This window comes from Somniosus microcephalus, chromosome 10 (genome assembly GCF_052327205.1).
Source record: "Somniosus microcephalus isolate GS21.2 chromosome 10, FLI_Smic_1.0, whole genome shotgun sequence".
Lineage (NCBI taxonomy): Eukaryota > Metazoa > Chordata > Chondrichthyes > Squaliformes > Somniosidae > Somniosus > Somniosus microcephalus.
The window spans coordinates 116919136-116991224 of NC_140996.1; the positions used below are offsets into that span (position 1 = coordinate 116919136).

General features: G+C 46.1%; 1 protein-coding gene across 6 annotated transcripts; it reads left to right on the forward strand.

The window, feature by feature from the left end:
* The first annotated feature begins 7848 nt into the window (after positions 1–7848).
* Positions 7849–53053, forward strand: khk (ketohexokinase). Of its 6 annotated transcripts, XM_085998738.1 has the most exons (10): positions 7849–7917; positions 9816–9914; positions 10648–10764; positions 28389–28523; positions 29316–29450; positions 35742–35814; positions 40422–40568; positions 49921–50009; positions 51013–51167; positions 52270–53053. In XM_085998738.1, the coding sequence occupies exons 2-10, from the start codon at positions 9817–9819 to the stop codon at positions 52353–52355; spliced, it is 1035 nt and encodes a 344-aa protein (XP_085854864.1). In that variant the 5' UTR covers positions 7849–7917; position 9816; the 3' UTR covers positions 52356–53053. The 6 variants fall into 6 exon arrangements, with proteins under 6 accessions (XP_085854864.1, XP_085854859.1, XP_085854858.1 ...); XM_085998733.1 differs by lacking the exon at positions 29316–29450; XM_085998732.1 differs by lacking the exon at positions 28389–28523.
* Positions 53054–72089: the final 19036 nt, after the last annotated feature.

The following is a 72089-nucleotide window of genomic DNA, read 5'->3' on the forward strand; positions in this document are numbered from 1 at the left end:
TAATTACAATTAACACTTTTAACATGCAACATTAGCTGAAAATAGTCTATCTATAAATTCAGTCTTTGGGGAGGCTTCCTGATCCTTTCTGGATAGCGCCTTTCCCGAGTGTCTTGCTCTTGGTGCGGAGGCGATTCTGGCCCCCTGTCGTCGGTTGGTTCATCGGCTTCCGATGCTACTGTTTCTGGGGTAGATGCTACCTGTACGTCGGGTTCATCACCAGGTACGTATGGGCGAGGCATGGGGTTGACTCGTCCCTGTGTCTCTAGGATCTGGTCAGCATGGCATCTCACGATGCTCTCCCCAACGTCCACTGTGTACATTAGTGGCCCCTGCCGTGTGCATATCGTTCCTGGTTGCCATTTCTCTGTTCGGTAGTCGTGGGCCAAGACTAGTTGCCCTACATTGAAGCTCCTTGTCGGCTTCTCATTGATGTGCTAAAATGTAAGAAGTCACACAACACCAGGTTATAGTCCAACAGTTTTATTTGAAATCACAAGCTTTCGGAAAGCTGCTCCTTCGTCAGGTGAAGTGGAGAGATGCATAAAGACACAGCTTATATAGTCAGAGAATAATGCCAGATGATTACAGGTAATCTTTCTAACTGCCATTTGTCGCACCTCGGCAGAGAGATAATCACAGCGATCAAAGGTGTGAATGGTGTCCAAACAGGTTAGTCAGGAAAACATTACATCAAAGAACAATGAGGTGGGGTCACAAGGGGTCAAATGTTGCAGATGCCGGGGTCTGTATGAAAAACAAAAAACAGACGGAAAAACATTTTTTTTTGCTGGAAATCACAGCAGGTCCGGCCGCATCTGTGTAGAGAGAACAAGCCAACGACGACTCGAGTCTGGGTGACCCTACGTCAGGTGGGGTTACATGTAGCGTGACATGAACCCAAGATCGCGGTTGAGGCCGTCCTCATGAGTGCGGAACTTGGCTATCAGTTTCTGCTCGACGATTTTGCGTTGTCGTGTGTCTCGAAGGCCGCCTTGAAGAATGCTTACCCGAAGATCGGAGGCTGAATGTCCTTGACTGCTGAAGTGTTCCCCGACTGGGAGGGAACACTCCTGCCTGGCGATTGTTGCGCGGTGTCCGTTCATCCGTTGTCGCAGTGTCTGCATGGTCTTGCCGATGTACCGTGCTCCGGGGCATCCTTTCCTGCAACGTATGAGGTAGACAATGTTGGCCGAGTCACATGAGTATGTACCATGTACCTGGTGGGTGGTGTCCTCACGTGTGATGATGGTATCTGTGTTGATGATCTGGCATGTCTTGCAGAGGTTGCCGTGGCAGGGTTGTGTGGTGTCGTGGTCGCTGTTCTCCTGAAAGCTGGGTAATTTGCTGTGAACGATGGTCTGTTTGAGGTTAGGCGGCTGTTTGAAGGCGAGTAGTGGAGGCGTGGGGATGGCCTTAGCGAGGTGTTCGTCATCATCGATGACATGTTGAAGGCTGCGAAGAACATCCCGTAGTTTCTCCGCTCCGGGGAAGTACTGGACAACGAAGGGTACTCTGTTGGTTGTGTCCCGTGTTTGTCTTCTGAGGAGGTCTATGCAATTTTTTGCTGTGGCCCGTCGGAACTGTCAATCGACGAGTCGAGCGTCATATCCCGTTCTTACGAGGGCGTCTTTCAGCGTCTGTAGGTGTCCATCGCGTTCCTCCTCGTCTGAGCAGATCCTGTGTATTCGCAGGGCTTGTCCATAGGGGATGGCTTCTTTAACGTGATTAGGGTGGAAGCTGGAGAAGTGGAGCTTCCTGAGGTTGTCCATGGGCTTGCGGTAGTGAAGTGCTGAGGTGTCCGTCTTTGTGATGGAGATCCGTGTGTCCAAGAATAGACCTCCTCAGAAGAAATCGCATAGACCTCCTCAGAAGACAAACACAGGACACAACCAACAGAGTACCCTTCGTCGTCCAGTACTTCCCCGGAGCGGAGAAACTACGCCATGTTCTTCGCAGCCTTCAACATGTCATCGATGACGACGAACACCTCGCTAAGGCCATCCCCACGCCTCCACTACTCGCCTTCAAACAGCCGCCTAACCTCAAACAGACCATTGTTCGCAGCAAATTACCCAGCTTTCAGGAGAACAGCGACCACGACACCACACAACCCTGCCACGGCAACCTCTGCAAGACATGCCAGATCATCAACACAGATACCATCATCACACGTGAGGACACCACCCACCAGGTACATGGTACATACTCATGTGACTCGGCCAACATTGTCTACCTCATACGTTGCAGGAAAGGATGCCCCGGAGCACGGTACATCGGCGAGACCATGCAGACACTGCGACAACGGATGAACGGACACCGCGCAACAATCGCCAGGCAGGAGTGTTCCCTCCCAGTCGGGGAACACTTCAGCAGTCAAGGACATTCAGCCTCCGATCTTCGGGTAAGCATTCTCCAAGGCGGCCTTCGAGACACACGACAACGCAAAATCGTCGAGCAGAAACTGATAGCCAAGTTCCGCACTCATGAGGACGGCCTCAACCGCGATCTTGGGTTCATGTCACGCTACATGTAACCCCACCTGACGTAGGGTCACCCAGACTCGAGTCGTCGTTGGCTTGTTCTCTCTACACAGATGCGGCCGGACCTGCTGTGATTTCCAGCAAAAAAAAATGTTTTTCCGTCTGTTTTTTGTTTTTCATACAGACCCCGGCATCTGCAACATTTGACCCCTTGTGACCCCACCTCATTGTTCTTTGATGTAATGTTTTCCTGACTAACCTGTTTGGACACCATTCACACCTTTGATCGCTGTGATTATCTCTCTGCCGAGGTGCGACAAATGGCAGTTAGAAAGATTACCTGTAATCATCTGGCATTATTCTCTGACTATATAAGCTGTGTCTTTATGCATCTCTCCACTTCACCTGACGAAGGAGCAGCGCTCCAAAAGCTTGTGATTTCAAATAAAACTGTTGGACTATAACCTGGTGTTGTGTGACTTCTTACATTTGTCCACCCCAGTCCAACTCCGGCATCTCCACACATTGATGTGCTGGAATTGCTTACTCTCAACATCTCTTCGCACATTTGGTCTGAGCAAATCCAGACGAGATCTCAACCTTCGGTTAAAGAACATCATGGCCGGGGTCTGGTTGGTGACTGCATGTGTCACATTTCTGTAGGCTAACAGGAAATTGTCCACCTTATGCTACAGTGGAATGTCGTCATCGCACATGGCCTTTACTGCTTTTTTAAAGGTTTGTACGAACCTCTCAGCCAATCCATTTGTGGCTGGATGATACGGGGCGGATGTGCAATGCCTTACCCCATTTCTTTTCATAAATCTTCGAAGCTCTTCGGACACAAACTGTGGTCCGTTATCAGAGCAAATCTGCTCTGGCAAGCCGTTCCTGGCAAAAATGGTCCATAGGACTGCAATAGTTTTCTCCGTGGTGGTGGAGGACATTTTGATCACCTCAGGCCATTTCGAGTGCGCATCCACGGCTATTAAAAACATTGAGTCCATGAATGGACCAGCAAAATCAATATGCACCCGTTGCCATGGAGATGAGGGCCACTCCCATGGGTGTAGAGGGGCATGTGGTGGTGCATTTTGGACCTTCTGGCATCCTGAGCAGCTCTTTGTCAGGTCCTCAATTTGCTGATCGATCCCTGGCCACCACACATAAGCCCTAGCAAGGCTTTTCATTTTCACCCCTCCCAGATGACCTTCGTGAAGCTCATTGAGCATTCTCTCCCTTAACTTGGGTGGAATTACCACTCGGGATCCACACATCAAGGTCCCCTGGCATACTGACAGCTGTTCTCTTCTGGATGAGAATGCTGGCAACAGTGAGTCGCCATGTGCTGGCCATCCCTTCACCGTCAAATCATATACCCGAGACAGTGTCGGGTCATTTCGGGTCTCCTTCTCTATACCAGCGTTAGTTACTGGCAAGCATTCAATTATAGTCAAATGAAATATTTCGACAGGATCCACTGCTGGTGCTTCCTCCGCAGTAGGCAGTGGCAGGCATGATAGCCCATCAGCGTTTCCATGCTGTTTCGTGCCCTTATACTCGATTTCATATTGGTGCGCCCCTAGAAAAAGGGACCATCTTTGTAGCCATTGCACAGTCATCACCGGAACCCCCTTCTTTGGATTAAAGATGGAGACAAGTGGTTGGTGGTCAGTCAGCAAGGTGAACTTCTGCCCGTGCAGATAGTGATTGAACTTTTTCACTCCCCACACTAGGCTGAGGGCCTCCCTGTCAATCTGGGCATAGTTACGCTCGGCTGAGGTTAGTGACCGAGACGCAAAGGCTACTGGCCTCTCCGAGCCGTCTGGGAATTTGTGCGACAGCACCGCTCCAATGCCATAGGGTGCCGCATCACACGCCAACCGAATTGGTAGTGCTGGGTTGAAATGAGCCAACACCTCTTTTGATGTGATCAATGCTTTGCTTTTCTGGAAAGCTCGTTTACATTCGTCACTCCACTTCCATGGTACCCCCGTTTGCAGTAGGGTGTTCAGTGGGTTTACTACGGTAGACAAATTTGGCAAGAACTTATGGTAGTAGTTCATCAGCCTGAGGAACGACCTCAGTTGTGACACATTTTCCGGTGCTGGAGCCTTGACTACTGCCTCAATCTTTTGAGGGGACTTATGTAACCCCTCTTTATCAATAACGTGGCCACAATACGAGATCTGCTTCTGGAAAAACTCGCATTTGTGGCGATTAGCTCGGAGTCCATATTCCTTCAATCTAGTGTGCACCTGCTCCAGGTTGGCGAGGTGATCACTGTCATTTTCGCCCGTGACCAGGATGTCGTCCAAATAACACTGGGTCCCTGGAATCCCTTGCAGGACTTGTTCCATTGCCCTTTGCCAAATAGCCGGAGCTGATGCTACCCCGAATACCAGCCGGTTGTATTGGTAGAGACCTTTATGAGTGTTGATTGTGAGGTACTGTTTCGAGGCTTCTTCTACCTCCATTTGCAGGTACGCCTGGGCCAGATCAATCTTAGTGAAGCGTTTCCCTCCAGATAGCGAGGCGAAAATATCTTCAATCCGCGGAAGCGGATATTGTACAGTGTGAAGGACTGGGTTCACTGTCACCTTAAAGTCCCCACAGATGCGAACCTTCTTTGGTTCCCCAGGCGTATTACTCAACGACCTCTTCATTACAGGAACGATGGGTGTAGCCCACTCACTCCAGTCCACTTTGGACAGTACTCCTGAACGTTCCAAACCTTCCAGCTCTGCTTTGACGGCTGGGCAGATCGCATAAGGTACCGGTCTGGCCTTAAAAAACTTTGGGCTTGCATTTTCCTCTATTTTGATCGTCGCTGTTATGCCTTTTAGTGTTCCGAGTCCCTGCTGGAACACTTCTTGTGCGTCAGAGCATTTTTGACAGTCGTCCAGGTGTGACGTCGTCATCCTTTTTGGCATCTACAGTCAGTGCTTGTATGGAATGCCAATCTAGCTGTATCTTCCGGATCCATTCACGTCCTAGTAGTGGTGGTCCTCCATCTGGCAATACATATAGGTCCATTTTTGGTGTTTCCTTGCCGTTATATATATAATGTTGACCCTTATTTTTCCTTTGGGGTAGACTTTTTGCCCCGTGTACGTCTTCAAGACAATCTTTGTATCTCTCAAGGGTATATGTGAGAATAGCCGCTTGTAGTCCCTTCGGTTTACAACTGTTAGGGCTGATCCTGTGTCCAATTCCATTTTCACTTGGACTCCTGCTATCTTGAGCGTGACCCAGATAGTTTGGTGATCCTCCGTTTTGATCACATTATGTAGTTTCAGACAACCCAGCTCCTTGCTTCCGGAGTCTGTATCACTCTTCTGTTCGTCTGAACTACTCTCCGTCACCTTATGTACCTTCTTGTACTTCTCCTGTGGAGATTTCTTGCTGCTGGTTTTCTTTCCCGACCTGCAGACTCTTGCTATGTGTCCTACTTTTCCACACTGTCTGCACACTTTGTCCTTGAACCAGCAATCATTATGGTCGTGTGTTGTTCTGCCGCAGCGATAGCACTTCACTGTTCCGTATGACATTTCATTTGTGCCATATTCTTGCGGTCTCTGTTGTATCTCTGCAGCGCCCCGTGCTGCTGCTTCGTGTGATACTGCAATGCTGAAAGCCTTGTCCAGCGTAAGATCCTTTTCTGATAGAAGCCGTTTCTGGGTTCCTTCACTTTGAAGCCCACACACAAACTTGTCCCTTAAAGTATCTGCTAGTCCCGTTCCAAACTGGCAGTGTTTCGATAGCTTGCGCAGTTCCGTTAAATACTCAGCATTACTTTCATCTTTATGCTGGTTCCTTTTGTGAAACTTAAATCTTTCTGCTATCAGCAGCGGTGTGGGGTTTAAGTGGTCCTGTAGGATTGACACTATGTTTTCAAAATCCTTTTCTACTGGCTTCTCTGGGGTTACTAGGTTTCATTGTAAGCCATACGTTTTTGCACCCATTGAATTCAACAATACCAGCGCTTTCTTGTCATCTGGCACTTCATTCGCCTTGCAGCATACTTCTATGCGTTCGGCATATGTCGTCCAATCTTCGACTTCATTGTCGAACGCTGTGATACTGCCACTCTTCGGCATTTTTGGGTGTGGTTAGACTGGCTTAAAATGGCATCTCCCGTGCTTTCCTTTCTTCCCCGCTGCGGCTTAAAATGGCGTCTCCCGCGCTGCTGCCAACGCCGCTCTCGGCGGTCCTCGTGGCAAATGGCGACGCCCTGTGGGTTTCGTGCGCTGCTCCTGCGCTGCTGCCAACGCCGCTCTCTGTAGTCCTCGTGGCAATGGCAGCGCCTCGAGTTTTCCTGCGCGCCTCTCTCCCCTGTTGACGCTGCTCGGCCCTTGACCACCGGCTGCGCTCTGCTCTCTCTCGCCTCTCTCCCCCGTTGACGCGCTCGGTCCTGATCACCGGCTGCGCCCTGTGCGCTCTGCCCTCTCTCTCTCCCCCGTCGACGCTGCTCGGCCTTTTTCTGTGCCGCTCGGTCAGGCTCTAGCCCGTCGCTGTCCAGGAAGGGTCTGCGCAGTACCTGTTGCCAGCCCGTTTCGCTGGACCACCGTGACTGGAAAGCCAAGCCTGGCTCTCGACAGCCTCCCCTGCAATGCTCAAATCTCCGCTGGATGACTGGGCGGTTGCCCGTAGTCGACGCCCGTGCTTCTGGACTCGACCTTCTTCCACTGTTCTCCAGGAGCGAATCCCTGGGAGGTGATGCAGAATTGCAGGTAGGTTCGAACTTGCTTGTCGCCACTGTTACGTCCGTGTAATAATAAGAAAAGGACTGCAGAGAACGGTACAACAGGTGTTTACTCAACGTGGTTCAACCTGCAACTGAAACAACAGATTACTACTCAGCGTTATATACAGGTGTGGTCACTGCCGGTACTACAGTGTACATGAGCTGTAGAAAGTAGTTCCCCCCTTAAAGGTACATACATTACAAGCGCCTCCCACATAACTTTCCAGGTATGCAGACAGCTCTCTCCTGAGCAAAACCACTACATCTCCAGCCAGGCAGGAGCCAGTTAATGTAAATGTGGTTCCACCTGGCTGACAGCTGAACTGAAGCTGCAGTGTAAATGCATCCTGTATCTTTCAATATCTTTCTAGATATTGAAAACTACTATTACTCCAAGTCTAATTCTAATCTCCCTGTGATAATTCAAACAAGAGGAGACCCTCCGCCTTTACTGAACTCTCCATAAATGAAAAATATTGTGAAGAAAATTATTTAAAAGCTCTACCTCAACAGTAAAGAATGTTTAGCAGCAGTATAGGCCTTTCATCTGTAGATGGCGCTGTGCAGGAGTTATGAAGTAAGTTGAGGCATTGTCACATCCTTCTTGTTCTTTAGTATTTTCACTGTTTGCTTGGATCAGCTGTATACGAGAGCTTAGCAGAGAGGCGGCAGCTGTTTGGCTGGCGAGTGAGTTTCCCTTGCTTTTTATTGTGTGTATTGTATTTGTATATCATTATTCCTTTGAGGATGTTTGTCTTGTTCTTTGGTGTTTATGCGTATCTCTATTTTACATTTACTATTTTAGTTTTATCATATCTTCCTGGTCTCTCCTGTCTGTGACCTGATTTGCTGCCTTTTTAAATTGTACAGGGGAGTCGAACAGGGAAAGTGCCTGGAGTGGCACAGAGGAACAACCCATTTTTTGGAGCATGCTAATTTTCAAGTTGTATTTGTAAACTGAAAGGAGCAATCACCAAATGTGACTCATTGGGAATGCAGTTGGTAAGACTGTGTAACGAATGTCTTCATTTTCCCACTGTCTTTTTTGCATCCTTTACTATCTGGGGAAGAAAATAAATTTTGCACCTAAACGAATTAACTTTCAGATGAACATTTTCCTGTGTTTTCTCATTTTGTTGAAATTTTGTTTTTTGGGGGGGGGGGGGGGGGGAAATGTTAACCACTGGAAATGTGAAATTCATGGGCCTAGAAATTCAGTGCCCTTAGCACCGATTTTGCGGCGCTAGAGGGCCTAGCGCTGCAATTGGCGCCGGTTCCTAAATTGCCTGGGGCCCTTCCGCGGCGGTAGACCGGTAGCGCTGCGCCGGCACCGATGACGTCATCGGTGTGTGCAGCGTCCCGGTTGCCGTGGTAACCCGGCCCCAAGCCGAAATTCAGTTGCGGCCGCCTCGCCAGTGGCAGCCGCAACTAAGACTCCGGCAAACGAGTGCTGCCGGAGTCTGCGCCAGCGCTTTAAGGAGGCGCAGCGGCCGGCCGCTTTCCCGCCGGCCCGCAGCTCCCTCCCCGGACCTCTCCCCCCCCCCCCCCCCGGAACAGATGCAAGCCCGGCACTTGTCCGAGGTGCCGGGCTCATTTTTGAGGAGATTTGCGCGGGCCGCGGCCGGGTGCAGGCAGCTCCTCCTTAACGGAAGGAGGAGGCCTGCACTTCCTGAGCCTGCCGCACCGCAGCGGGCGCCGCAGCGCCGGAATAGCGCCGCAATGCGGCGCGTTGCGCCAGTTTTCAGGCGCTAAAACCCTTCAGTAGCGCCGGCAGCCGTTTGGGCGCGGCGCTACTGAATTTTTGGCGCGCGCAAAGGGACTTAGCGCCGGCGCTAACTTCCGGCGCTAAAGCCCTGGCGCAGCGCAAACTCAATTTCTAGGCCATGGTCTTTAGCATTTGCTGATATTAATGGTTCAAGGTGAGGAAGTGGTTTTTGCTCACCTAGTCAGTGCTAGACAACATTAATGGTAGGTCATCGAGTAGAACGTGTGCACCTGGGACTTTAAGAAGGATAAAATACTGTAATTGATGCTATGAGCTGGCTGATTATGTAAAGGAGTTTCTGGAAGACAAGACGCACATTCCTAAGGAGAGTGTGCCCCTTGCAGGGACACTGACTTCATGATCAGTGCTTGGCAAACCTTTCATTGTTTAGAGGGGTACAACAGATGGAAGAGTTGTGCATTATTTCTATCGTAACAATGTCACATGGAGGTAGTTTTTGTGGTCCACTTTCATTGATCTTTATTTGCAGGTGAAAAAGGTTTGCCAAACACTCTTCCATGAAGGCGGCATGCTTTTAAATTAAACATCGTTTCCACAGACAATAAAAATCAAGCTTGTGACACAGCAAGCATTTGCACGTCCCATAGAGCATGGATTCTGAAAACTCCTTGGCTGTCAATAGAAAATGGTGGAAATGTAAGGATCCCACCTGAAATATTGACTCATCTTCTCTCTTTTCAGATGCTGTGCATTCTTTGTTTTGATTTCAGATTTCCAGTTTTTGTTTCCCCCCCGCCAAAAAAAAATGTTGGTTGTGCAGCTAACTAATGAAGGTATTGTTCAATGCGTGTTATTACAGAATGGCAGAGAAAGAGAAGCAAATCCTCTGTGTTGGGCTGGTCTGTTTGGATATTATTAACGTGGTTGATAAATTTCCAATTGAAGACACAGACACAAGGTAAATAATATCATCAATGATTTGTAAAATTAGTTAAAAAGAATGATTAAGTTTCTTTTCCAATTTTGAGCAATTTAAATTGAATTTAATTAATTTTTAAAATTAATTCTGATTTTTACTGCTTTTCAGCTGAAAATTGACACATTTGCTAACCCACAAAGTTTCCAGAAATCTGGCGAGGTTTTGTTTCGTCTGGTCACCTCTTTCAGTTGCACATGGCGATTGATCTCTTGTTTCCTAGCCAGTGTATTGGCATAAATGAAAAACAAAAAAGACTTGCATTTAAATAGTGCCTTTCATGACCTCAGGATGTCCCAAACCGTTTTAGAGCCCATGAAATACTTTTGAAGTGCAGTCACTGTTGTAATGTAGGAAATGCAGCAAGATCCCACAAACCGTAATGTGATAATGACCAGATAATCTGTTTAAGTGATGTTGGTTGAGGGATAAATGTTGGCCAGGACACTGGGAGAGCTCCCCTGCTCTTCAAAAGAGTGCTGTGGGATCTTTTATGTCCAGCTGAGAGGGCAGATGCAGCCTCGGTTTAACATCTCATCCGAAAGATGACCCCTCCGACAGTACAGCATTCCCTCAGTACGGCACTAGAATCTCTGGAGTGGGACTTGAACCCATTGAGGACAAAAATGCTATAAACTAATCAAAGTAAAACTAGAAAAATAATTTTTGAAACTACATAGCCAATTCCAATTGTCATTTGGATTAAATTTTTTAGATGTTTATCTCAGAGATGGCAGCGGGGTGGGAATGCCTCTAATTCGTGTACAGTTCTGTCACTACTTGGTGCTCCCTGTGGATTCATGGGCTCCCTGGCACCTGGACGTGTTTCAGAGTAAGTTAAAGTAATTGTTTTCGCGACGTCACTAAGCGTTTTTGTATCTTGATATCAACGTGATATATTTCTATCATTGTTCTTTGTGCTTAATAATACTTCATGTGCATTCTTCAGTTGTGTGATGTTTGGTTTGTTCTTTGAAATTAATGTATGGGTAACTTGTGGTGACATGGATCAACAGTGTCTTAATCCATGAAAGGTCTTTTATACAGGTTCCTAAAATGAGATGACAAGAACATTTCAATACTGCATTTATGTGCAGGAAAATGCTGTTAAAACAAGACACTGGGCAGGATTTGATGGTGAAAAGAGAGAACGTGACTTTAGCTGATCAAGAATGAATGGAATCTCCTAGTTTTATTTATTTTATTTTTATTGGAATTCTCTCCCTTTTTTTTAATAAATTGAGAAGCCGAAGTGAAGAGCCAAGATCTGTAGTGCAGGATACCAATGAGGCTGAAAATCTAAAATTTACAAAGTAAATCAGGAGATAATGATTAAATTCTTCAGGCTTTTCATACACAAGTTTGACAGTAAGCTTGGGTTTTAAAGGCCTGTGGATTGTAGGAGGAAGGAACAACTGAGGGAGGCAAGAAGTTCCACAATTTTCAGATCTTGGGAAAGTATGACTTGGGAGGGAACTGTTTGATGAATCATAATTTCAGCACAGCTCCAATGCAGCACATCCTTGTTTATTGAGTTATGTCCAGGTGCTAGTGTTTGATGAAAGAATTCAGCACTTCCTACCCTAAGTCACTCCAGAGTGCCCAAGATTTGCTTGTTGTGAAGAGTTTCTCACAAGCACAGTTTTCAAGCACTTGTCCAGAATTAATGCATGTGTATGCATGTGCGTCCAGAGTTTGGAACACTTGTGCATATACCTGAAAGCTGTAAACCTGTCCACGTGTTCAGAGGCTGCACATTTGTGACCATGTGGGCCTCACTGGTTCGGACTCGCCCAGTAACATGCTGGTAAGAGAATTCAAATTCTTTGTACTATTGTGTTAATTTTACCTCTGCTATTCCTACAATTCTCAAATGAGTGGTCTCTGTCTCCAGTAAGGGGCCATATCGAATTTAGTTGCAATCTAAATATATTATAAAGTTAGTAATAGTTACTTGATTTTATAATTTAAGGAACCTGTAACCAAAAGAAATAGTTTTGGGCTTCAAAGGCTCTGAATCACAATACACTCTAAAATGCTGAAAATGCACCTAAGTGTCCAAAGATCAAGACCTCTTAGGAAAAGGAAAAGTAAATCTCTCACCTTCAGATCTGAAAAATCTCAAGATCCATCATGGAAAAAATACACTTTTGTGTCTTTATTTCCCTCTAATAAAAATGATGAAATGTTGTTATAAATTTCAGGCCTGCACTAGATACTGTCTCCGGTTCAGCATTGCCAATCTCCTGTAAGTGGACCCCCACATTGCCTACACTCAGGAGTTTACTGTTACTGTCCAATATCTAGTTATACAATGGCATGACCTGTGAGTTATAACAATGAAACCGCTCCTTGTGTGTACTGGATACTTTAATCTCTCACATGCCCTCGTGCAAAATTCCTATTTTCCAGAAGAGGAATTACTTAGCACTCTAGTGAGACAACACCAAGTGTAAAACAACATACTGGTTTATTCTGCATATAAAATGCAAATAAACAGAATAAACGGTGACATTCAATCTCGTCTATATTGCTATTCGTAACATCAAAATAACAATTTACCTAAACTTAACCCTTGATACAGGTTATTACTTTTTACTCGATATTCACTCAAAAGATTTCTTCATCTGCAGTTGCCTTCAATCCAAGCTTGATCTATAGACTGTCTTTCTGTTTTTAGCTGGAGAACCTTTGACCCTCTTCCATCTGTGTGTGGTTGGCTAGTTGGCTTGACAACCAAACCTGATACCTTGAATTAGAAACCTCCCATGTAGTACCCACATGGCCAGTTCAGTGAAGACCTCATGCTGTGCTTAATGAGGAGAGACCATTCTAATGTTACATCCAATCTCCTATCTGGCAACGTATTAACAAACCTCATTGTCTCAAACAAATATGATATGTGAGAAACACAATTCTGTTCAGACACTTTGGCCTGGAATTTCCTGGATGGGTGATTTTGCTGTTGTGCACTCCGATTCTCGCATCGATAACTTGCACCAAAATATATTGGAAAGGTCATTTGAATATGTCGCAGAGAGCTTAATGGTGGATCAGGGACTTCAAGTCAATGGCTTACTCCGAAAACCACAACTTGCGTTTATATAGTGCCTTCAACATAGGAAACCAACCACGTGGCACCATAAAAGCTCCGAACCGGCGCCAAACTTCAGAGGCTTGCAGTGGGAGGTAAGTGTCATGATGATTTATCTGTCTGACCTGAAATCACTTTAAATCACTAACACAGTTTGTTTGAGTTAAATTGCTGGAAATCACTGTATAAAGAAGTAATTTCCAGTGTCTGCACATCCCCATTTCCACAGATATGTCGCAAGACGAATCGAGAAAGAAGGCCTTGAACTTCAGGGACAAGGACCTGTGGGCTCTCCTGGTGAAGTTGAACGGTGCTGAGAGCGACTGCTGGAGACAGAAAGGAGGAAGGTTCCCTACAAGGTCACCCAACTGGTGTGGAAGTAGGTAGCAGTGGCCCTGATAGTCACCTCACTGCCTCTACATGTTGGGGACCAGTGCTGTGAAAAGTACAACGGCCTGACTAGGGCAGGCAAGGTAAGAAACTTGGTATTCTCTTCAAAAGAATAAAAAGAAACTAAGCTAAAGTACTGCCAATTATCCTGTTATTTAGAATATACAGCACAGAAACAGGCCGTTCAGCCCAACTCATCTATGCCGGTGTTTATGCTCTACATGAGCCTCCTCCCACCCTACTTCATGTAACCCTATCAGCATAATCTTCCATTCCTTTCTCCCTCCTATACTTATCTAGCTTCCCATTAAATGCATCTATGCTATTCACCTTAACTACTCCATGTGGTAGCAAGTTCCAGCCACTCTCTGGGTAATTGTAGCAGTTGCTGCATATTGCAGTCTTTCATGCGGTTTAAAAGCTCAAGTGTTGAGACACAGTTTTGAATACTTCATCAAATAGTCAGTGGAAGATACATGATGCCTTTTAATGCAGGAATTTGAGGGGGGAATGAGAATATGCTTTTAGGCTCAAATGTGTTTGTTTACTGGGTCAGTACCCAGTGTTGACACTCCTGTTGCTGTGGGAGACAGGCTTTTAAAAATGGGCTATGGATGAAATTGGCAGTTTCAGGTCTCTGCTCAAGCACATACTGCACTGCCTATCCCCACAGGGAAAGGTAAACGAGTAACAGAACCCCGAAGCAAGCTGGCACTTTAACGACTGTGCCTCACACACACGCCAAGTCAATGTTCTGTGCACCTTACCTAGATCCCTTTTTTCTCCACAGGGCAAATTGGCGCATAACACGAGCAAAAGCCAGAGGGGTGTCCATCTTCCTCAAAGCACTAACAATGCATGCGGAGAGGGCTCTCCGGCTCCAGGGATACCACAGTGCCTTGCCCATGGTGTGCGCTGAGGCCGGCGATGTTGGCACACCTCAAGGTGAGTTAAAGAAGCCTTTGTTTTGTCCCCTGGGCAGTAATTTGCCCCCAAGACAGCATCTGAGGATGGGCATGCTGCCCCATTCTAACCTTTCCTTCTCCGCTCCACACCAGTCTGAGGAGACGAGGGGAAAGGACGTTGTGCGTGAGATGGAGCAGGAGGGTGAGGAAGAATAAGACCAGGAAGAGGAAGAAGAGGCAGAGCAGCCCCGGGGAAGTCGGGAGAATGGGTGTTGACCTTTCTATCCCCACACTGCACCATAAGTGAAGTGAAGTGGAGGAGAGGGGAAACCAGTGCATCCTTCCTCGCTCCCCAGCTGAGAGAGTAGCCTAATAGTCGACTCGCAGCCCTCTCATTCTGCAGTTGACACACCAGTCACAGACAGCCTTATGGGAACAAGCGCCTCTGCAGAGCCAGTAAAACGGGGCCTGTTCACCCAGCCAACTGAGCCTGACGGGCTGGGGACCAGGGAGAATTCAAGGGATGAAACGGTGTGCCCCAGCCCCCATTAAGGCAGGGTCAATGGCGACCGAGGACTGGAGGCGTGGGAACAGGACGTCCGCGGTCTGTGAAGGAGGATGCTACAAGAGCACGCAACTACTTGAGAACTCTGGGGTCATTTGCTCCTGGTCACTGCTGTGGTCCACTGTGGTTTTGAGGAATTATGGCACAAGATGGGTACCTTTCGCTAGGAGGTTGCTCAGGGTTTTAGTGCGCTGGTGCAGGCCTAATAGCTACCCTGTAGCTAATGCTCATACCCCGAGTCAGTGCCACCAGTGATATTCATGGTCCAGAAGGGACAAGCTGCTAACTCTCCAGACCCAATGATCTGGTATACTTCCCCTGGACTCTGCCATGTGACACTAGGCTACTCAGGAGCACCCTCCACTGACGTAGCCAGTAGCAACCCCATCGCAAGAGGCAGCTGTCGGGGGTTGATGGACAACTCTGCCTTGGGACTTCCCAACTCCCTGATTACTGTTAAACAAATATCTATTTAAAGTGTAGTCACAGGAGAATTTTTGTACAGTTACAAATACTTTGCACAACTTGATACTTAACTACATCATCACTGCATCACACGACCACATCCTTGTTACAACTCTTTTGACAATGTTCAAGGGCTGCACTGAGGGCCTGAACTGTAACAGTTCATCTGCTGCACTGATACCCAGCAATGTTGTCTTTTGTAGAGGGGTGTCGACCACACCAACTGTGCCTCTGATTGTGGTTGCGGAGCAGGCTTGAGGGGCTGTATGGCTTACTCCTGATCCTATTTCTTATGAATCGGTTCAATTTTCTGTCAATATTTCTTGAATAAAAGTTTTTTTTTACATTTTCTTTCATACTGCTGTTTTATTAAACTTTTTTCATTGCTGTTATTTGCTGACTTTGTGTTAAATTGCATTTTGTCCCTGAATAAAAGTGCTGTTTGTTACCTTATCTTGCCTGTCATTCCTTGTGATTGCAGCCACACGGGGATCATTGCACGACATAATTGTTTCAGACTTCCTCGTGCCCCTAGATTCGATAGGTTTGAGGGGGAGGTTATGAGGGTTGGAGTTATTACTGGCCAAATATCTCTGCACTTGCTGCCCTGGCGGCTGTGAGCATCGATTCCTTCAAGGGGCCGCCGCCCCTGGCTCAGCAAAATGCAGGTTGAGATTCTGTGGTTCCACGGACATCTTTTCATTGTATAATTTGCAAAACACACTACAATCTTTGCCATAGAGGGGTACTGGAACCCCTCCCCCACCCCCTGCCGAACTGTCCAGGCACCTGAACAGAGCTTTTAGCACCCCCTGATCCTTTCCACCACGGGCCAGGTCACTGCGTGTGCACTGTTGGACCTTTCCTCTGCTTCATTGTTGGTGAAACATAGAAACATAGAAACATAGAGATAGGAACAGGAGTAGGCCATTCGGTCCTTCGAGCCTGCTCCGCCATTCAATGAGATCATGGCTGATCTTCGTCTGAGATCATAGCTGATCTTACCAGTTCAGTACCCCGTCCCCGCCTTTTCTCCGTAACCCTTAATCCCCTTAGCCTTCAGAAATATATCCAATTCTCTCTTGAAAATATTTATTGAATTAGCCTTCACAGCCCTCTGTGGCAGGGAATTCCACAGGCTCACCACTCTTTGAGTGAAGAAATTCTTCCTCATCTCTGTTTTAAATGATTTGCCCGCTATTTTTAGACTGTGGCCCCTGGTTCTGTGCTCCCCTGCCATTGGAAACATTCTCTCTGAATTCAGCCTGTCCAGGCCTGCCATAATTTTATATGTTTCGATGAGATCCCCTCTCAATCTTCTAAACTCCAGTGAGTACAAGCCCAAACTATTCAATCTCTCCTCGTAGGTCATTCCCGCCATTCCAGGTATCAGCCTGGTGAATCGCCGCTGCACTCTTTCCATGGCAAGAACATCCTTCCGCAGATGGGGCGACCAAAACTGTACACAATACTCCAGATGCGGTCTCACCAGCACCTTGTACAGCTGTAGTAAGGTATCCCTATTCCTATACTCGAACCCCCTTGATATGAAGGCCAACATACCATTTGCCTTCTTAATCGCCTGTTGCACCTGCATGCTCTCCTTCACTGACTGGTGCACAAGAACACCCAGGTCCCTCTGCACTTCCCCATCTCCCAATCTATTGCCATTTAGATAATAATCCACCCTCCTGTTTTTACCCCCAAAGTGGATAACCTCGCATTTATCCACATTATAGTGCATCTGCCACGTATCCGCCCATTCCCCCAACCTGTCCAAATCGCACTGTAGCCTCCTGACATCCTCATCAGAGCCCACCCCTCCTCCTAGTTTAATGTCGTCAGCGAATTTGGAAATATTGCATCCAATTCCCTGATCCAGATCATTTATATATATTGTGAACAGCTGGGGTCCCAGGACAGATCCTTGCGGCACCCCGCTGGTCACTGCCTGCCACTCCGAAAACGAGCCGTTTATTCCAACTCTCTGTTTTCTATCCGCCAGCCAGTTCTCTATCCACGTTAATACTTTGCCCCCAATCCCATGAGCCTTAATTTTGCATGATAATCTTTTGTGTGGAACCTTATCGAAGGCTTTCTGGAAGTCAAGGTACACCACATCCACTGGCTCTCCCCCATCTATTTTACCAGTTACTTCCTCAAAAAATTCCAGCAGATTAGTCAAACACGATTTACCCTTTGTAAATCCATGTTGACTCTGTCCGATCCTTTCCCCATTTGTCAAGTGCTCCGCTATTTTATCCTTAATAATGGACTCTAGCATTTTGCCCACAACCGATGTAAGGCTTACTGGTCTATAATTCCCTGCTTTCTCTCTACCCCCCTTTTTAAATATTGGGGTAACATTAGCTACCCTCCAATCCACGGGTACTGTTCCCGAGTCAATGGAGTTCCGGAAGATGATCCTTAGAGCATCTGCTATCTCCAGGGCCACCTCCTTAAGTACCCTAGGATGTAGTTTATCAGGCCCCGGGGATTTGTCGGCCTTCAGTCCCCTCAACTTACCCAACACCATATCCCTAGAGATACTAATTTCTGTCAGCTCCTCCCTCTCATTAGTCCCTATGTTTGTCGATATTCCTGGGAGGTTATTTGTGTCCTCCTTTGTGAATACAGAACCAAAGTATGAGTTTAATTGGTCTGCCATTTCCTTATTCTCCATTATATATTCTCCCGAATCGGACTGCAAGGGACCGACTTGGGATTTTACCAGTCTTTTCCTCCTGATATACCGATAAAAGCTTTTGCAGTCTGTCTTTATGTTTGCTGCAAGTTTACTTTCGTATTCTATTTTCCCCTTCCTGATTAATCCCTTTGTCCTCTTTTGCTGTATCCTGTACTGCCCCCAATCTTCCGGTCTGGTGCTTTTTTTTGCCAGTTGATATGCCCTTTTTTTTGATTTTATGCTGTCCCTAATTTCCCTCGTTATCCACAGTTGAGTCACCTTTTTAGGTTTATTTTTATGCCAAACCGGTATAAACATGTTCTGGAATTCTTCCATTCTATCTTTGAATGCTTGCCATTGTCTATCCACTGTCAATCCCCCCAGAAACACCACCCAATCAATCTTACCCAATTCCCGTCTCATACCCTCGTAATTCCCTTTATTTAAGTTCTGGACCTTAGTCTCTGATTCAATTTCCTCACTCTCCATCTCGACTGAGAGCTCGATCATATTATGATCGCTCTGACCCAAGGGGCCTCGTACAAGAAGATTGCTGATAAGTCCCTTCTCATTGCACAATACCCAGTCTAAAATGGCCTGATCTCGAGTCGGCTCCTCGACATATTGGTCCAGATAACCGTCCCGAAAACATTCCAGGAATTCCTCCTCCTCAGAATTTTTACTAATTTGGGTAGTCCAATCAATATGTAAATTAAAGTCACCCATGATGACAGCTGTGCTCTTATCGCACGCTTCTCTAATTTCCCTTTTTATGCCTTCCCTCACCTCCATATTACTATTTGGAGGCCTATATATCACACCCACTAACGTTTTCCTCCCCTTGCTGTTTCTCATTTCTACCCATACAGATTCCGTTTCATCCGAGTTAATATCCTTCCTTTCCATTGCATTAATCCCCTCCTTTACCAGCAAAGCTACCCCACCTCCCCTACCTTTTTGCCGATCCTTCCTAAATATTGTATATCCCTGGATGTTAAGTTCCCAGCCTTGCCCACCCTGCAGCCACGTTTCTGTAATCCCAATCAAATCATACTTGTTTACCTCTATTTCCACAACTAATTCATCCACCTTGTTCCTAATGCTTCTAGCATTAAGATACAAAGCCTTCAGGCTTGCTTTTTTCACACTCTCATTATGAATTAGTTTGGCCCTTTGTGTTTCTCTCCTTTGCTTATTGCTTCTCACCTTTCTACCATCTATTTCTAACTTCATATGACTTCCCTCTTTTCCACTACCTAGGTTCCCATCCCCCTGCCAAATTAGTTTAAATCCTCCCGAACCGCCCTAGAAAATATTACCCCGAGGACATCGGCTCCCTCACAGTTCAGGTGTAGACCGTCCCCTTGGTACAGGTCACTCCTCCCCAAGAACTGGTTCCAATGCCTCAAGAATTTAAATCCCTCTCCCTTGCACGACTGCTCAAGCCACGTATTTAGCTTATCTATCTTACTCTCTCTAAACTTATTAGCTCGTGGCACTGGTAGCAATCCAGAGATTACTACCTTTGAGGTCCTACTTTTCAATTTAGCTCCTAACTCCCTAAATTCAGCTTGTAGGACCTCCTCCCTCTTTTTACCTACATCGTTGGTACCTACATGTACCACGACAACTGGCTGATCCCCCTCCCCCTTCAGAATGCTCTGCACCCGCTCCGAGACATCCTTGACCCTTGCACCAGGGAGGCAACATACCATCTTGGAGTCTCGGTCTCGGCCACAGAAACTCCTATCTATCCCCCTTACAATTGAATCCCCTATCACTATAGCCCTATCCCTCTTTTTCCCGCCCTTCTGTGCAGCAGAGCCAGTCGGGCTTATCGACCAGGATCGACCACCTTGTCCGTCCTTGCTGAATGATTTGTAGATGGTACAGTGGTAAAGGACAAAGGCATTATGACAGCTTCCCTGCTCTTCAGAGTTTACGAGCAGCATCCTTTGTTGGGCGTCACAGACAATTTGCACATTTAGCGAGCTTAACTCCCTGTTAAATGTAACGGCCTTCAGCGCCTGCGGAAGAGGGCATCTGTCACCTGTCGAATACAGGCCCTCCTGGCTCCTTGGCTAATGTTACAGAAATTTCCAGTGGATGACTGGAACGAACCGGAGCTGTAGAAACTGAGGCCTGCGCTCAACTCATCTCAACTATTAAGGGCCTGCAGGAAGTAGACCGCGGCTTCAGTCTTCCTGCAGCATTTCACAGAGGTGGCCAATTGCTTCTCGGCAGTCTGTGCACACACAGCTCCCCCTACAGCATGCTGGAATGACATTCGTTCGCTGTACACTTTCTGGGGAGGGTGGGAGTGGAGGGGTGTCGGGGGAGGTAAGTGTGAATCTGGTGCAGTCTCCTGCCATGGTGCCTCATGTGCTGTGCCTCCTGCCTCACCTCTTCTTCCTCATCTATGATGATGCATAATAGGGGAATGCGCAGTGGAAAGGCCGTTCCAATCTTTTGTCCTTCTGAATGCGTTGATGGGGATATTGGTCCTAAAAGTATTGTCTTCGGGCACTCACAGGACTCTGGGTTGCAAAACTGAACATTTTAGTAACAGAAAAGCAAAGAAAGTAATCTGAGATATCAATTCCAGACTGCAGAGATGAAGCTCCACTGCTTTTATCCACCTTTAATGGTCCTCTAAGGCTGAAAATTATGTGGGAGCCATAGATCATGTCGATAGCACGTGACCAAGGACCCACCTGTGCCATTATTTATTATTCTATTGTGGCTTTAATGAGAAAACTAGCGTGAATCCAGGTAATTTGCAACCGCCATTGACTTGCAGGGGGCCAGCTGAGCTACGATAATCAGCTTATCATGGATTTGGTGAGGGTATCAGCAGAGTGGTGCAATAGTCCCAGGAAATTCTGGTGCAGGGTGAATAATTTCCTGGGACTTTTACAGTGTAAATGAAATATAATGCCGTAGATGCACCATTCCAGTGGTGCAAGTCTCCAGGAAATTCCAGGCCTTTGTCTGGATTTTCTTTTTTCATTTCTGGGATGTCTGCGTCGCTGGCAAAACCAGCATTTATTGCTCATCACTAGTTGCCCTTGAGAAGGTGGTGGTAAAGCTGCCTTCTTGAACCGCTGCAGTCCGTGAGGTGTAGGTACTCCCACAGTGCTATTAGGGAGGGAGTTCCAGGATTTTGACCCAGCGATGATGAAGGATCGGCGATATACTTCTAAGTCAGGATGGTGTGGGACATGTAGGTGAACTTGAGATGGTGGTGTTCCCATGCGCCTGCTGACCTTGCCCTTCGAGGAGGTACAGTCGAAGAAGCCTTGGCGAGTTGCTGCAGTGCATCTTGCAGATGGTACACACTGCAGCCACGTTTAAGTTGGTGGATGGGGTGTCAATCAAGCTGGCTGCTTTGTCCTGGATAATGTCAAGCTTCTTGAGTATTGTTGGTGCTGCACTCATCCAAGCAAGTGGAGAGTATTCCATCACACTCCTGACTTGTGCCTTGTAGATGGTGGAAAGGCTTTGGGGAGTCAGGCAATGAGACACTTGCCGCAGAATTCCCAGCCTCTGGCCTGCTCTTGTAACTGCACTATTTATGTGGCTGGTCCAGTTAAGTTTCAGTGGTGACCCCCAGAATGTTTATGGTTGGGGATTCAGCGATAATAATCCCGTTGAATGTCAAGGGGAGGTAGTTAGACTCTCACCTGTTGGAGATAGTCATTGCCTGGCACTTGTGTGGTGCGAATGTTACTTGCCACTTTTCAGCCCAAGCCTGAATGTCGTCCAGGTCTTGCTGCATACAGGCTCAGACTGCTTCATTATCTGAGGAGTTGGAAATGGCACTGAACACTGTGCAATCATCAGCGAACATCCCCACTTCTGACCTTATGATGGAGGGAAGGTCATTGATGAAGCAGCAGAAGATGGTTGGGCCCAGGACACTGCCTTGAGGAACTCCTGCAGTGATGCCCTGGGGCTGAGATGATTGGCCTCCAAGAACCACAACCATCTTCCTTTGTGCTGGGTATGAATCCAGTCAGTGGAGAGTTTTTCCCCTGATTCACATTGACTTTAATTTTACTAGGGCTCTTTGATACCACACTCGGTCAAATGCTGCCTTGATGTCAAGGGCAGTCACTCTCACCTCACCTCACCTCTGGAATTCAGCTCTTTTGTCCATGTTTCGACCAAGGCTGTAATGAGGTCTGGAGCTGAATGGTCCTGGCGGAACCCAAACTGAGCATCAGTGAGCAGGTTATTGGTGAGTAAGTGCCACTTGATAGTACTGTCGACAACACCTTCCATCACGTTGCTGATGATTGAGTGTGGACTGATGGGGCGGTAATTGGCTGGATTGGATTTGTCCTGCTTTTTGTGGACAGGACATACCTGGGCAGTTTTCCACATTGTCCGATAGATACCAATCTTGTAGATGTACTGGAACAGCTTGGCTAGAGGCATGGCTAGTTCTGGAGCACAAGTCTTCAGCACGACAGCCGTGATGTTATCGGGGCCCATAGCCTTTGCTGTATCCAGTGCACTCAGCCGTTTCTTGATATCACGTGGAGTGAATCGAATTGGCTTAAGATTGGCTTCTGTGATTGTGGGGATCACAGGAGGAGGCTGATATGGATCAACCACTCAGCACTTTTGGTTGAAGATGGTTGTAAACGCTTCAGCCTTGTCTTTTGCACTCACGTGCTGGGCTCCGCCATCATTGAGGATGGGGGTGTTCATGGAGCCGCCTCCTCCCGTTTAATTGTCCACCACCATTCACGACTGGGTGTGGCAGGATTGCAGAGCTTTGATCTGATCTGTTAATTGTGAGATCGCTTAGCTCTGTCTCTAGCATGCTGCTTCTACTGTTTAGCATGCATGTAGTTCTGTGTTGCAGCTTCCTCAGGTTGGCACCTCATTTTTAGGTATGCCTGGTGCTGCTCCTGACATTCTCTTCTGCACTCCTCGTTGAACCAGGATTGGTCCCCTGGCTTGATGTTAATGGTAGAGTGAGGGATATGCCGGGCCATGAGGTTACAGATTGTGGTGGAATACAATTCTGCTGCTGCTGATGGCCCACAGCACCTCATGGATGCCCAGTTTTGAGCTGCTAGATCTGTGATGGTGATGGAGGAGTCGGGGGCATTGACTGAGAGGTATGAATCTGTGAGTATGACTATGTCAGGCTGTTGCTTGACTAGTCTGTGGGACAGCTCTCCCAATTTTGGCACAAGTCCTCAGGGTCGACTGGGCTGAGTGTGCCGTTGTCGTGTCCGAAGCCGGTGCCAAGGTTGATGTTGGGTCTTCATCTGGTTTTATTCTTATTATTGCTTTTTGTAGTGGTTTGTTACAACTGAGTAGCTTGCTAGGCCATTTCAGAGGGCAGTTAAGAGTCAACCACGTTGCTGTGGGTCTGGAGTCACATATAGGCCAGACCAGGTAAGGATGGTAGATTTCCTTCCCTAAAGGACATTAGTGAACCAGATGGGTTTTTTACAACAATCCGATAGTTTCATGGTCAACATTACTGAAATTAGCTTCTTATTCCAGATTTATTTAATTAACTGAATTTAAATTCCCCAGCTGCCGTGGTGTCGCGTGTCTGGATCATTGATCCAGGCTTCTGGATTACTAGTCCAGTAACATAACCATCATGCCACCATACCCTGGATCCAGCTACTGGGTTGATTACGCTTTCCAAGATAGCTTGTATGTTGTGCGGATTTAATCCCTTCTGAGCTGAACCTATTAGCAACATCTTAATATAAATTTACTCAAAATTGCTCAGAGACTAAAGAGTCAAAAATCTCAAAAGTGTGACACTTACATTGAGTATATCTACAGTCATTACCCCTCTGAAACTGACCGTAACTTCAGGATTTAGCACATGCACAGAATTATTAAATTCAATATCATCTGTGATTCAGAAATTCCAACGGCAAGGAGCCAAATATATAGCTTTAAGAAGCTGTCTTCAAAGAAATGAGGGAATAATGCTGAGCATACCGAGGATAAATACATGCCTAGAATCAGAAAGCTGAGAGTAAACAAGTGTGACCCTAAATAGATCAATAAACAAGTCAAAAGTGAAATAAAAAGGAAGAGTAATCTGTACAAATCCCATAGGAAGAAAAGAGGAGTTTACTGGGATGAATATAGGAACATGTTAAAATGTGATACAAAGGTGATCAGAGAGGCAATGAGAGACCTAGAAAAAACATAGCTTCAGAGGCAAAACGTAACAGTATGAAATTCTTTCAGTACATCAGCAGTAATAGGGTAGTCAGAGAACAGGCGAGAACCATAAAAGATATTAATGGGCTGGAAACAGGATGAGCACTAGACAGTAAACATTCTGAATGGTTATTTCCTCCAAGCATTCACAAGGGAAAATAATGAGAAACATACCATTCTCAAACAGATAAACTGGGCGGAAGTAATGACTTTGACTTCTGAGATAGAAGTTGTAGGCAGGCTAAAAGGGTCCAAAACCGATTAATCCCCAGGGATAGATTATTTATATCCCAAAGTGCTAAGAGAAACTAGGGAGAAGATTTACAAGGCATTGACAATCATTACAAGGGTGTCACTGGACACTGGGGAGCTGCCAGAAGATTGGAAACAGGATAATGCGGTGCTCATACTTGAAAAAGGATGATAAAACAGACAAGGACAACTGCAGATCCATTAGTCTGACTTCAATTCTGATAAAATAATGGAATTGATTATCAGGAGTAAATTTGAGGATTAAATGTGCAATAATTACCTAATAAACACCAGTAAACAGAGGGGAAAGATCCTGCCTGACCAAACTCCTTCACATCTTTGGAGAAATGACATCCCAAATGAATTGTGGAAAACCCAGTACAGTAATGTGTTGTGCCTAGACTTGCAAAAAGCATTTAACAAAGTTCCACATGAAAGGTCATTAGTCACACTCAAAGCCTTTAGGATTTGGAGAAAATCTTGGGGTTGGATAAAAAATTTGGGTAAAGGGAAGCAAACAATTGGTTGCGGTGGGGAAGAATTTAATGGGGTGCCCCAGGGATCAGTGTAGCGACCTCCACTGTTTAAAATGACTTAGATTCAGACACTCAGTGCAAATTGGTAAAATTTGTAGATGATACCACAGTAAGAGTGGCAGTGGCAGAGATGCCACAAAAACTACAAAAAGATGTGGACAAAATATATAAGTTGGCAGAAAACTGGCAGATGAAATTTGGTGCATACAAGTGTAAGGTACTTCACTTAGGAAGAACAAAAGGAAACACGTACTCTATTAATGGTGTTAAAATAACTAAGGATGAAGTTAAAAGAGAGTCTTAGTAATAGCAATGCTCAATATGTCCAAATAATGGAGAGCAACAATCAACAAAGCCAACAATACTGAATGATATAGCTAAAACAGTAGAATATAAGTCCGAAGAAGTCATGATCAAACTGTATAGTGCTCTGGTCAGACCAATCCTCGAGTACTATGTCCAATTCTGGACACTGAGGCACAAAGGAGACAGCCAGTCATTGGAAGCAGTGCAGAGAAAGGAGGCAAAGCTGATCCCAAGTTTTAGAGGTCTGAGTTATGAGGAAAGATTGGTGAAACTTGGTATTTTCAGCTTTGAAAGGAGATGTCTAAGAGGTGACCTTGTTGCAGTATATAGGTTAATAAACGGTATGGAAGAGTTAGGGTTAGGTAAATGTAGAAACTTATTTCAAAGTAAATTGCATGAATATGACAAGGGGACACAAGTTCAAACTAGTAAAAGGCAAATTGTGGACTGATATCAGGAAGTTCTTCACACAGAGAGCGATCAGTAAATAGAATGGACTTCCAGGTAATTAGTTTGTGGAGGCAAAAACCCTGAAATCTTTTATGAATCAATTGGATGCCATAATTGGGAGACTTTAGGATATTTCTGGATGGATGAACCAAGAGGAGCCAAACGGCCTCCCTAATCCTTAATTCTCTTGTGGACTAAGCACAATCCTGCATCTGACTCAAAATCCAACCCTGCTGGTAAAGCATGCCCAGGAAATTCAAAATGTTACTCCGCTCATGATTGAATCAAACCACCTCACAGCTCTCTGCAGTGATCTTGGTAAACCCGAAGATAGGTACATTTCTAGACTTTCTCCCTATTGTAGCCCAGCAGTGTGGAAGTAATTAGAAGCCCCGCACATACCTAAGAAATGAGGGTCAAAGAAGTGTGGGAAATGGTTTAATTTGGGAAGAAAGTGATGTACTCAGACAGACTGAGCCAGAGGAAACTCTTCAAGAACTGGCTTCCATTCTTTTCCATTTGCCATAAACAATAACATAAATACAAAGAGAAAATCACATGGCAGCTTGCCAAACAAAAACATTGAGGGTAATGGGAAGGGTTAAATTGTGTTCCCTGTAATAACATAAAAAAGAGGACATGTCCTGACAAAAGAGTGGCTGGAGGGGCCACTGACCATTCATGTAACCTACCATCATTGATATTGCTGTAATGGAGTGAGATGCTGTTAACAGCTTATTCAAACTAAAATTCATCCTTTCATTGATGGTAAATGAACCATAAAACAAGAGCATTCGGCCCATTGTGCCTGTGTCAACTCTGCTAGAGCAATCCAAAGGTAATCCTTCTACCTAGCTCTGTCCTTTGTTTCAAATACTTATCCAATATTCCATTAAAAGATGCAGTAGTCTCCCCCTGTGGCAAAGCATTCCATTCTCCAACAACGCTCTTTGGAAATAAATTTTCCGTAACCTCTCTGATGACTCTTTTAGTGATAATTTTAGATTACTAACTCCTCATTACTGCCTCCCCAACCAGAGGAAATAGTCTTTCCCTATTCACTCTATCACTTTTAAAGCCTCTATTAAACCTCCTCTTAGCTTTGCTCCAGTGGAAATAATCCCAGTATCTCAAGTCTCTCATCAGAACTATAGTTTCCCGTCCCTGGTATCATCCTGGTGAGTCTATGCTTTACACTCTCTATGGCTTCACTGTTTTCTATAAAACCACAGTATTTTAGCTGTGGCCTAACCAATTTTTTAAAAAGTCTTCATTACTTCTTTACTCTTGTATTCTTATGTCCCTTTCTTAAAAAATGCTGTTGGTCTTTTAGCTTTATCTACCTGCACTCTCACTTTTAGGGAATTATGTGTTTGACCCCCTGTGTCTATCTGTTCATTCCACCCTTTCCATTAAGTGTATAATCCCATCCCTTGTTTTTTTCCCCCAGAATATATGTTTCACTCTTATCCACATTAAATTGCATCTGCCACCCATCTGCCATTGCTAAACCTCCTACCTTTATATCGTCAACAAATTTCAAGATTGTGTTCCTTATACCCAAGTCCAAATTGTCTATATATAACAACAAAAGTGGGCCCAGCACTGACCTCTGGTGTACATCACTTTTCAACCCTCCTCCAATCCAAGCTACATCCATTTAGCCTAACTTATTGTTTCCAGTTCATCAGCTAATTTGTTATCCTTGCTCCTACATTTCCTCTTATAACATATATGCCTGGACTTTTCCAACAAACCTCTTCTGAGACACCTTATCAAACAAATTCTGAAAGTCCATATACATTCCATCTACTGCATTCCGTAATAATCCAATCAGTTACTTAAAAAAAAACTCTTAAATTTGCCAAACAGAATTTGCCTTTAATAAATCTATGATGGCTATCCTTGATTATTCCATGCATTTCTAAATGCTTACTAACTTTATCTTGAATTATGGCAGCTGCTAGAATTAGATGCACTGTATAGCGTCAATTTTCTAATTCAGTATTTTTAAAAGCAGTTGTGTGTTCATAATATATTTTCCCACCTATAAAATAATTACATTGTACTGAATATTTACATGCATCATAGATGCCAAGTGGTCAAATTGGTCAAATCCTCTGTTCACTTCTTCCTATGAAGGACCTCAGCCAGGAAATTTCACTGGCTTTTCTCCTTCCAACCTGAGTGAAATCAAGTTAACCCTTTAGGAAACACAGACAGTAATGGAGAAAATGAAATAATGGTGTGTGTTTTATGTTCATAAAGAGAACAGTGTGATTAAGGTATTTGTTACGGTTCCTTACAGTGCCTCATGTTCACATTATAATAATTAGTGTTGAACATGAACAACAAATAACTGATGTAGTAGAAACAGGGATGGATGGGCGGCGCAGACACGATGGGCCGAAGGGCCTCTTTCTGTGCTGTAAAACTCTATGACTCTATGACTAACACATTTGTGTTCTGCAGTTTGAAAATTAAGTATTTAGCCCTCAATAGGTTAACGTCCTTTTGGATTGATAGCTGTCCTATGTGCGTTGACCTGTCTCCCTGAAGTTCTTCTTTAAAATCTTTCCTCTATAAATATCTCACAGTTTTATTTACGATGACCTCAGACGATATGGGATTGATGTGACTAATGTGGTTGTTCATGCAGAATCATCCTTCCCAGCCTCCATTGTCATCAGCAACATAAACAGCGGTTTGCGTACCATCCTTCACACAAACAGGTTTGTATGTGTTACTGTGAAAGTAACTCAAACTTGGTAACAAAACAAGGAAGGGTTTCAACTAGTCATAGGATATTAACAGATTCTTGTCATGTGCTCAGCAGTATGAGGTTGTATTATACAAGAATCTTGTCTGAGTTGTCTATCAAGTATGGATTCCTATAGGGTTCAAGTCAGAATGTAACACAGCCTTTTCAGCATCTTGAAGTTGTTCACTGGAAAGGATTTGGTTAGATTTGCACCCATTGACTACAAATGGTTGGAAATCTAGAGGATGTGACCAAACTTTCCTCTCCTATCATATAAAGTATTCCAACTCCAATTATACTTTAAATCACTACACCATCAAATATAGAATTTTAGCTTTTTAATCATAGAAATCATGGATGTTTTATTATGTTAAAGGTGCAATATAAATGCAAGTTGTTATTGTTGGAAGAAAATCTGATACAATGTAGATTGCCTCCTCCAGGAGGGGGGGAGGAGTTAAGGTAAGACTAAAAACATTGCTACATTGCTCAAATCAAAGGTACATGTACAGGTCACTAAGGTTGTAATGGTTATCAGCAATCAGGTTTGGCATCAACAACCTCCAGCATTACTTTTGCCTTTTATCATCACTGTCAGTATTTGGATGAATGGAAATGGTTTCCTCAGAGGTAAGGAGGTTTTGTGCAATCAACTGCACAGACCAGTGGTTCTGTATTTTCATTTTTATTTCACACACGGCCAAATAATACCAGATTTTCCTCATCTTTCTGTCTCCTGCCTTTGCCATTTCCCTTGGCAAAGCTTCATAACAGATGATTTTCAAAGCAGAGGTGTTAACATATCCAATGTTGTGTGGCAGCGTGTGGGAGTCACACCTTGTGCTTGCTGCATCGTGAACCTTTCCAATGGCTCGCGAACGGTCATACTGTCCGACATGTAAGATTTGTGGACACTTCAATCTTTATTGCATATATTTTAAAAAGTGCCAATGCAGAAATACTCCTTTCATGATCTTTTAACATTTTAAATAGTAAGTAACATTGCTAATGGCTCAGTGAGTGAATACAGCACTGGGTGTAGCATCAAGCTACACAGACAAAAAAGATCCAGGTCAAATGCAAACTGTGTTGAGTTTACTGATCGAGGTTGAACTGGTAGCAGGAGTGCTACAATGTACAGTTGGTCTCTGTGTCGCTAGGCACGGGAAGAGAAAACAAATCAGGTTTCCTATTCATGATCACTATCCTGTGATCCCCGCTAGAAAATGCACACATATGGATGTCAGGCGAAGACAGGTTTATGCTCAGCTTTGACAACCCCTATGATGGAAGGGCTTGTTGCTACACTCTTTAGGCTACACACATGAAGAATAGCTGTTTTGGTGAAATACCAGGGAGCAGCTGCCACCCCTGGAGTCACATTGCAACATGAGGTCAGCGGTTTGAAGATATGAGGGAGGGGAGCTCTACAGTATCAATTCCATTATCTGCAATTTCGTAATCCACCTTCCTGATTATCCACCAGAATATTTGTCACACAAAGCACACAAAAAAAAATTCTTCTCATAACGCCCCTGGTAACAGTAGTTTCTCATCTTTGACGTAAACTAACTCCACGACCCAAGAAAGATTCAGTTCAGTTTGTGATATTTATATTGCACTTGTCTTAATTTGAGTGTCTTGGGTAATGCTGTACCATACATGCAAGACCAAAATTTGGAGACTCAATTATCCAGAAATGTCCATCCAGTGAGGGCCACCTCCATTATGGAGGTTCCACTGTAATTACACACATTGAAAGTTACTCATGACTTTAGGCTGTATGTCTTTTTTCTCAGGAATGCAATAAAAAATAAATTGGAATGAATACTCTTTGTACTTTTTAACAACTGATGGAGATCCGAGATTACAGATTTCAAATGACACAAATGAATGAATGAGTGGGCTTAAATGTAGCAATAGGATCATTGTTCTAGTTTTGCCACTGATTCCTGGCACTGTATAGAAAACCTGATTTAATGCCACTGAGGGGGGAAGGGAGGTGTGACTGGGTTTGTTAGTGTGAATCTAGAAGTTCTTGGCATAACACTGTGGGGTATTGTTATATAGAATTACATAGAATGTACAGCACAGAAATAGGCCATTCGGCCCAACTGGTCCATGCTGGTGTTTATGCTCCACACAAGCCCCTTCCCACTCCCTTCATCTTTTTTATTTATTCATGGGATGTGGGTGTTGCTGGCAGGGCCAGCATTTATTGCCCAACCCTAATTGCCCTTGAGAAGCTGGTGGTGTGCCACCTTCTTGAACTGCTGCAGTCCGTGTGGTGAAGATATTCCCACAGTGCTGTTAGGGAGGAAGTCCCAGGATTTTGACCCAGCAATGAAGGAACGGTGATATATTTCCAAGCCCAGGATGGTGTGTGACTTGGAGGGGAACTTGCAGGTGGTGGTGTTCCCATGCTCCTGCTGCCCTTGTCCTTCTAGGTGGTAGAGGTCGTGGGTTTGGGAGGTGCTGTCAAAGAAGCCTCGGTGAGTTGCTGCAGTGCATCTTGTAGATGGTACACACTGTAACCACAGTGTGCCGGTGGTGGAAGGAGTGAATGTTTAAGGTGGTGGATGGGGTGTCATTCAGGTGGGCTGCTTTTTACTGGATGGTGTCAAGCTTCTTGAGTGTTGTTGGAGCTGCACTCATCCAGGCAAGCAGAGAGTATTCCATCACACTCCTGACTTGTGCCTTGTAGATGGTGGAAAGGCTTAGGGAAGTCAGGAGGTGAGATACTTGCCGCAGAATACACAGCTTTTGACATGCTCTTGTAGCCATATTATTTATGTGGTTGGTCCAGTTAAGTTTCTGGTCACTGGTAACACCCTTCTTCTCTTCTTAGGCAGTCCCTCAGAACCGAGGATGACTTGCTTCCACATTAAAAATGAGTTCGCAGGTGACTGATGAGTCCAATGCGGGACCTACAGTCTCTGTCACAGGTGGGGCAGACAGTGGTTGAAGGGGCGGGTGGGTGGGGTGCTTGGATTGACGTGTGCTCCTTGCGCTTGGCTTCCGCTTGCTCCTGGGGAAGAGACTCGAGGTGTTCGGCACCTTCCCAGATGCTTCTCCTCCACTTTGTGCGGTCTTGGGCCAGGAATTCCCAGGTGTCGGTGGGGATGTTACACTTTTTCAAGGAGGCTTTGAGGGTGTCCTTGAAGCATTTCCTCTGCCCACCTGGGGCTCTCTTGCCGTGCCGGAGCTCCGAGTAGAGCGCTTGTTTTGGGAGTCTCGTATCGGGCATGCGGACAATGTGACCCGTCCATCGGAGCTGATTGAGCGTGGTCAAAGCTTCGATGCTGGGGATGTTGGCCTGAGCAAGAACACTGACGTTGGTGCACCTATCCTGCCAATGGATTTGCAGGATCTTGTGGAGGTAGTGTTGGTGGTACCTCTCCAGTGCTTTGAGGTGCCTGCTGTACATGGTCCATGTCTCTGAGGCATACAGCAGGGCGGGTATCACTGCTGCTCTGTAGACCATGAGCTTAGTGCTGGGTTTGAGGTCCTGGTCTTCAAACACTCTCTTCCTCAGGCGACCAAAGGCTGCACTGGCACACTGAAGGCGGCGTTGGACTTTGTCGTCGACGTCTGCCCTTGTTGACAGTAGGCTCCCGAGGTATGGAAAGTGGTCCACGTTGTCCAAGGCCTTGTCGTGGATTTTGATAATCGGGGAGCAGTACTGTGTGGCGGGGCAGGTTGGTAGAGGACCTTTGTCTTACGGATGTTTAGTGTAAGGCTCGTGCCCTTGTACGCTCCGGTGAAGGTGTTGACGATGGTTTGGAGTTCGACCGCCGAGTGAGCAGACGTCGTCTGCATACTGTAATTCGATGACAGAGGATGGGACGACCTTGGATCTGGACTGGAGGCGACGGAGGTTGAACAGTTTCTTGTTTGTTCTGTAAATTAGCTCCACTCCAGTGGGGAGCTTACTGAGGGTGAGATGGCGCTTTGCAGCAAGGAAGATCGACAAGAGCGTTGGTGCGATGACACAGCCTTGCTTGACCCTGGTTCGTACGTGAATTGGGTCTGTGGTGGAACCATTGGTCAGGATCACGGCTTGCATGTCGTTGTGAAGCAGGAGGAGGATGGTGACAAACTTTTGAGGGCAACCAAATTTGAGGAGGACACTCCATAATCCCTCACGGTTGACAGTATCGAAGGCCTTTGTGAGATCAAAGAAGGCCATGTACAGCGGTTGGTGCTGTTCCCTGCATTTCTCTTGTAATTGACATGCGGTGAAGATCATGTCCATTGTGCCCCTTAGTGGGCGGAATCCGCATTGCGACTCTGGGAGGAGCTCTTCGGCCACTGGGAGAAGGTGATTGAGGAGGATTCTTGCGATTACTTTCCCTGTGGCAGACAGCAGGGAAACTCCTCTGTAATTACTGCAATCGGACTTGTCATCTTTCTTGAAGATTTCGGCGTCTCTGAGATCCCCTGGCATGCTCTCCTCCTTCCAGATAAGATAAATGAGTTCATGAATTCTCACCAGTAGTGCTTCTCCGCCATGCTTTAGTGCCTCGGCGGGGATTCCATCTGCTCCTGAGGCTTTGTTGTTCTTCAGTTGTCGGATGGCCTTTTCAACCTCATGCCGGGCTGGGGTTGTGCTGAGATGGTGGCGGGTAGCATGCTGTGGGATGGAGTTGAGGACACTCGCGTTGAAGACAGAGTTGCGGTTAGGAGGATGTTGATGGTTGGGGATTAGACGATGGTAATGCCGTTGAATGTCAAGAGTAGGTGGTTTAGACTCTCTTGTCGGAGACAATCATTGCCTGGCACTTGTGTGGTGCAAATATTACCTGCCACTTATCAACCTAAGCTTGAATGTTGTCCACGTCTTGCTGCATGTGGGCATGGACTGCTTCATTATCTGAGGAGTTGCGAATGTAACTGAACACTGTGCAATCATCAGCGAACATCCCCACTTCTGACCTTATGATGGAGGGAAGATCAGAAGTGGGGATGCACCAAGGAGCCCTAGCAAAATTGAAGTCAATGGGGATCAGGGAAAAACTCTCCACCAGCTAGAGTCATAACTAGCACAAAGGAAGATGATGGTGGTTGTTGTAGGTCAATCATCTCAGCCCAGGACATGGCTAGAGGAGTTCCTCAGGGCAGTGTCCTTGACCCAACCATGTTCAACTGCTTCATTAATGAACTTCAAGCCACATACCATCCTAACTTTGAAATATATCGCCATTCCTTTATCTTCACTGGGTCAAAATCCTGGAACTCCCTACCTAACAGCGTTGTGGGAGTACCTTCACCACACGGACTGCAGTGGTTCAAGAAGACAGCTCACCACCACCTTCTCAAGGGCAATTCGGGATGGGCAATAAATGCTGGCCTTGCCAGCGATGCCCACATCCCATGAATTAATAAATAAAAACATTTTTTTTAAAACCTTATATTCCTTTCTCCCTAATGTGTTTATCGAGCTTCCCTTTAAATGCATCTGTGCTATTTGCCTCAACTACTTCTTGTGAAAGAAAATAGAGTGAAGGATATCGGATGGTTGATACCATCAACCCATTACTTTCCCAGACTCCTGGCTGCACTTTTCTTTCACTAAGCAACATACAAAAATGTCCAGTATTCAGTTAATATCCTTACAAGGAGTATTTCTGCTTTGGCACATGTAACACTTAACCTGTGCATGACACCAAGATAAAATAATTACACTATCTTCAATAATCAATTCAACAATATGTTAAATTGCAATTTTTTAAATGGAAAAAAACCTAATTTACACATTTAATGAAAGAAAAGAATGAAGTCTGCTTTGTTTTGAAATCAAACAATCCTTACTTCTGCTGTTCAATTTCTGCCTCATGCATTTAGTGCCTGGTTATTGTATTATTCTCATGCCCACTTTTCAGATTTTTTTTTAGACTCCTAACTAAATTGAATAAATTATTATACGTGGAACTATTTTCTCCATGTGGTTTCAATTAAGTACTCGTATGACTTCAGGTCTGAATCTTACTTTTCGTGCATGTGATTTGTGTTTGGAAGGAAGTACTTGGAGCCACTTCAAACTTCTTCCCGTTGACGTTTTTGTCAGGTGGGTTTTTCACGATCAACAAGCAGGAGACGCCTGAAGGATAAAATTGGCATGACTTCAAACGTTAATAATTAAATGTTTTCTTATGATCTTTTGATAACATGGCCTTTAACCACTGACTGAATGCCAGACTGAATTTTGTGTCCAAGCCCATTTGGCTTTGTGTGTTTGTTCAGTGATAGCGGGTCTACTAATGACCTTAGCACTGGAGGAACTTTGAAATGAGTCTAAAATCTAAATTTGGATTGGATTATGAGTTTGTGGAGTACAGTAGTCCTGAAGATGCTGACCACGACATTTGTAGTACAAGTTGTATGGAGGACTGTTGATAGAGTTAACATTTACCTCAAAAAACAAATATCACTATCGCATTAGTTTTGCAAATTGGATTCCGGACACATTCTGATCTGCTATCCTGTACATGTGAGAGGTTTATTAATTGATAGGAGTCATACCTTCATGTGGAAAACTGACAAGAACCTTGTTTACTAGACACCCATCTCTGGACAGCCATCTTTGCTTCCTGTCAGCTGACTGATAGTGTAGCATGAGTGTCCAAGTACGGAGCCTTACCTTCCTGGAGAACACTGACAGGAATTGTGTTTTTTAATATCTGTCTTTGGGCAAATGCCCAGCTGTCTAAGAAGCTATTTGCCACAGCAGCACTAGTGTAGTATGGAGCCTGAGGTTCTGCCTGCACACTTGGAGGTTCACAGTGATTAGAGTGAGACACTTAAAAACAGTGAGAGTTAAGGGGCAGGGGGAAGGATTCAAGAAGGGATTGCAAGGAAGAATCTTAGAGGTAGAAGGAAACAAGGTATTTTCTATTGGTAGAGTTTTAGTTGTCGTTCTGTGAAATTTCAAATTCTTCAATGAATGTTGCAGTAATTTTGTGCATGTAAATTTTGTTAATGTTAATTTTGCATGATCCTTATTTTGATTATAAGTTAATACAGTGCATTCCTACTGTTAGTACATTTTTCTGAGTGTTTTGGATAATGTAACTTTAATCCGTGTAAGCAAATCTTTTGTTTATTGTTGGCGCATTCAAAAAATGGAACTTGTCCTATAAATCTTAATAACACTGCCAATCGCATAACACCTGTATGTGGTTATGTTTAGGAATTTACCTAATGTTACCTCAGAAGATTTTAGGAAAATTGATCTTTCACAGTACAAGTGGATTCACTGGGAGGTGAGTAGTGGCTCCAGTATCTAAATATGTCCTGTAATGGGCCCCTTTATATTATGCTGCTGCTGCTGGCATTGCTATAATGGAAATGAGAAGTTACTTTCCCAGGCTTCTCTGGAGCCAGCGGTGCTGTATTTGTTAAAATGGTCTTACAATCGCTCACTCTTTCATTTTTACCAAGGGCTCGCTTTTGCTATGTCTGAAATAGGAAAGAATGAGTACACAGGCACAGCTGGTTGAAGGAAAGGCCCAAAGTAAAAATGTGGATATGAGCTATAATTAAAATTACTTTAGTGACCCATGAACAGACATAGCCTGAACATTTTTTTTTGTTTAAAAACAGATTTTATATTGATCTGCTCTCTCTCTAACATTGTCCAAAGTTCCAGTTTGAAATCAGGATTTGATTTTGTACACAGCAATCTGCAATGTGGTTTTAAAATCACCATGATTTATAAGGTTCCTAAAAATATAGATCTTGCTATCTGAAATTGCTAATGGAAAGCATTTCAGCAATTCCTATGGCTTTAAAAAGATCTTTGTAAGGCCACATTTATGGGATCTAGTTCTGTTAATATCCAGATATTAAATCAAATCATTATATTTTCCTAAAAGAAAAACAAGGCTGGGAAATGCTGTCCACTATTATTTTCTTTCAGAGCCATGAGAAATATGGGAGATCCCACTGAGTGTGGGCAGCAGCTTTAAAAAGTCACAGTCTTTGAAAATTCTCAGTTTTCCGTCCCCGCAGCTTCTCGGTCCTGACAAGAGCCTAACACTAAAATTTGGCAATTCACACCACTCTTTACAAATATTTACCCTCCACCCCTGCAACAGGTTCCTAGCCCTGACCCCAAATTTTAGAAACATTTCCCTATCTGCATGTTCCCAACTGAACCCAGGCTAACTGTTTCAAAATGTTGCCTCCCTGCAGCTTCCCATGTGCAATCCTGGCTCCGACTTTTTAAACTTTTTTCTTCAGACCTGACTCCAGAACATGTTACTTTAAAATTTTACTTCCACCTTCTCCCAGTCCCAGTCTTCAAAAAGTTTTCTTCACCCAACCATATGTAATTCCATAGGCAATCCACTAGTCTTAGAAAAAACATTACAAAGCCGGTGATTGACTTGGATCCTGAAATTTACAACCACTTTCCAATCTACAGTTCCCTGACCAAACGACAATTAAACTCTGATTTGAGCCTTAACAACAATTATACTTTATGGTCTTAAGAGGATACAGCTGCACTTTAGCAACAGAATAATGTTTGCCCAGAATTTGCGGTCAGCGGGGAAGCGAAGGCGTTTGCCGCTGGCCCCGAAGCAAGCTTCGCATAAAGATCTCACGATCTCTGTGTCGAGAACTTCGGGTTTTCTAACGATCAATTCAAGTCAACGGAGTTTAGTGGGAATCCCCTTATGCGAGCTGCTGTGATGTCAACAAGCTGTCTAAGCAGTCGATCAAAATGTTGAATTCTCACAGACCAGGAAGTGGATAAGCTCTTAAAATTCTAACTTTTTAAAAATGTTAGAGTGAGCAAAACAAAGATTGGGGCTGTAACATGGGGAAAAGGCAAACCTGAAATAAAGATTAACAAACTTTAAAAAAATATATATACTTTTTTAAGTTTCTTAAAAATGTTAATTTTTATTAAAGTGGATAAATTTCACACTGCACAAAATTAAAATTAGTTTTTCAGGCCCTTAACCTTTGTTTAGCAGTCAATACGCTGTTAAAACCCCAGTTACACCTAATCCCTTTGGGTCTAACTTTTAGTGGGGGATTGAACAATGTAATTGCTGCGGAAGAACCGAAGTTTTCGTCAGTTTCCCTGATTTGAGTGATTTCACTGATTGCCGGCTTTGTAGGGGTGGGGTGCACAGTGCAGCCTGTGTCGACACAGTGAACGACGGACTGCAACTTCAGGATTTCCCAAATTTCAGGTCATTGTGATTATATGGTATCACACTCCATTGCTTATCTGACTCACCATGTGCAACATTGAAATGAGGTTGTCAGTTTAAAATTAAACCCTAAATAGTTGAACCCTCAACCAAATGAGTCTGATTTCTCTCCAGATGAGATACCGGGACAGGCCCAGTGAAGAAAGAACCTCTTCTGCCTGTTTGCAGGTGAATGGGAAGATGCCTCCTGTATATTCCCATGATTTCTATTTTTATTCTAGAATTTCAGCATTTGCAGCTTTTTCTTATCTCTACACAAAATGATCTGTCATTGTTTCCCTAGGAGTTTATTATTTTTACGTGTATCACTGGTAAATAACTTAAGAATTTTTAGCCATGCAGCTTAAAATTTCACATTGCAGATCTTATACCACTAGGTACCTGCTGGTGGCGCTGCTGAACTTGCTGTTCCCTGTAGCGCCATCAGCAGGCGGTTTATGATCCTGCATCATTGATTTTGGACTGATGCATTCTTGATTTTGCACATCTATCATTCATTTGGGATTTTTTAAAACTTTATATCTATAGTGAACAGTGGGCAATCAAATAGCCAGCAGCTTTTTAACGGTGATGGTGTCACTCTTCATCCCCTTCCAATAGTCTTCCAGGGTTACATCAGTAGAAATATATTGGGCCAGATTTTTCTGGAGCGGGGCATCTTGTGGCATGCCCCGTTACAGGAAACTTTGTGCTATCCGGCACCGACGGGACCGAGCTGTTGCCGTTCCCTCAAAACTGCCGGACACTCCAGCGCTAATGTTGAAACATACGGAGATTTTCAGCTCCGTGTGAATCAACAAACCCTGTTGGCTTCTAAACAGTCGGCAAGCGTCTCTGTAGCGTCTCTAGCTGAAGCTGTTGCTTAGCTACAGACCTTGCAGAGCTTGACTGTTGAGAAAAAAGCAACGAAAAGAAAAAAAACGGCTCCTGATTTTTGCCGGTGGCTCGAGCTTGCCGGACACTTAGCCTCCGGATAACACAAAGTTTCCTGTAATTAGATTTACAATTGCATGTTTAGGTTTTAAAACATTTTGCCCACAAAGTTGCTGCAAGTGTGAGCTGATAACAGCACAGCCAGGGCATCTGGGACCTCGGTGAACAATGGGACAAACAATATATCGCCTTAACTAATGAAATTAAAGGATTGAAAAATAAACAGAGGAAGGAGTGAGAAGGAGAGTGAATTGGAATGGGTGGATTCAATGTCAAATCAGGTATAGAAAGATAAATAAAGAAAGGGAAAGAAAGTTGGATTAAGAGAGCGAGGAAAAAGAGACAAAGGAAGAATAAGATTTAAAAAAATTAAAATTTGACATTTCTAAAATCTCCCACAATTCACAACCTGATGGAATGAGACACCAAACTTTTAATTGTTCACTTTCTGGGCAAGAGAGGTTGATTGGCAGTCATTACATCATTAAAAGAGTATTTACGTTGTTAATTACTAGACTTAACGTTCTGTTGCGCAATTAATGTACAAATGCAGCAACTTAATGAAAATCACGGGGAGGTTAATGGCGAAATGCCGTTTTTGTGAAGCTGGCGGCGGAGCAGCGCATATCGGCCAGCAACTTCTGGCGATTTGCAATTCACGTGTATCTCTTCCTCACCACAAGTTGCTGGCCGATTTGCACATTAATAACGGCGTGTGTCATTCACATGCTGTAATTTGTTCAGCAAATTCTGGGCCATAGTGTTATTACAAACCATTTGCTTCAGTGACTAACCCTGTCAATCTGTTTTGTTTGTTGGGAAGTTGTTATCCTTCAATTAAGACATGCAACACCTTCTCCCCAGGCCTCATTTTTCCTCCCTTCCACATCTTTCTTCTATACAGCGGGGTATACAGCTCCAATAGCAAAAGATAGATAACCTGCTTCCAGCTTCCCATCAAAGCTCTTAACGAGTTACGAGAAGTAGACTGATAGAGACAGAGACACTCTCTCAGGTTTTTTGCTCCATTCTGTGGGGATATGGCTGGCCTGTGCTCAGTGACTCTTCAGACATTGTGCTTAAATGGGGGCCTCAACACTGTAAAGGATTGAACCTGTGTCACTTTGCTTCACGGCTTCAATATCTAGAACCAACCCAATGCCCCGTTATTCTCTCTTTTAAACAATAAGCTATATTAAGAGATAATTCCTACCTCACCCATTTTGTCTCTGCTAATGCTGCTCTTGATTTGCTTTCTTTTTGATTACTGTCTTCTACTAGGAGGGCTAGCATCTCACTACCATTTTACTAAGATTTGAAACTTGGTGCGTGGGGAAACCACAATTGTAAATGTGGTCCCTACTGCCCCAAGATACAAATGGTAGTATGTCTGTGTGATGCTTTATTGGTGCAGTGAATAAAACATGAAATCAGTCATAGTCGTAGAACAGAGTACAGTGATGGGTGGCATTGCTAGAGATTATTAGTTATCACCATATCTGTGAATGATCCAACTGTTGCCTTGTTGCTGTCTCCTCTCTTTTTTGTGGGAAGGTATGTTAACCTTCAATGGATCCTTCTAAAAGTAGAAGCTTACCGTAAAAGTTTCAAATGTTGCCTCTCGTGTCCTTGTATGTCAGTATGTTTTATTTTAAAATTACAAAATGTCAACAACAACAGCATGCATTTGCACAATTGTCATTGCTGTCTAGGGCAGAAATGCATCTGAGCAACTTGCTATGATACAGCAAGTCGAGCAGTACAATGCCACTGTACCAGCAGAGCAGCGAATTACCACCTCTGTGGAGATTGAGAAAACAAGAGAAGAACTCTACCAGCTCTTTGGGCATGGAGATGTGGTATGTTTTACTTTAGAAATGTGAAAGAAAAAGGGCCATTATATGATCTGGTTAATTAAACTGGCCTGTTTATTTAACATTAATAATACTTGCATTTATATAGCATCACATTGCATTACAACATCTCAAAAGTACTTCACAGAATGAATTACTTTTAAAGTGCAGTGATTGTTGTTTTGTGGACGAACACAGCAGCTATGCAGCACCAGAAAAACCCCACGATCAGCAATGATATGAGTGAGCAGTTGACCTGGGTTTTTATGTTGTATTAATTGATGGGGTGAGGAGGGGGGTGATGTTGGTCCAGATAGCTGATCAAATTCATCACCTTCTTGCAATAGCATCATTCTTAATGCACACCTAGGCTGCCAGAATGGGCTTGTATCTCATCTGAAGGATGCCACTTTTAACAATGCAGCAATGTCTAAGAAATAGGAGCAGGAGTAGGCCATTTGGCCCTTCGAGCCTGCTCCGTCATTCAATAAGATCATGGCTGATCTTCTACCTCATCTCCACTTTCCTGCACTATCCCCATATCCCTTGATTCCCTTAATATGCAAGAATCTATCGACCTCTGTCTTGAATATACTCAACGGCTGAGCCTCTACAGCCCTCTGGGGTAGAGAATTCCAAAGATTCACCACCCTCTTGAGTGAAGAAATTGCTCCTCATCTCAGTCCTAAATGGCTGACCCCTTATTTTGAGACTGTGACCCCTGGTTCTAGACTCCCCAGCCAGGGGAAACATCCTCCCTGTATCTACCCTTTCTAGCCCTGCAAGAATTTTGGATGTTTCAATGAGATCACCTCTCATTCTTCTAAACTCTAGAGAAGATAGACCTAGTCTACTCAATCTCTCCTCATAGGACAATCCCCCCATCCCAGCAACCAGTCTGGTGAACCTTTGTTGCACTCCCTCTATGGCAAGTATATCCTTCCTTAGGTAAGGAGACCAAAACTGTACACAATACTCCAGGTGTGGTCTCACCAGGGCCCTATATAAATTGCAGTAAGACGTCTTTACTCTTATACTTAAATCCTCTTGTACTAAAGGCCAACATACCATTTGCTTTCCTAATTGCTTGCTGTACCTGCATGTTAACTTTCAGTGATCTGTGTAGGACACCCAGGTCCCCCTGAACACTAACATTTCCCAATCTCTCACCATTTAAAAAATACTCTGCTTTTCTATTTTTCCTACCAAAGTGGATAACTCCACATTTCTTCACATTATATTCCATTTGCCATGTTCTTGCCCACTCACTTTGCCTGTCTCTATCCCCTTGAAGCCTCCTTGCATCCTCCTCGCAACTTACATTCCCATCCAGCTTTGTATCATGAGCAAACTTGGATATATTACATTTGGTCCCCTCATCCAAATCATTGATGTAGATTGTGAATAGCTGAGGCCCAAGCACTGATCCTTGCGGTACCCCACTAATGCAGCCTGCCAACCCGAAAATGACCCGTTTATTCCTATTCTGTTTTCTGTCCATTAACCAATCCTCAATCTGTGCTAGTATATTACCCCCAATCCCATGAGCCCTAATTTTGTTTATTAACCACTTGTGTGGCACCTTATCGAATACCTTCTGAAAATCCAAATACACCACATCCACTGGTTCCCCTATATCTATTCTGCTAGTTACAACCTTAAAAAACTCTTAACAGATTTGTCAAACACGATTTCCCTTTCATAAATCCATGTTGACTCTGTCCAATCCTATTATTATTTTCTAAGTGCCCTGTTACCACGCCCTTAATAATAGATTCTAGCAATATCCCTATTACTGATGTCAGGCTAACTGGTCTGTAGTTCTCCGTTTTCTCCCTCCCTCCTTTCTTAAATAGTGGGGTTACATTTGCTACCTTCCAATCCGCTTGAACCGTTCCAGAATCTATGGAAATTTGGAAAATGACAACCAATGCATCCACTATCTCTATCGCCACCTCTTTCAAAACCCTGGGAGGCAGGCCATCAGGTCCAGGGGATTTATTGGCTTTCAGTCCCATTAATTTCTCCAGTACTTTTTTTTTTTTTACCTAATACTAATTTCTTTCAGTTCCTCATTCTTGCTAGACCCTTGGTTCTCCACTATTTCCGGGAAGTTTTTTGTGTCTTCTTCCATGAAGACAGACACAAAGGCCGCGATTTTGCACCTGGAGGCGGGATGATGGTGAGTCCGCTGGTCGGTGGGTTCCGGACCTGCTCCCGGTTCCCACCGCCCTGCAGTTGAAATTTTACATTGATTGGCCTCGTTAATGCTAATGTGCGGGTTCTCCAAGGCAATTGCTGGGTGCGGGTCAGCTGCTCGCGTCTGAGGAAGCGATGCTGGACTGATTATTTAAAAGAGGCCATGTCCCCTCTGCAGATTCATTTCCATTTTGTTCCCTACAGTGCTGGCTGTTGCAGGTATGGCAGCGCAAAAACCTAAGGCTGCTCCCCGCTTCGATCAGGACTCCCTCTATGCTCTTGTGGAGGGAGTAAGAGGATGTAAGGAGGTCCTCTTCCCTGGAGATGGAAGGAGGAGGCCTCCTCAGCATACCAAGGCAGCTTGGTTGCAAATTGCTGATGAGGTCAGTTTGAGGTTGTTCTGCATACGCACCTGGGTGCAGTGTCGCAAGAGGTTTAATGATCTGTTGTGATCAGCAAAAGTGAGTATAACATCACACTTACCTTCCATCTGCCTCCCATCTCTTCTCATCCCCATCACTCTGCATTGGCAACCTTCCCCTGCACATCCCAACTCATTCTAACATCCCTTGCACCCTCACCCATCCCTCTCTTTCTCTGTACAGAATCACGTCACCATCTTACTGTGCACCACTCACACTCTTATGCAGTGCTAACAACTATGCACAGGGAGGGAACTTGGTTTGTGCACCTCACTCCTTCATAGTCTCCCTCTAAACATCTATGTCATCCATTCTTTACACTCACTCCATCAATCTCTCTCAAACTCCACTTGTGTCTCTCATTACAGGAGAAGAGAGCCCACAATAAAAGGGAGAGGGGGAGGACAGGAGGCGGCCCACCATCCCTGGTGCACCTAAGGAGCGCTGAGGAAGCAGTCCTGGAGATCGTCGGAGGTGCAGAGGAGCTGGAAGTGGGGGACGGAGAGACGGGCGTAGAAGAGCAAGCTGGTGACAGAATTGATTTCCAGCCCTCTGATTTAGCATTCATGAGTGACTAATATGGGAGATGATGTTCATAGAGATTGAGTGCTAAGCATCTGCCCAATGCGATGTGTCTGAACATACATTTCACTTGTCTAACTCATGCCTTTGCTCCCCCACAGGACCATCGAGAGCCCCGCTCCCCACTGTCCAGGAGGAAGAGCAGGAGCACTCCTCAGAGGAAGTACCAGCCTCTGAGGGAGCAGCATCACTAGCATTCAGCGCACCCAGCACCAGCGCAGAGACGCACACTTCAGTGGGTTTTTTGCGAGATAGGTGTTGTCACTTGGTGTATCACAGCTCACAAGTGAGCAGGAACAGATGTTGGAGACAGGTTCAGCAGTGGAGAGTCCTCGTCGGAGGATGCAGGGCTCTCCCAGCTCTGCTCAGCTGCATGTAAACGCTGAGCCTCTGGGGCCATCCAGAAAGAGAGCGGTGCTGGAGCTTCAGGAACAAGTGCAGGAGGCTCTGAGTGGGTTTGCTTCCACGGTAACTGCGAGTGTGCAGAGAATGGAGGAGCCCATCTTAAATATTAGCAATGCCATGGTGAACGCTATGGGCAATCTAGGTGCCGCCATGGAAAGGATGGCAACCTCCATGGAGGACCTAACTCGCCAGACACAAGCCAACATGGTGGCTCTTCTAGATAGATGGTCAGCTGTGGAGGATAGAAGGCCATCTATTGTGGAGTGGAACCAGAGGCACATGGATGTCCTTGTTATGAGTACTGTCAATACTGAGATGGGTCCACATGACCCCACCGATGTGCAGCAAGGTGCTCTCCAGCAACTTGCTAGCAGTGAAGTGCGGGTGACCCATGAGAGGGATGGTGGTGTTTGAGCATGAGGAAGTGGGGCTCCTCTCCACGCGCTCACGCTCCCTTGCCACGGCCGAGCCCTCGGTCAGAGTCCCATCTGCCTGAGCCAACAGAGATGGCCGAGTCTGCCCTGCACAGCCGCAGGAGGAGCAGACTTTGGCGGGGCCCTCCAAGGCTCGCAAAACCAGCCAAAGGTGTCTAAGCAGAAGCAGCAGGGAAGTGAGCAGGCTGCCTCCACATATGCTGAAGCCACAGGGGTCTCACAACGTAGAAGCAGGAAGATGTCACATTAATAATCACAAGGGTTCTCACTTGGGTGTTATGATAGATTTATTTGTAAAGTTTCTGTTCTTTGCCAATATTGTAATAAATTGATGCCGAACGAAGATTTGGCATCGTTGCCATCTGTCTGCTGGCAATTTGAGGCGGCATAGTTTAGGGTAAGTGCGCCTTTAAATCCAGCAATGCAGCTTACAGTGGATCGATAGTGCACAACACATACTTGCATTCTAAAGACAGAATATGCCCCCCAAATTATTCAACCACCAACCTCACAGATTTCTAAATGACATGATTTGAGAGTGCAGCTTTGACACGGCAGTTGCAGCTGTGAAGTCTCCAGCTCGCTGGTGTTCACGCCTCACTTACCTGGCGTGTTGTTGGAATGTCGTGAAACCCGACCCAGAAGCTGGAAAATCTAAAACCCTGTGAAAATAGCTCTAAAGTACCACTTAATAGGCAGTTAAGTGCCTTTAATCCCTTTCCCGCTGCTTGGTGTCAGGACCGTTTGCAAATCGGAGTCCCAACACTCGGGAAAGATGCGTGGAGGCGGTATCACGGCAGGTTCGGAACCCGCCGTCAATCATTGCGAATTTAACCTCTGACCTGCCTCCAATCCCACCCTCTGAGCGCCGGCAAAATTCCGGCCAAAGTATTTGTTTAATTTCTCTGCCATTTCCTTATTCCCCATTATAATTTCTCCTGTCTCAGCCTGTAAAGGACCCACATTTACTTTTGCTAATCTTTTCATTTTTACATACCTATAGAAGCTTTTACAGTCTGTTTTTATGTCTCTCGCTAGTTTACTCTCATAGTCTGTTTTCCCTTTCTTTATCAATTTCTTGGTCCTCCTTTGCTGAATTCTAAAATCCTCCCAATCCTCAGGCTTACTGCTCTTTTTGGCAACATTAAAAGCCTCTTCCTTTGAACTAATACTATCTTTAACTTCTCTTGTTAGCCACGGTTGGACCACTTTTCCTGTGGGGTTTTGTGCCTTAAAGGAATGTATACTTATTGTAAATTATGTATTAATTCTTTAAATGCTAGCTATTGCTTGTCTACTGTCATACCTTTTAATGTAGTTTCCCAATTTACCTTAGCCAACATGCCCCTCATACCTACGTATTTTGCTTTGTTTAGATTTAAGCCCCTAGTTTTGGATTTAACTAAAAGGCCTAGAAATTCAGTGGCGCCAAGCTTGCCTGGGCGCCGGAATTACCGCTGCGAACGGAGCCACTTGCGCCATCCCGATATTCAGTTTCAGCGCCCCAAACGGAAGCGGGACGCTGCTCGAGGCGCCCTGCGTCCCTCTTGGGGCGCTGCAACTGAATATCGCAGCGCAACGTGCCACAGCGCCACACGCTGCGGCACGGCACGCTGCGGTACATGCCGGCCTTCCTCCCCTTCTTAAAGGGGAGGGGCCTGCACCAGCGCAATCGGAGATCGCGAGTGCCGGCAAAAGAGCCCGGAACCGAGGAGAAGTGCCGGGCTCTTGGGACACAGCCGGCACTGCCCGGGGGGGGTGCTCAGGAGGCCGGGGGCGGCAGCGCGAGGAGGTGCTGGCAGGCGGCCAGCAAAAAAAATGGCCGCCCCGCACCTCCCCTTTAATTAGCGCCACTACCGCCGCAGGTAGGCCCCCCTGACCCGGTCGCAAATTGCGACCGGCATTACAGCGGGGGGGCGCGACCAAATATCGCGATTGGGGCAGTAGCGGGGCGCTGCGCACACCGATGACATCATCGGTGGCGGCACAGCGCTACAGGCTAACGCCGCCATTAGCGCCCCGCTAAATTTCACGGGAGGCGTGGCCAGTGGCGCTAAACCCACTAAGTGCACTCTTTGGGCGCTAACTGGTGGTGCAGCCCACTGAATTTCTAGGCCAAACACTTTCAAACTCAATATAAAATTCTAATCTTACATTATGGGCTTAAATCCTGCTATGGGTGCAAACACTTAACCTTCAGGAGTGAAGAGTCTGCCAACGAATCCAAATTTGTCACTGCGGAGGGTGAAGAGCCAGAATAGCCTTATCTTATTTTTGTCTTGATATTACATATAAATAATATAATGGCCCGGATTTTCCGTTCCCCATGACAGCGTACACACAGCGCACGCTGTCGTTGGCCTTGTAAAAGGCCCCGCAAGTTCCGGGTTTCTGCAAGTGCTGCGCATTCGCGAAAACCTGGAACTTGTGATCTGTCAAGGTTCACCTCGATCATGCTAACCAACCCAGAAATCACTTTCACTGGCACAGATTAGCCCAACTACTGCCCAGCAAATGCCCACAAAACCCTTAGCCTGGTAAAGGCAGGTTAGAGCCTGCTTTCACCAGCATAAGGGTAAATATAAATGTTAAATTAAAAATCATACAAAAACATTTAAAATTAGTTTATGTAAATTTTGGCCCAGGTTAAAATGTTTAAAAATGTAATTTTTTGAAAAATAATTTTATTGTAAAGGGACTTTTAATTAAATTTGAAAATAGGAACATTTATTTTTATTCCAGTTGTGTAAATGATTGAGTTATTTGGGGATTGGATTCATGCTTATGGGGATTCCGTTCGTAAAGAGAATCCCCAAAAGCATATGAGGAATCTTCCTTTCTGATAGGAGGACCTAGCCCATGTGATTCCAGGAACGCTTCTGACCCACCTACGTCCCCGGCCTCAGCAATGGCTATGCCAATAATGGCCAGCTCCATGCCGGCGCGCCTGTCCCCCTCCGATTAGCTCCTACTCTGGTTGTGTACCACCTTGCCCTGAAAGAAAGAGGGAAGTGTGTCAGTGAGTGTCATGCAATCTGTTTGGCTGATGTGGCTGTCATGGTTGAATAGCTGTCAGTGTGTGAAAGCTGTGAGATGCGGGTGTAAGGCTTGCAGCAGTGCTAAGTGTGTGAGGGTGAGGTGAAGCATATGAATGTTAGGTATGAGTCGTGATTGATAGAGATTGTTGGTAGGTGAGTGATGGGGATGTAATGAATTAAACAGTGGCTGAGGCTAGTAGGTAGGATGTGGTATTTGAAGATGCATTCACTGACCTTAACAACTCATGTGAGGTCATTGAACTTCTTGCAGCACTGCATCCAGGTCCTTGGGGCTTGACTGCTGGCAATGACCTCCACGGCTACCTGCTCCCACTGCCTATTGACCATGGGGTGAATCGTAACTCCCCAAAACAGGTGGATTGATGCCGTGTCAGAGGTTAAAATGCCAAAAATCTGGAACAGGAACCGAACCCACCCACCTCCGATTTTAACGGAGGTGGGATGAGGGGCGGGTGACCGATCCGCTCGTGAGAAGCAGGTTGGTCATTTAAATATTATAATTAGGCTGCCTGCCTTCATTTTAACACTGATTCTATTTTTAACCATAGCAGCTGGGTTTCCTGGGCCTCGGGAAACTCGGCAGCTGAAAGCAGGCCAGAAGGGTTGAATCCATGAGGTAAGTGCCTTTACAGCACTGCTTTTGGACCAGAAGGAGCAGGAGTGCTCCAGGCCCCACAGGCTACCCAGTAAACTTCCCCCGACCCCCGTGATCTGTCTACTCCCCCGAGCACCATCGGACCTGCCCTCCCTGCAATTGGGACCCCCCCCCACCCCCGGACCACCATTGGAACCCCCCCGAATTCCCCTTCCTTCCCCGATCTGGAACCCGCCATAGTCCAGACCCCCCCCCCATGCCCCCATGAACTCTCTCGCTCCCCCAATACACCTGCAGTCATTTAAAAAAAAAAGTAATTTATTATGTCTAAAAAGGGGGTTTAAAAATAAAATCTACACAATTTACTTAAAGCTCAAAGCCTTTTCAGGAGATTGAACAGATCTTAATTATATGAAGTCATATGAAAACATATTGCTGGCTACCTGCTCTCGTAGGCTTCAACCTTGTGAAACAGGCTTCCCGCCCGAAAGGCCTCCAGCCTGTCAGTCAGGCTGCCTGTGGGCAGGAACCCCACTCTCAGGAGCCCTGCAGTTAAATTCTGCAGGACATTCGGGAAACCCATTCTTCCGGGTTTCCCGACCTCACAACAGCCCCCCGCATGGAACGTGCCTCCAGGCTAAAATCCAGACCCGTGTGTCTGGAGGGCTTCCTCCCCCCCTCACCTCCTGCGGATACAGGATGTTTCTCTTCCTTTCCACCTCCTCCATCAAGACCTCAAGTGCAGTGTCCGAAAACCTTAGAGCTTGCTCTCTCCCCTGTTGTGCCATTCCTCACACTTTCCCAGGTCAGAATCTCTTCAACCAAGACGCCCAGCACCTGCTCCAGCCACAATGCACCTTCCCTTTAAGAGATGCAGGCTAGCTTTAACAGGTGCTAGCCTCTCACGATATCGGCCCCCTGCTGATGCGTCCAGCCAATGAGCAGTGTGGTTAGCGCTAGCTGGACACAGAGATCATATAAATGAGCAGGCAGTACGAAGTTGACATGCTGCCTGCATTGCAATCAATGGGCACAGGTTAATTGCGCATCCCGATCCCCGTGCCCATTTTCAGGGGCTATCCAGTTTAGGCCCCTATGTCACTGTAAAAGATAGCTGTGCTGTGGTGAGAAGGAAGTTAAGTAAAAACACATGCAGTATCAGACCTTGAAGGTGTATCATAAAAAGTAGTAGAGAATGTAGGCAGGAAAAATATCTTCAATGTCTTGTTTCATTTTGGACCTGTATAGTTTAAAGGGACAGTTAAAGAAAAAGCAGACTAAGGATGTGAAGCTTAAGCTGTATAAAGGCTATTAATGATAGTGTTTAGAAATGTCACTGAGATTTCTAACAAGAATAGTGGGTGGAGCATCGATTTTCAGAAAGTAGGGATATCTCTAAGACAGCAGAATGTGGAGTGCAGTTTGTAAGAGACTATATAATGTACATTAGGATGCTGTTCATATCATTGTGGGGAGCTGTAGAAAGGCAGAGAAGAGCTAAGCAGCATATTTTCAGTAGTCATTACTATGTTTATTACTAAACATCTGAAATGAGCCCCAATACAAATATTTCTACAATAAGAGAATAAAATCCATCAAACTAAGCAATGCTTGCTTGCTTTCAAGATAAACATACTTTTTTTTTGTGTGTGCACACCTTAGGTTTTTGTCAGCAAAGATATTGCCAGACATTTTGGATTTAATTCAGCATCAGAAGCAGTAAAAGGACTTTACAACCGGGTAAAGCCTGGGTGAGTACAACCAGAGATCGAAATTCAAATGCATTTTCTGTCACATTGCATTGATATAAATAGGATTTTAGACATAAATATATAATGTAAATAGGGCTTTATTACCACAGTGCCATCTGTTCTCAAAGCCATTGCAACAAGCCTCTGTGGTCAAGTATCTGCAACAGTGTGAACATGCTGGACCTCAGACCTTGTCTCAGTGGAACCTGGTGCAAACTACGTAGAATTACATAGAATATACAGCCATTCAATGCAACCAATCCATGCCATTGTTTATGCTCCACTTGAGCCTCCTCCCATCCTTCCTCATCTAACTCTATTAGCATAACCCTCTATTCCCTTCTCCCTCATATGCTTATCTAGCCTCCCCTTAAGTGTACCTATACCATTCGCCTCAACCACTCCTTCTGGTAGCGAGTTCCACATTCTCACCACTTTCTGGGTAAAGAAGTTTCTTCTGAATTCCCTATTTGATTTCTTGGTGACTATCTTATATTGATGGCCTCTAGTTTTGCTCTTCTCTACAAGTGGAAACACTCTCTCTCTGTCTACTCTATCAAAACCTTTCATAATTTTAAAGACTACTATTGGGTCACCCCCTCAGCCTTTCTTTTCACGAGAAAAGAGACCCAGCCTGGTGATCCTTTCCTGATGGGTATAACCTCGTATTTCTGGTAACATCCTTGTAAATCTTTTATCCACCCTCTCCAGTGCCTCTATATCCTTTTTGTAATATGCTGACCAGAACTGTACACAGTACTCCAAGGTTCAATACAAGTTTAGCATAACTTCACTACTTTTCAATTCCGTCCCTCTAGAAATAAACCCTAGTTCCTGGTTTACTTTTTTATGGCCTTATTAACCTGAACTATTAAGGTGCTCTGACACCAATCTCTTTGCTTTATTGTACTTTTTCAGATAGAGGATTAGAAATGGAATTATCATTGAAAGAACAAAATTATGCTATTATGGCTGTAGACTTGATTTTCTTTTTAACCTTTAGTGCATACCTAATCTGTGCATGGGCTGAGAAAGGAGCTGACGCAATGGGTCCTGACGGAGTGTTTCATTCAAATGCCTTTCCTCCTGAAAAGCTCGTGGATACTCTTGGAGCTGGAGATACATTCAATGCGTCTGTATTATTCTCACTGTATAATGGTGGGTCTGTGTTTGATGACTTTAATATCTAGTTTTATTTTTTGGGGAGGTGGGTAGTCACATTTTGTGTGGATGGTGGGTTGTATTTTAATGAAGCTAAGTCATCTTTAAGAAGAAAAAACTTTATCCAAATGTAGAATTGTTTTTTTGTGCACATTCTTTTGAGTTTACATTTCTCTAGTGAATGTTAAGACCACCAATGACTATTTAAAATGAACACAGCACAACATTGCCCATAAATTTTTATTCTCCCTAGGTAGGTAAAGTTACAATGTACCAGCACATTGTGCCAGGGACAGGTAAATTGCATATCTACACTGGTGAGTCCCCCATCTCAGCCTGGCTGCCAGGGAAGAGGGGAGGCAAAATGCTTTCCGAGAGAGAGATAATCAGAGAACAAATTATCTGATAGATTAAATAGGTTAGCTACTTCTCCCCTTGCTTAGGCTAATAGTGTTTTGAATGAGGATGGGGTTAAGGAGGGCAAACAAACCTTCAAAAATGGAGACTTTTTTCCTTGCCCTTTTTCTTTCTTGAAGGCAAGACTTTGTGTGATATGGTTCCTTGGGCAGCACTTTGCTCAAGTAGGCATTCTTCATGTGTGAGCTTGGAAAGTGGGATGAGTTATTTGATTGTGAGAAACACTGCAGTTAAACTTGACCCTGTCCTCACCCAGATGCCCATATATGAGATTTTTTGATCAGAAACCACTGGATCAGGAGTGGAACAGTGAATGAATTTTCCTCTCCTTAGCCAGAGTAACTGAAGCTAATTGTAGTTTGCTCCTAATCGCACCCTGCCTGAGATTAGTTAACTGAGTGCAAACCAAGGCCTTGGACCTTCCTGGTTTAAATGGCTTAGTATCATATTGGGCATTGTATTTACATACTAAGCAATGGGAAAGCTATTTTGTGTGATTCTATAACCCTGCCATATGATCTTGTTACTCCGTGTTTATATTGACAATGTCCTGATTAGAATATGACTTAAAAGTAAAAAAAAGTCACAAAAGTGTTTAATTTTTAAAGTTATGTGTATACATTTTGATTCATAATGCTATATGATGACTAGCATGACACTCCGTGCTGTGATTTTCCTACAGGCAAGTCTATCCAGGAATCACTGACGTTCGGTTGCCAAATTGCAGGAAAAAAGTGTGGGATTCAAGGATATGATGGAATTGTCTGAGAAAACTCAAAAGATGTGTTAGAGGAATAAATAGCCATATATGATAGAAATGAGAAAAGTGTTCAGATGAACCTAGATATTGACTAGCGCACCCATTTGATATGCAAATAGATAAACATGGTTTTGATCATTTTCTTTGAATAAAAAAAAATTAAACAATATAATTAAATCCTTCACACGAGAACATAGGAATTGCTAGATGAAGAAAGACCATGGTCTGTCTACCTTCTACCATCCTGGTAGTCGCATGATATAACAATAATGGAGTTGTTGACTAATCATGGCACTCAATCTCTATCAATTAGTCTACAACAGACCCAGACATGAGGCGAGGAAAATCCCCAGTGGTGGAACGCTTTAGGAACCATGAATATATGAAAATGGAAGTGTGCAGTGTAGTAACTCCACTTAACTTTGGTTTCTGGACCTAAAGAGGTCACTGGATGACTTGATATGTAGTTGGTTGATGAAAACTGAGTTTAATATTTTAGTCATGCATGATCATTTAATTATGTGTTTGAATGAGAGCAGTTTTTTGTAAATATTGTAGTTTAATAAACTGGAGGATCATGCTGAATGTTGGTAAGATTTGGTAAATCCAAGAGATTATTTGGTACAAAGAGCTTCACCCAATTTTTTTCTGTGGAATTCTAGCATGGAAAGGTGGGAATGTTAGTAATAAAAACAAATTAGCTATTTATTATTTTAAACGTTTGATAGATCAATCATTTTGAAATTGCACATATTGCCTTCCATTTTTACAAAAATGTCATGTCAAAATTACAACTGCAGCAGCGATAACCAATTCACAATATAGCTACTGGTCCACTATGTCACATTTCCTATTTCTTACCTGAGATCCAGTATTGAAAATGCTAAACTCTATGGGGGAGAAATTGGGTATGTTGCGCACCTATTAGCGACTAGAGGGCAGTCAGTGGCTGTAGCGCCACTGGCCGCGCCTCCTGCGATATTCAGCGGGGGCGCTAATGGTGGCGTTAGCCTGTTGCGCTGCGCTGCCACTGATGACGTCATCGGTGTGCGCAGCGCCTCATTAGCGCTCCGATCGCGATATTTGGTAGCGAACGCCACTGTAGCGCCGTTCGCTACCCGCGCCTGGCTGTGCCGGCAGTGGCGCAAGTTAAGGTGGAGGTGCGGGGCGGCCGCCTGCCAGCACCTCCGTCCCCCTGAACCCCCCCCCGCCCCTGCGGCATTGCCGGCTGTTTCCCCGAGAGCCCGGCACTTCTCCTCGGTGCCGGGCTCTTTTGCCGGCACTCGCGATCAGGGATCGCGCTGTTGCAGGCCCCTTAACAATGGGAGGAAGGCCTGCAGTACTGCTGCGGCACGTTGCGCTGCGATATTCAGTTTCAGCGCCCTAAGAGGGACGCGGAGCGCCTCGAGCCTCGCCCCGTCTCCCTCTAGGGGCGCCGAAACTGAATTTCTGACATTCATTAATGCTCCAAACGCTGCGCAAAAATCAGCGCCCAGGCGAACTTGGTGCCTCAACCCAATTTCTAGGCCTATGTATCTTGTTAATAAATGAATGTCATTTACTTTTGTTCTTACCTGAGTTCAGTTGTCAATATTGCACCATTTGATTTTCACCTTTTTAAGATGGGGAAAAATGCAAAGTAAAAACTTTCAGAAAATATTGCCAAAAGGTATACCTACAAAATGCAGATGTCATGTTCAGGGTGTACATTCGAATGTGCATATACTGTCAAAATCTGCCTGCATACCTTGTAATGTGTATACAGTATCAGTTCTGTGTACATCATATGCCTAATTTCACTACGTTAGTCTGCATATACTTATATAATGGCCCAGAAATTCGGGTCTCCACGGGTGAGTACGCATGGGGTACTCACCCGTAAGCCCAATGGAAGTGCCGGTTTCGTGCATGCACTGCGCATGCGTGGGAAACCGGCACTTCCTTTCCCCTGACAGAAGGGGTTCAGTGGTGGAACGCATGCGCAGGAGAGGCAGCGCGTGCGCATTGAACTTATGTTTTTTTTTGCAGGTTTTCCCGGGAAGGTAAGTCTCCAGAAGTTAGACATGTAAAAAGCAGTCGCAAACCTTACAGGTTTATTATTTTTAAATACTTTAAAGAAAGGTAAATTTATTTTTAGCCCCGTTAGAAAATAAAATTATTTTTTTCAAAAATTTAAATTATTGTTTAAAATAGTTATTTCATGTAATTTATAGTTTATTTAAAAAATGTGATGTTTTTTAAAAATTTATTTGAAGATTTAGTGATGTTTTGGGGCTTATAGTATTTATCGGTTTGTCTGTCAAACTTATGAATGAAGCATTCCCTGCTACCATTGGCTCTCCATGGCCCACGTGATCCCAGGGGACGCATCAAACTAACTGCGCCCCTGGGATACGCAAGCACTGCGCGCCGGCAGTTGGAGGAGGCCCAGGATCGCAATTCCACGGGGGCCCACAGCTCAACGGTCGGCGCGCTAGGTAAGTGCAGGTCGGGGGCTTACACTCGCAGGAAGCCCCCGACCCGAATTTCTGGGCCAATGTACTTTTTGCAGACTGTAATATAATTTTGCAGGAAATATTGAAGCTTTGGATTGAGACATTAGCTTCATTAGGATTGATATCTGAAAACAAAATTTATCTTTTACATTTACAACATCTGTAACATTTTTGTCAAAAAAGGAGTCAACCAAAGCCAAAATATAATAGTTGAACAGAATATATGTTTCAAAATATCCTGAAGCAATAATGCGTGTACACACATTTTGTGATCTCTTGCATTCACTATATTTATTTTATTTCCAAATTGTCCTGTCTTAATTGAACATTGATAATGTCACTATAATAATTTAATTATTTCCACAGCAACAACAATGTGTTTTGCCACACTGACTGCGACTAAGTCTGTCTGGATAGTGGACAGATTTCTTGGTTTGGATATATTTGGTTGTAAAATGCTGTGATCAATTAATAGTGGCAGTATTTTGCCATCAGTGCTCTGGGTAATGTGCTCCAATATTGTTTTTTAAAGTTTTTTGAAATTTTATTCCCTCCTTGACTGGGGAATTCCCAATTCCAGGGCTAAGGTGGTTTTCTACAGGAGAGGGAAAATTGGTGGGCAAGTCAACCCAGTCAGCTCAAACATATCTCTTAGAAGCTGTTTGTCAGAACATGTTGACAATCATATGCCAAGGGGCTATACTAGAGAAAAGTATCAGCATTCAAAAGGGCTGGGGGGAAGAAAGGTGGAAGCGAATCCAGTGGGTATAGTTAGATCTTGACTTTTTCTAGGGAAAAGGACTATTCACATCAAGAGTCATCGCCAAGGTGTCTGTGCCCTTTAAAAATAGTCAGCAGCTTCAACATATTCAGTGGCTGGCCCATTAGATCAGGTGAGTGTTGTTGGCTGTATTGAACTCCTGAGGGATCTTCCCTGACCGCCATGTAGTTTGAAATAGTTTGTTGAGACATTTAACGAATTAGTCGTCACCAGCTTTGTATATCTCAACTGGGATAGCATCAGAACCAGGTCGCTTTGAGATAGTGGGTTCTTTTGCAACAATATCATTGATGGTATGCTGAGGTGGTTGATCGAAGGCCTCATCATTGATAGCTGATTTCTTATTTATAAGGTTTTGGAAATGGTCAGCCCATCTTTTCAGGGTCTGATTTTTGTCTGTGAGAAGAGTAGTTTAATCAGTGCTCATAACAGAAATGGAGCCACTAGATTGTAGGGCATATGCAGCCCTAAGAATATTATTTAAGTTGTTCATGTCCTTCTGGTCAGCATAGGACTGCAATAAATTATCTTTTTGCTCCGCCAGGTGTCACTCTTAGGCCGAGAAATTCCAGAGCGTCGAAAAGCTGCCAGTGCCACCGAGGGCCGCAGTTAACGGCCGCTGGAATTAATAGCATTGGCAGCACCGGTATATTGGTGCCGCTGGCTAATTAAAATTAGTGCAGCGCTAAACTTACTGTGTATGGCTGGTTTTCGGGCAGTAGTCTCAGCAGGAGGCCCAATGTAGCATGGCCGTAGCATCCCTGAAGCAAGAACAGTGTTCTGTTAAAGCTAGCCTGTCATTTTGGAAAGCAGTGTTGGTCCCTTAAAGGGGCACTGCCTTCCAAGATGAAAAAAAAGTCATTTAAAAATAGGCAATTTTTAGCCCTTACAGCTCAACTGCCTTCTGTAAAAAAATAAACGTTAAAAACAATTCCCAAATGGCAGTCTTCAGCTCTTAAAATGAATTGCTTTCCGCACCTAAAAAATGGTAAAAGTGCTTCAGCACTAATACAAATGGCTCAACAAGCCAGGGAAGGGGCATCCAGGGTCTCCCACGTAGCATTCCAGCTTTATGCAGGGGATCAACACTGCAGGAGCGGTCCTCTACCCACAGGAGGCCATCCAGAAAGAAGGATATGGGACCAGATCACCAAGACTGTCATTGCCAGCAGTGTCGTCCACACAACCTGGCCCCAGTGCCCAAAGAAGCTTCATGACCTCACACCAGTGGTCAAGGTCAGTGAATGCATCTTCAAAAGCCGTCTCCTACCAACTACACCACCAGCCTCAAACACTGCTCAATGCATGACCCCCCCGCCCCCAATCACTCAACTACCAACAATCTGTACCAATCACGAGGCACATCTCCCATTCTTAGCTTCACCTCACCTTGGAGGAAACGGTGCTGGCCATTCGTGGCAGGGACATGGCTGAGCCCTTAGCCAGCAGTGGGGCAGAAAGGATACAAGATGCTGGTATCTGTAGTGTATGTGCCTTTAAGAGCCCCAGGTGTGCTGTAATGCCGGTAATGGCCACTCGGGCTATATAAGCCTGTATATTGTGTATATCCGTTAGAACCCCCCCCAGACTTTGCTTAGTAAACACCTATGAACCAACTCCTGTCTTCAGTGTCTTTATCAACACACGGACACTACAGTGGCGACGAAGTGGAAACGGACTTACCCGCAATTCGGCAGCACCTCCAGGACATCGATTCCTCGGGCGTCCAGAAGACTCAAGAAAGTGAGAGAAGCTGTGGTTTCACCAGCTGGCCAAGCTGGTGGCAGGTACTGCGTTAATCCTTCCTGGGCGTCAGGCTGGGGCTCCAGCGGCTGGCTCTACAGCTGAGACAGGCAGCGAAATCGGAGGCAAGCAATAACGGACTGGGAGGGAGCACTCGGGAGACGGCCGGCGTGGCAAGTAGGTCAGCATTCAGACCTGCAGAGAAAGTCCGGCGGGAACGAGTCTCGAACTGTAAACAAATAAAAAAAATTTTAAAACAAAGAACGGAAACCGCAGGAAACAGCGTGGTCATCGGCAGCAGCGGCGGGAAAGCGCGGGAAGCGCCATATCTTTTCTGAAATGCCTAAGTCTGGCAATATTGATGCTTTTGATAGCGAAATAGAGGATTGGACCACATACGTGGAAAGAGTAGAGGTATATTGCACTGCAAATGGAATAGAAGATGAAAAAAAAAGCTTCAGTACTGCTAAACCTAATGGGCGCAAAGGCATACGGGCTGTTACAAAATTTAATCACTCCAGCCAAACCAAAGGACAAGAATTTTAAAGAAATTGTTGATACCCTGCAGGAGCACTTAAACCCAACACCGCTGCTAATAGCGGAACGATTCAAATTCTTCAAGAGAAATCAACACAAGAATGAAAGTAACGCTGATTACCTAACCGAATTAAGAAAGCTATCAAAGTACTGCCAATTCGGGGCAGGACTAGCAGATTATCTTCGAGACAAATTCGTTTGCAGTCTCTTAAGTGAAGGAACACAAAAAAGGCTGCTTTCTGAAAAAGATTTAACATTGGACAAAGCTTTCAATATGGCTGTATCATACGAAGCAGCAGCAAGAGGAGCTGCAGAGATACAACAAAAGACACAGGGCTTTGGCACCCATGAAATGACACAGGGTTTCGAAAGATGTTATCGCTGCGGCAGATCCACCCATAACCAGAAGGACTGCTGGTTCAAGGACAAAGCATGCAGGGAATGCGGAAAGATTGGACACATTGCACGGGTATGCCGATCTGGACAAAATAAATCCACAGACAGAAAAAAAAAAATCAATAAAGGAAAGTACAGGAAGGTACAAATGATGACGGACAGTAGCTCCGAAGACCAGAAGAGCGATAGCGACTCCGAAAACAAGAGACTAAGCTGTCTCAAATTACATAATGTACTTGCCAAAGATGATTACCAAACCATTTGGGTTACCCTCACGATAGCAGGGTCCCCTGTTAAAATGGAGCTAGATACAGGATCAGCTCTGACCGTAATAAATCGACGGGATTACGAGAGGCTATTTTCGCATATACCTCTAAAAGACACATCCATTATCTTAAAAACATATACGGGGCAGAAAGTATACCCCAAAGGAAAAATAAGGGTGCCTGTTGTATACAACGGCAAAGAAATACAAAAGTTGTGTTTATGCATTCTACAAGATGGTGGTCCACCGTTGTTGGGACGTGAATGGATCAGAAAGATACGTTTAGACTGGCACTCCATTCAGGCACTGACGGTGACCAGTAAGAAAATAAACAATGATGACATCATACCTGAACGATTAAAAGACAGCTTGGCCAACGCCAAAGAAGTGTTTCAAGAGAAACTAGGAACCTTGAAAGGCATCACCACCTCAATAAAAGTGGAAGATGCAGCAATTCCCAAATTTTTTAAGGCAAGACCGGTGCCATACGCAATTCGTCCAGCAGTCGAGGCAGAGCTGGAGAATTTGGAAAAGGCAGGCGTATTATCCAAAATAGATTGGAGCGAGTGGGCAACACCCATCGTTCCAGTCATGAAAAAAGTATTGAATAATGATAAATCTGAAGAAGAGAGAAAAATTCGCATCTGTGGAGACTTCAAGGTGACTGTAAACCCGGTCCTTCACACAGTACAGTATCCTCTTCCGAGGATAGAAGATATTTTCGCCTCACTATCCGCAGGGAAACGTTTCACCAAAATTGACTTGGCACAGGCATATCTACAGATGGAGGTTGAGGAGGCCTCTAAAAAGTATCTCACGATAAACACACACAAAGGCCTGTACCAGTACAATCGACTGGTTTTTGGAGTAGCATCAGCTCCAGCTATCTGGCAAAGAGCTATGGAGCAAGTCCTGCAAGGGATTCCGGGGACTCAATGCTACCTAGACGACATCCTTGTAACAGGAGAAAACGACAACGAGCACCTTGCCAATTTGGAGCAGGTGCTCACTAGGCTGAAAGAACGGGGCCTACGAGCAAATCGCCCCAAGTGCGAATATTTCCAAAATCAGATATCATATTGTGGCCACATAATTAATAAGGAAGGGTTGCATAAGTCACCTGAAAAAATTGAAGCGGTCATAAAAGCCCCAGCACCTGAAAATGTTTCACAATTAAGGTCGTTCCTGGGATTAATAAATTACTATCATAAATTTTTACCGAACTTATCAACTCTTCCACACCCTCTTAATGAACTTCTACAAACAGGAGTGATTTGGAAATGGAACGAAGACTGTAAATATGCCTTCCATAAATGCAAAGACTTAATCACATCCGAAGAAGTTTTGGCTCATTACAACCCATCACTGCCAATCAGACTGGCGTGCGATGCATCCCCTTACGGCATAGGAGCAGTATTATCCCATAAATTCCCTGATGCCTCAGAACGGCCAATAGCTTTTGCGTCACGCTCATTAAACTCAGCTGAGCATAACTATGCCCAGATCGACAGGGAAGCACTCAGGCTGGTATGGGGAGTGAAGAAATTCAACCATTACCTACACGGACAAAAATTTACCTTGTTGATTGACTGATGCGCCATCAATTACTCAAAAGACTGAGGTTGAGTGAGTAACAGTCAGGCTTTTATTAACTAAAGAATGAAGGTCTTGTCTCGAGTGGTCGACCCATCCAGAATACTAAGGGACTGGGAGGTATTCACTTATATACCTGGAATAGTGGGAGGAGTCAGCCAAGGCATGTCCAGACCTGTACCTAGTGGAATACACATACCTCTACAGACAGGTATAACAGTGGTTTACCACATTCACCCCTTGTTTAAAAATGAGTCCGGCGGGGTGAAGTGTATTTAAAAGTTCGTGTATTGGAGTCTCTCCGGAGGTCTTGTCTGCCGCTGTGATCGACGTGGCGACGGCAGGGGTGGTGGAGCTTCCGGCGTCGTGTCCCGTGTAGGCTGGGGCCCTGGAGTGTAGTCCTCGTGGGTGACGGTCCAAGGCGAGCCGGCTGCTGGGGTTGGATATCGGGTCGTGGGGGGGGGGTGGTAATGGGTAGTGGGTTACAGCGGTCCCCGAGGGTGCGAGGTCCCGTATGGAGACTGTGTCCTCCCGCCCTACAGCGGTTCCCGAGGGTGCGAGGTCTCGTATGGAGACTGTGTCCTCCCGCCCGTCCGGGTACGCAATGTAAGCGTACTGGGGGTTGGCGTGGAGGAGGTCGACCCTCTCGACCAGGGGGTCCGTTTTATTGGCCCTCGTGTCTTCTCAGTAGTACCGGCCCTGGGGACGTCAGCCATGGCGGTAACGATGTCCCCGATGTGGACTTCCTTGGGAAGACAAACATTTTCTCGTGAGGGGTGGCATTGGTGGCAGTGCAGAGCAGTGACCGAATCGAGTGGAGCGCATCGGGGAGCACCTCCTGCCAGCGGGAGGTCGGAAGGCCCCTAGACTTTAAGGCTAGTAGGGCGGCCTTCCAAACTGTCGCATTCTCTCTTTCCACCTGTCCGTTCCCCCGGGGGTTGTAACTGGTGGTCCTGCTTGTGGCTATACCCCTAGCGAGCAGGTACTGGCGGAGTTCGTCGCTCATAAACGATGAGCCCCGGTCGCTATGGATATAGCTGGGGAAACCGAACAGGGTGAAGAGGCTGTTCAGAGATTTAATGACCGTGGCACTGGTCATGTCCGAGCAAGGGATAGCGAACGGGAAACGGGAGTACTCGTCAATGATGTTGAGGAAGTACACATTGCGGTCGGAGGAGGGGAGAGGCCCTTTAAAATCGACGCTCAGGCGTTCGAAAGGGCGAGTGGCTTTTATCAGGTGGGCTCTGTCTGGTCTATAAAAGTGCGGTTTGCACTCAGCGCAGACTTGGCAGTTCTTGGTCATGGTCCTGACCTCCTCGATGGAGTAAGGCAGGTTGCGGGCCTTGATGAAGTGGAAGAACCTGGTGACCCCCGGGTGGCAGAGGTCATTGTGGAGGGCCCTCAGCCTATCGATCTGCGCACTGGCGCAGGTGCCACGCGATAGGGCATCTGGGGGTTCATTGAGCTTCCCAGGCCGGTACAAGATCTCGTAGTTGTAGGTGGAAAGTTCGATTCTCCACCTCAAGATCTTGTCATTTTTGATTTTGCCCCTCTGCTTGTTGTTGAACATAAAAGCAACTGAACGCTGGTCAGTGAGCAGGGTAAATCGTTTTCCGGCCAGGTAGTGCCTCCAATGACGCACAGCCTCCACAATAGCCTGGGCCTCCTTCTCGACCGCGGAGTGTCTGGTCCCCGGGCCCTGGAGGGTTCGTGAGAAGAATGCCACAGGTCTCCCCGCCTGATTAAGGGTGGCGGCCAGAGCGAAGTCGGACGCATCGCTTTCCACCTGGAAGGGGATGGATTCGTCCACTGCGTGCATGGTGGCTTTGGCAATGTCCTCCTTGATGCGGTGGAAGGCCGAGCGGGCCTCTGCCATCAGGGGAAAAGAGGTGGATTTGATCAGCGGATGGGCTTTGTCTGCATAGTAGGGGACCCACTGAGCGTAGTAGGAAAAAAACCCTAGGCACCTCTTCAGGGCTTTTAGGCAGTGGGGCAGTGGGAGTTCCATAAGGGGACGCATCCGGTCCGGGTCGGGACCGATGACCCCGTGTTCCACAACACAGCCAAGGATGGCGAGGCGGTCTGTGCGGAATATGCACTTCTCCTTGTTATATGTCAGGTTCAGGAGTTGGGCGGTGCGGAGGAATTTCTCGAGGTTTGCGTCATGGTCCTGCAAGTCCTGGCCGCAGATGGTCACATTGTCTAGGTAAGGGAAAGTGGCCTGCAGCGCGTTTTGATCGACCATCCGGTCCATCTCCCTTTGGAAGACGGAGACCCCGTTGGTAACGCCGAAGGGAACCCTAAGGAAGTGATAGAGGCGGCCGTTTGCCTCAAAAGCAGTATACTGGCGGTCTTCAGGGCGGATGGGGAGCTGGTGGTATGCTGATTTCAGGTCAATGGTCGAAAAGACGCGGTACTGCGCGATCTGGTTGACCATGTCAGCTATGCGGGGGAGTGGGTAGGCGTCCAGCAGGGTGTAGCGGTTTATTGTTTGGCTGTAGTCGATGACCAGGCGTTGTTTCTCGCCGGTCTTAACGACCACAACCTGGGCTCGCCAGGGGCTGGAGCTGCCCTCAATAATCCCCTCCTTCAGGAGTCGCTCCACTTTGGTTTTGATGAAAACCCTGTCCCCGGCACTGTATCGCCTGCTCTTTGTGGCGATGGGCTTACAGTCGGGGGTGAGGTTAGCAAACAGTGGGGGGGGGTGGGACGCTGAGTGTGGAGAGGTTGCATCTGGTGCGCGGCGGGCAATTTGGAGGCTGCTGGCTGCGGACTGTGAGTGGGGGGGAGGGGGCCACCGTACGCCATCGTAACGCTTTTGAGGTGGCACTGGAAATCCAACCCCAGTAGGACGGCAGCGCAGAGGTCAGGCAGGACCAGGAGTTTAAAATTATTGAATATAGTCCCGTCTACTACTAGTGTCACCACGCAGTAGCCGCCAATGTCCGCTGACTGGGACTCGGAGGCCATAGAAATCCGCTGGTGCGCAGGCAGGACTGGGAGAGAGCAACGCCGCACCGTGTCGGGGTGGATGAAGCTCTGTGCTCCCGGAGTCAAAAAGGCAGTTTATTGCATAGCCGTTTACCTTAACGTCCATTTTGGACCGAGCTAGTTGGTGCGGTCTCGTTTGGTCCAGCGTAACAGAGGCCAGCGTAGGGGTCGGTGTGTCGCTGCGGGTATCAGATGGGGGGGGGGTTGGCGGTCTGCTGCGTCCCAGCTGGTGTCCAAGATGGCGGCGTCCATGATTCCCATGTGGCTGGAGTCGTCCAAGATGGCTGCTGCTGCGGTGGTTCGCACATGGCTGGGGAGGCCCAAGATGGCGGCCCGCACGGCCCACACGCGGCGCTGTTGGGGACCCAAGATGGTGGCTCGCCCGGCCCACACGCGGCGCTGCTGGCGTTCGGGGTGGCTTTGGCCTTGCAGACGCTGGCGTAGTGTCCCTTTTTCCCGCAGCCTGCATTCTTCGCCGGGCAGCGCGCTCTGGGGTGTTTGGCCTGGCCACAGAAGTAGCATTTCTGGCCTTGGGATACTGCTGTCTGGCTTTGGGACACTGCTGCGGTAGTTGGGCCGTTGTTGGGCTGTGGCTGGGGTGGCACGGTGCTATGGGGCTGTCCTACCGTGTCCCAGGTTGTCGTTCCCCGCGGCGTCCACGGTGCAGAGGAGTAGGCATCCATGCCCCGGTAGGCTGCGTCCAGCGTTAGTGCGATTTCGGAGGCTCTGCTGAGGTTGAGGTCACTCTGCTCCAGCAGTCGCTGTCGGGTGTAGTTGGACCTGTGGCCCGCTACGAAGGCATCCCGGATCAGTTCCTCCGTGTACTTAGCGGGCGTTACCGCCTTACACCCACAGGCCCGGCCAAGCACGGACAGTGCTTGGAGGTATTCCTCAGTCGATTCCCCAGGTTGTTGCTTGCGACTCCCCAGGAGGTGCCTGGCGTACACTTAGTTCACAGGGCGCGCGTACTGGGTCTTGAGGAGCTGGAGGGCGTCTGTGTACGAGGTCGCGTCCTGGATGACTGAGTACACTCGGTGGTTCACCTTGGAGATCAGGACAGACAGTTTGTCCGCATCCGTTGTGACCGCAGTGGAGGCAGTCAGGAATGTCTCGAAGCACATGAGCCAGTGAGCAAACTTGGTGGAAGCGTCCGCTTCCCGACTGTCCAGGTCCAGGCATGCTGGTGTGAGGATCTTCTCCATTATAAAAATTTAGTTAATAAAATTGATGCGCCATCAATTACTCAAAAGACTGAGGTTGAGCGAGTAACAATCAGGCTTTTATTAACTAAAGAATGAAGGTCTTGTCTTGAGTGGTCGACCCGTCCAGAATACTAAGGGACTGGGAGGTAGTCACTTATATACCTGGAATAGTGGGAGGAGTCAGCCGAGGCATGTCCAGACCTGTACCTAGTGGAATACACATACCTCTACAGACAGGTATAACAGTGGTTTACCACACTGACCATCAACCCCTCATCTCCATATTCAACCCTAAAAAGGGTGTTCCCATTATGACAGCACAAAGGCTACAGAGGTGGTCCCTTTTTCTAGGGGCACACCAATACAACATAGAATACAAAGGATCAAAACAGCATGGGAATGCTGACGGTTTATCGCGCCTACCGTTGCCAACGGTAGAAGAGGTAACTACAGTAGACCCAGTAGAGATGTTCCACTCTACCATAGTGGAATGTCTACCAGTAACAAATTCTGCCATTGAAAGGGAGACGAGAAATGACCCGACTCTCACGGGTCTACGATTTAACAGTGAAGGGATGGCCAGCACATGGCGAACCACTGTTGCCAGCATTCTCGCAAAGAGGAGAACAGCTGTCAGTGTGCCGAGGAACCTTGATGTGTGGATCCAGAGTGGTGATTCCACCCAAACTCCAGGATAAAGTGCTAAAGGAGCTTCACGAGGGGCATCTGGGTGGAGTGAAAATGAAGAACCTAGCTAGGGCGTTTGTATGGTGGCCAGGTATCGATGGAGACATCGAAGAAATGACCAAGAGCTGCCTAGGATGCCAGAAGGTCCAAAGCACTCCACCACAAGCCCCTCTACATCCATGGGAGTGGCCCTCATCTCCCTGGCAAAGGGTGCACATCGACTTTGCTGGTCCATTTATGGACTCAATGTTCTTAATCGCGGTTGATGCACACTCCAAGTGGCCGGAGGTAATAAAGATGTCCTCCACCACCACGGAAAAAACCATCACAGTATTAAGGACCATATTTGCCAGGAATGGGTTGCCTGAACAGATATGTTCTGATAATGGACCGCAATTTGTGTCCGAAGAATTCAGAAAGTTCTTAAAAAACAATGGGGTTAAGCACTACACGTCCGCCCCATACCATCCCGCCACCAATGGATTGGCTGAAAGGTTTGTCCAGACCTTCAAGAAGGCCATAAAGGCCATGGGTAATGAAGACATAAAACTTCAGCACAAGGTGGATAACTTCTTATTCGCATACAGGAATGCAACACATATGGTTACCAACCAAACTCCCGCCATGATGTTCTTCAATAGAAACCTAAGATGCCGGCTGGATTTGGTCAAGCCCAACATCAGAAGGGACGTGGAGAACCGGCAGTTTCAAGGCATGAATGAAAGGCCAACTAGAACCTTCCAGATAGGTCAACAAGTTTTGGCCCGGGACTACCGTACCGAGAAATGGCAGCCTGGTACTATCTGCACACGACTAGGACCACTGATGTATACCGTGGACATCGGAGAAAGCATAATAAGGCGCCATGCTGACCAAATCATAAAGTCATCCGAAAAGGGACAACGTACACCACAACTCTATACGTCTAACGATGAAGTAGAGATACCCATATCTACCTCCGATCCGGTGATACTGGAACCCGACACTGGCATTCAAGCCGAGTCAGCCTTGCCAAAAGAACCTACTACACCACCAGAAACTACTACACCCCCGAGGCATTATCCGGACCGAGTCAGGAAGCCTCCTGAGAGACTGACTTATAATTAATTAACTACAGCAAAAACATGTAATTAATAATTACTTAAAATATGATGTACTGGTTAGCTAAAAGGGGAGGAATTGTAGTGTATGTGCCTTTAAGAGCCCCAGGTGTGCTGTAATGCCAGTAATGGCCACTCGGGCTGTATAAGCCTGTATATTGTGTATATCCGTTAGAACCCCCCCCCCCAGACTTTGCTTAGTAAACACCTATGAACCAACTCCTGTCTTCAGTGTCTTTATCAACACACGGACACTACAGGGGGAACTACTTTTTACAGCTCATGTATACTGTAGTACCAGCAGTGACCACACCTGTATATAGCACTGAGTAGTAATCTGTACAGTTCAGTTCCAGAGTGAGGCACATTGAGTAAACACCTGTTGTACCGTTCTCCTGCAGTCTGTGTCTTACTACTGATGGACACAACAAGGATGACTAGCTGCTCGAAGAGGGAGGAGGGGAGGTAGGGCTCTCAGCAGGAGGCCATATCCACCCAGGGTCTTCAAGGAGCAATTCTCCGACCTGAACCTCTGTGACGTCACCGCTTCACTAAGGAGATGCTCACTGAAATCTGTCACATGTTGCAGGCAGAACAGGGCGAGGATGACATTGCCAGTGGCTGTGAAGGTGAGTGTGGCCATGAATTTTTACACGTTGGGCTCGTTCCAGCCTGGAGTAGGTGATATTTCGAACATCTCCCAGTTTACAATGCACTGTTGCATAAAGGAGGTCAATGAGGCTCTGTATGCAAAGAGAGGTGAATGCATTTCATACTCTTGACAGAGAGAAGCAGGCGAAGCGAGCACATGGCTTCGCCAGGATAACAGGTTTCCCAAGTTGCAGGGTGCCACTGACTGCACACGTCGATTTGCGGGTGCCGCATATGAATTCTGAGATGTACTGCAGCTGGAAGGGATTCCACTTGCTCAATTTCCAGCAATCATAGACAGCGCATCATGCATGTCAATGCTCGGTATCGTGGTCGCAGTCATGACTAAGGGAACGGTAGTATAGTGGTTATGTTACTGGATGAGTAATCCAGAGGCCTGGACTAATAAGCTGGAGACATGAGTTCAAATCCCACCACAGCAGTTGGGGAATATAAATTCAATGAATTAAATAAATCTGGAATAAAAAGCTAGTATCAGTAATGGCGACCATGAAACTACCGGATAGTCATAAAAACCCATCTTGTTCATCTAATGTCCTTTAGGGAAGGTAAATCTGCCGTGACTCCAGACCGTGAAGGTAAATCTAGATGGGACTCCAGACCCTCAGCGATGTAGTTGACTGTTAACTGCCCCTGAAATGTCCTTGCAAGTCATTACAATAAACAAAAATAATACAACTGGATGGACCACCCGGCAGTGACCTCGGCACCGGCTTTGGACACGACAAAGGCACATCCAGCCCAGTCAACACTGTAACGTCCTCCTCACCAACATCTGGGGACTTGTGCAAAAATTGGGAAAGCTGACCCACAGATTAGTCAAGCAACAGCCTGACGTAGTCATACTCACAGAATTATACCTTTCAGCCAATGTCCCAGACTTCTCCATCACCAATCCCTGGGTATGTCCTGTCCCACCGGCAGGACAGACCCACCAGGGGTGGCGGCACAGTGGTATACAGGCGGGAGGGAGTGGCCCTGGGCGTCCTCAACATTGACTCTGGACCATGAAGTCTCATGGCTTCAGGTCAAGCATAGGCAAGGAAAGCTCCTGCTGATTACCACCTACAACCCTTCCTCAGCTGATGAATCACTACTCATCATGTTGAACACCACTTGGAAGAAGCACTGAGGGTAGCAAGGGCACACAACGTACTCTGGGTGGGTCACTTCAATGTCCATCACCAAGTGTGGCTCGGTAGCACCACCGCTGGCCGAGTCCTGAAGGACATAGCTGCCAGACTGGGCCTGCAGCAGGTGGTGGGAGAACCAACACGGGGGAAAAACTTAGTTGACCTCGTCCTCACCAATCTACCTGTCACAGATGCATCTGTCCATGACAGTATTGGTAGCAGTGACCACCGCACAGTCCTTGTGGAGACAAAGTCCCGTCTTCACACTGAAGACACCCGCCATCGTGTTGTGTGCCACTACCACCGTGCTAAATGGGATAGATTCAGAACAGATCTAGCCGCTCAAAACTGGGCTTCCATGAGGCACTGTGGGCCATCAGCAGCAGCAGAATTGTATTCCTCCACAATCTGTAACCTCAAAGCCCGGCATATCCCTCACTCTACCATTAATACCAAGCTAGGTGACCAATCCTGGTTCAATGAGAAGTATTGAAGAGCATGCCAGGAGCAGCACCAGGCATACCTAAAAATGAGGTGCCAACCTGGGGAAGCTGCAACACAGGACTACATGCATGCTAAGCAACAGAAGCAGCATGCTATCGACACAGAGCTAAGCAATCCCACAATCAACGGATCAGATCAAAGCTCTGCAGTCCTGGCGCATCCGGTCATGAATGGTGGTGGACCATTAAACAACTGACGGGAGGAGGAGGCTCTATGAACATCCCCATCCTCAATGATGGCGCAGCCCTGCACACAAGTGCAAAAGACAAGGGTGAAGCGTTTACAACTATCTTCAGTTAGAAGTACAGAGTGGATGATCCATCTCTGCCTTCTCCATGTGATATCAAGAAATGGCTAAGCGCACTGGATACAGCAAAGGCTATGGGCCCCAACAAAATCCCGGCAGTCGTGCTGAAAACTTGTGCTCCAGAACTAGCTGCGCCTCTAGCCAAGCTGTTCCAGTACATCTACAACACAGGCATCTACCCGACAATGTGGAAAATTGCCCAGGTATGTTCTGTCCACAAAAAGCAGGACAAATCCAATCTGGCCAATTACTGCCCATCAGTCTACTCTCAATCATCAGCAAAGTGATAGAAGGTGTTGTCGACAGTGCTATCAAGCGGCACTTACCAATAACCTGCTCACTGATGCTCAGTTTGGGTTCTGCCAAGACCACTCAGCTCCAGACCTCATTACAGTCTTGGTCCAAACATGGACAAACGAGCTGAATTCCAGAGGTGAGGTGAGAGTGACTGCCCTTGACATCAAGGCAGCATTTGACCGAGTGTGGCATCAAGGAGCCCTAGTAAAATTGAAGTCAATGTGAATCAGGGGAAAAACTCTCCACTGGCTGGATTCATACCCAGCACAAAGGAAGATGGTTGTGGTTGTTGGAGGCCAATCATCTCAGCCCCAGGGCATCACTGCAGGAGTTCCTCAGGGCAGTGTCCTAGGCCCAATCATCTTCAGCTGCTTCATCAATGACCTTCCCTCCATCATAAGATCAGAAGTGGGGATGTTCGCTGATAATTGCCCAGTGTTCAGTTCCATTCGCAACTCCTCAGATAATGAAGCAGTCCATGTCCGAATGCAGCAAGACCTGGACAACATTCAGGCTTGGGCTGATAAGTGGCAAGTAACATTCGCACCACAGAAGTGCCAGGCAATGACTATCTCCAACAAGACAGCATCAAACCACCTCCCCTTGATATTCAACGGCATTACCATTGCCGAATCCTCCACCATCAACATCCTGGCGATCACCACTGACCAGAAACTTAACTAGACTAGCCACATAAATACTATGGCTACAAGAGCAGGTCAGAGGCTGGGTATTCGGCAGAGTGTCTCACATCCTGACTCCCCAAAGTCTTTTCACTCTCTACAATGCATAAGGAGTGTGATGGAATACTCTCCACTTGCCTGGATGAGTGCAGCTCCAACAACATTGAAGAAGCTCGACACCATCCAGGACAAAACAGCCCGCTTGATTGGCACCCCATCCACCACCTTAAAGACTCACTCACTCCACCACCGGCGCACCGTGGCTTCAGTGTGTACCATCTACAAGATGCACTGCAGCAACTCACCAAGGCTTCTTTGACAGCACCTGCCAAACGCACGACCTCTACCACCTAGAAGGACAAGGGGAACACCACCACCTCCAAGTTCACCTCCAATTCCCCTCCAAGTCACACACCATCCTGACTTGGAAATATATCGCCGTTCCTTCGTAGTCGCTGGGACAAAATCCTGGCACTCCCTCCCTAACAGCACTGTGGTAGTACCTTCACTACATGGGCTCACTATCACCTTCTCAGGGGCTATTAGAGATGGGCAATAAATGCTGGCCTTGCCAGCGAAGCCCACATCCCAGTAACGAACTTAAAAAAAACATTCATTCTTCGGCAGTCCGCTGTACCATCCGCATTTGAGCCAACACAACAAAACAGAGGGTGACTACTGGACGGCAAGAGCTATCTGCTGACCACTGGCTTATGACTCTGGTGCGCAACCCAAGCACACATGGGTAGCATGCATATAACGAAAGCCATGCTGCCACATGAAATGTGATCAAACAGACCACTGAGGTGCTTAAACAACGCTTCCACTCCCTGGAGGAGCCCTGCAGTACTCACTAGAGCATATCTCAAGATTCGTGGTGGCCTGCTGCACGACCTCACCACCATGAGGGCGCAGCGCTTGCCACTAGCTATACCTGAACAGCTGAGGAGGAGGTGGTGGAGGAAGAGAGGAGGCAACCAACACAGCCCCTTTCTGGCCGGGCTGTCCGTGATAACTCATCCGACTGTGGTACCAGTGAACGCAACTCCAATTCCTCATTCACCAACAGTCCCACACCTTACCTTCCCTGTCTTATTGACCATCACAGCGTCCTCTTGGCAACAATGCTACAATAAAAGCCACCACAAAACAAATATTCCAAACCAAATTTATAAATCAAACCATCCATTATTTCATACTAAAGTCAACTAATCACTCTTGTGCATTTCCTTAGTGCCAGTCTTCCGTGTGCCTTTGCCTCTCCTAGCGCTCCTATGCAGTGCTACCCCTGTCGCTACACCATGGCTGGTGGAAGGCTGCTAACTTTCAGTGGGGGAGGTTGCAGATGGCCTTGTAGAATGACCTCGAGCAGCTCTGGGCCTAGAAGGCCCAGCTTCGTTCTGCACCATCTCGGCATGGGTGGCATCAGTCCGGCTGACAGGTAAAAGCAAGGGCACTGGCAGAGTGGCAGTGGTGGGAGGACGAATGCTGTCATCCTGAGACAGGACAGCAAGTTGGTGCTCCACAAAGCCACTGCCACTCCCCCGGGACAGCGCCTTAATAATCCTAGTCATCTGTTGTAGGACAGATTGCTGGACTGCTGTGACACCCTGCTAGCCCCTTCCTACACTGGTAACCACAGCCACGATGGCAACAGTCTGAGCTTGCACGGCAGCAGTTTGAGCCTGCATGGCAACAAACTGAGCTTGTGTGACAGAAGTCTGAGCTTCCACTGCAGCACTCAGGCTTCTGCTTGTGCTACAATGGAAACTGAGACATCGACCATCAGGCGCTGCATCATGGTTGGGTCCATAAGTGTGCTAATGGAGTTGGCCATCACTTCCATGCTGGAAATCATGGGCTCCAAGCATTGCACAAAGCCCTGTTTTAAAGAGTGTGCAGGGACAGAGGGACTTGGGAGTTAATGTGCATAGGTCCCTGAAGGTGGCGGAACATATTGAGAGAGTGGTTAGCAAAGCATATGGGATCTTGGGCTTCATAAATAGAGGTATTGAGTACAAAAGTAGAGAAGTTATGCTGAACCTTTATAAAAGCACTGGTTAGGCCACAACTGGAGTATTGCATCCAGTTCTGGTCACCACATTTTAGGAAGGATGTGAAGGCCCTTGAGAGGGTGCAGAGGAGATTTACCAGAATGGTTCCGGGGATGGGGGATCTTAGCTACAAGGACAGGTTGGAGAGGCTGGATTTGTTTTCATTAGAGCAAAAGAGGTTGAGGGGTGATTTGATATGACGGGTTTGGATAGGCTAGATGGGGAAAGGCTGTTCCCACTAGTTGATGGTACAAGGACTAGGGGACACAGATTTATGGTTTTGTGCAAGAGATATCGGGGGG

What these genes read in the sequence shown, in the direction of transcription:
- khk (XM_085998738.1), top strand. Translation starts at nt 9,817, where the DNA reads ATGGCAGAGAAAGAGAAGCAAATCCTCTGTGTTGGGCTGGTCTGTTTG. An exon ending in ACCATCCTTCACACAAACAG is followed by an intron (nt 28,524 to 29,315) that starts GTTTGTATGTGT and finishes CCCTTGGCAAAG; the next exon opens with CTTCATAACAGATGATTTTC. An exon ending in ACAAGTGGATTCACTGGGAG is followed by an intron (nt 35,815 to 40,421) that starts GTGAGTAGTGGC and finishes ATTGCTGTCTAG; the next exon opens with GGCAGAAATGCATCTGAGCA.